This window comes from Miscanthus floridulus, chromosome 12 (assembly GCF_019320115.1).
Source record: "Miscanthus floridulus cultivar M001 chromosome 12, ASM1932011v1, whole genome shotgun sequence".
Taxonomy (NCBI): domain Eukaryota; kingdom Viridiplantae; phylum Streptophyta; class Magnoliopsida; order Poales; family Poaceae; genus Miscanthus; species Miscanthus floridulus.
The window spans coordinates 63,656,328-63,726,559 of NC_089591.1; the positions used below are offsets into that span (position 1 = coordinate 63,656,328).

The 70,232-nt window shown below is 45.0% G+C and overlaps 6 protein-coding genes and 1 long non-coding RNA gene across 11 annotated transcripts; 4 read left to right on the forward strand and 3 right to left on the reverse strand.

Moving 5' to 3' along the window:
- The first annotated feature begins 2,325 nt into the window (after positions 1-2,325).
- On the forward strand, positions 2,326-3,923 carry LOC136498149 (zinc finger protein ZAT1-like). Its single transcript, XM_066494103.1, has one exon. The coding sequence runs from the start codon at positions 2,500-2,502 to the stop codon at positions 3,484-3,486; it is 987 nt and encodes a 328-aa protein (XP_066350200.1). The 5' UTR covers positions 2,326-2,499; the 3' UTR covers positions 3,487-3,923.
- Positions 3,924-9,128: 5,205 nt separating this feature from the next.
- LOC136495997 (uncharacterized mitochondrial protein AtMg00310-like) lies at positions 9,129-9,914 on the forward strand. Its single transcript, XM_066491756.1, has one exon. The coding sequence runs from the start codon at positions 9,129-9,131 to the stop codon at positions 9,912-9,914; it is 786 nt and encodes a 261-aa protein (XP_066347853.1).
- A 6,785-nt stretch (positions 9,915-16,699) lies between these two features.
- LOC136496523 (protein TRIGALACTOSYLDIACYLGLYCEROL 1, chloroplastic-like) lies at positions 16,700-21,175 on the forward strand. 2 transcript variants are annotated; one of them, XM_066492225.1, is made up of 3 exons: positions 16,700-17,911; positions 20,077-20,234; positions 20,826-21,175. In XM_066492225.1, the coding sequence occupies exon 1, from the start codon at positions 16,779-16,781 to the stop codon at positions 17,787-17,789; it is 1,011 nt and encodes a 336-aa protein (XP_066348322.1). In that variant the 5' UTR covers positions 16,700-16,778; the 3' UTR covers positions 17,790-17,911; positions 20,077-20,234; positions 20,826-21,175. The 2 variants fall into 2 exon arrangements, with proteins under 2 accessions (XP_066348322.1, XP_066348323.1); XM_066492226.1 differs by having other exon boundaries at positions 16,700-17,790.
- Positions 21,176-22,153: 978 nt separating this feature from the next.
- On the reverse strand, positions 22,154-23,380 carry LOC136495998 (acyl-acyl carrier protein thioesterase TE3, chloroplastic-like). Its single transcript, XM_066491757.1, has 5 exons — positions 23,109-23,380; positions 22,905-23,005; positions 22,666-22,775; positions 22,469-22,564; positions 22,154-22,270 (listed from the first exon to the last, which is right to left on the reverse strand). Exons 1-5 carry the CDS (start codon positions 23,378-23,380, stop codon positions 22,154-22,156), a joined length of 696 nt encoding a protein of 231 aa, XP_066347854.1.
- A 3,996-nt stretch (positions 23,381-27,376) lies between these two features.
- On the reverse strand, positions 27,377-30,241 carry LOC136498413 (acyl-acyl carrier protein thioesterase TE3, chloroplastic-like). Of its 3 annotated transcripts, XR_010769613.1 has the most exons (7): positions 29,867-30,241; positions 29,385-29,488; positions 29,113-29,222; positions 28,868-28,963; positions 28,433-28,656; positions 27,873-28,071; positions 27,377-27,775 (listed from the first exon to the last, which is right to left on the reverse strand). XR_010769613.1 is itself a non-coding variant. In XM_066494345.1 (5 exons), the coding sequence occupies exons 1-5, from the start codon at positions 30,067-30,069 to the stop codon at positions 28,498-28,500; spliced, it is 672 nt and encodes a 223-aa protein (XP_066350442.1). In that variant the 5' UTR covers positions 30,070-30,241; the 3' UTR covers positions 28,166-28,497. The 3 variants fall into 3 exon arrangements, 1 of the variants encoding a protein (XP_066350442.1); XR_010769612.1 differs by lacking the exon at positions 27,873-28,071 and having other exon boundaries at positions 27,383-27,775; XM_066494345.1 differs by lacking the exons at positions 27,377-27,775; positions 27,873-28,071 and having other exon boundaries at positions 28,166-28,656.
- Positions 30,242-30,249: 8 nt separating this feature from the next.
- LOC136498414 (uncharacterized) lies at positions 30,250-35,210 on the forward strand. 2 transcript variants are annotated; one of them, XR_010769615.1, is made up of 4 exons: positions 30,250-30,373; positions 30,465-30,581; positions 30,885-31,631; positions 35,160-35,210. It is a non-coding gene; the product is annotated as an uncharacterized lncRNA (long non-coding RNA). The 2 variants fall into 2 exon arrangements; XR_010769614.1 differs by lacking the exon at positions 35,160-35,210 and adding an exon at positions 32,795-33,015.
- Positions 34,995-37,333, reverse strand: LOC136498411 (probable pectinesterase 68). The gene is made up of 5 exons (XM_066494344.1): positions 36,808-37,333; positions 36,507-36,696; positions 35,792-35,998; positions 35,439-35,677; positions 34,995-35,309 (listed from the first exon to the last, which is right to left on the reverse strand). Exons 1-5 carry the CDS (start codon positions 37,062-37,064, stop codon positions 35,156-35,158), a joined length of 1,047 nt encoding a protein of 348 aa, XP_066350441.1. The 5' UTR covers positions 37,065-37,333; the 3' UTR covers positions 34,995-35,155.
- Between the last annotated feature and the right edge of the window lie 32,899 nt (positions 37,334-70,232).

Genomic DNA, 70,232 nt, shown 5'->3' on the forward strand with positions numbered 1-70,232 from the left:
ATTTATCTCGTGGAGTACTGACAGATTATATAATTTGTTTTTTTATTAATATCCGAACACCCTATACAACATCCTTCCGACATACCTCTTAAATTTTAATCGCTACATCCGAACACCATCTAACGATGATTCTCACCCGGAAATACGCCGTGGCCGACATATGCAGCTATAAACACCTGGATGTTACTGTTGCTTCACTGTAGCTGTAGTATTTTTCTACCACTAGTAGTACATTCTGTATCACTCCGATCCAACTGCGGAAGAAAGAACGAAATTACATCCCGATGATGATTCGGATGAAAAAGGTCTGGAGAAAGGCTGGAGACGGCGGCCATTCGGAGAATAGAGACAGCAGGAAAATGACAGGGAAAAGAGAAGGGGAGAACAGAACAAGAAGCGCTGCTGGTGGCGGACGTCCGGCCTTCCAAGCTACAGCCGTGGCGTGTGGCCTCATCACTTGCCCGGCTGCCTCGTATTCACTGGCAGAGCCCAGACTCCCTCTCCAGGACGATTTGGTAGCTTACAAACCGAGACCGCTTGCCGAGTTGTTGCTTCGTTGCTCCATCTTCAGTTCAGTTGGCGATAGAGCCCCATATAGTAGCATCTTCAATTCAATTCAGTGCCGCTGGCTTCCGCTGGCTGCTTTCTTGCCTACTCAACAGTGTTTGCTAGTCTCTCTTTTTTCTTTTTTTTTTTTTGCATCAGCAGCCAGCTCTGGAACTACCGGTGCTCGCAGCATAACTTTGGTTGCTGCAGTTGCTCGTACACACACGGCTACACGTGGCCCGTCCACAGCACAGTCGATGAATGCTTGAGCAAGAATGGTGCCGGGCGAGGCGATTAACTTTGGAGTAGGTGTTTAGTGGGGTAATCATGTGAACCGGCGCGCACCTACTGCCAGGAAATCTCCAAAGCGGTTGGTTGGAATTGGAAAAGCACCCGCCCTCGCCCAGCAGGCGCACCAAAAGCGCCTCCACGACTCCACGTCGCGCAGGCAGCCAGCAAGAAGGGCAAATCCCACAGGGCCGGGGCGGCACGCTGAGCCGATGCTTTACTCGCTTGCTAAGCTCCCGGTCTCAGTAAATATCGTCTATTTTTTGAGAAAGGATTTGACTTACTCGTACAGGCTACAGGGGGGAAACCAGTCACACCATGCCTTGTTAGAGACTAGAGAGTGGTAAAAAACGGATGGAAGTCGATGCAAGTAAAGCGTGGAGTACGTAGTAATTTCAGGAACGGGAGAAATTACGGGGAAGGAAAGGAATAATGAGATACTACTGCCTGCCTGGCCCTGCATGTCTTTGAGAGGAGAGGAAGGAAGCTACTGATCGATGGAATGGAGCCAGTAATGAAGCGTTGCCAAAACCATACCGTGATCTTGGGTGGTAGTGACATTGCAGTTTTGGATCCGATCCCATGCGATTAATTTTGACGCGTACCAAAAGACCACTCCACCGTCGGTCAGCAGCATGCATTGCATGCAAGCACTTTGTTTGCTTCCCGGGAGCCTTCTGAGCATCCCAGCCAGCCTTGTTGGCACCTTCTCCTTGTTCCCTCCCCTGCTCTGCTCTGAACTCTTCTTCAGTCTCCCGCTCACTCAGCTCGCTGCACGTATGGCGCACCAGCAGGGTTGGAGGTTGGAGCCAGTCAAGCCAAGGCCGGAAACCGGCCAACCGCACTTCCCAGTCGTGATCCGAGCGGAATGGTGGCTTAACATGGAAAATCTAGCCTATATTAAGCTAGTCCATAAAAAGGCAGATTGACAGCCGAGACATCTTGAAAAAAATCCAAAGTTGCTAGGATTATTGCTCCTAATTCTTGTATTGACAGTAGTAGCCAACTAGAATTCATCACAGAGCTGGTTGGTCAAAAAAAATATATATAATATATAACACAGCTGGTTCATAAAGTAGTGTGCGTGTACAAATGATCTGTATATATGGTTGGAAATAGACAATTAATTGTTGATTAAAAGCGATCTTTGTGCCATGCATACAAGACAAGGAATTGGACCACAAGATACATTTCATATCCTTCATATGACCAACATCAATTCATACAATGTACGCAAAATTTATATTTTTTTCTTCAGATATTTTTTTTAGTTCTTCCATTCTTTTTCTGAGTAGGATACTAAGAGTATTTAAGGAGAATTTCCCGGGCCTGTCACTTCATATTTTTCTTTTTTTCTCTCTTGACAATGCACTATATTTCTCTTGCCCATCATCTTAAAATTAATTAATGTTTTTGGTATTCCAAGGATACAATAGTTGTGCTCTCAAAATTGCAATAACCAAAGGATACGAGGAGCCCCACAAAAACACAAAAGATATAGGAGGAAATCAAAAGGAAATAAATGTGGGGGAAGCTTGGCAGTTCCGCTATATTCTATAACTCCCCCACGGAGGCAGGGGGGCAGGGCAGTTCTCTCGCTCGCTCGTCTCCTCCAAAAGCTCGTAATTTTAGCTCTCCCGAGCTCTCTCTCATCAAGCTCTCGCCATGGCCAAGAACACATGCAAGCTATGCTCCCGCCGCTTCGCCAGCCCCCGCGCCCTCGCCGGCCACATGCGCGCCCACTCCATCGCCGCCGCTAAGTCGCAGATCTCCTCGGCGTCGTCGGCTTCGACCTCCATCGCGGCCGGCGGCGGCATCGACGACGACGCCGCCGACGCAAAGAAGCGCAGCCCCATCCAGGGGCCGCACGCGCTGCGGGAGAAGAATCCCAAGCGCCGCGTCCGCCTCGACGACGACTCCGACTTCTCTGATCGCGAGAGCGAGACGACGGACTACTACTCCCCGTCGCCGGACGCCAAGCGCTCGCACGCCGGATCGGGGGATGCGGAGCAGGTGAGCTCGGTCTCCGACGCGGCCACGCCCGAGGAGGACGTCGCGCTGTCCCTGATGATGCTCTCCCGCGACTCCTGGTCCGCGCCGTCGCGGCCGTACCCGTACCCGTACCGCCTCGACTCCGACGACGACGAGAGCGACGCCCGCCCCGTGGTGGTCGCCGCCGCCGCCGTGGCAGCGCAGAAGCGGACGCGGTACGAGTGCCCCGCGTGCAAGAAGGTGTTCCGATCGTACCAGGCCCTCGGGGGCCACCGGGCCAGTAACGTGCGTGGCGGCAGGGGCGGCTGCTGCGCGCCCCCGCTCAGCACTCCGCCGCCGCCCGCCCCGGCCCCGCTGCAGCCATTGCCAGAATGCGAGGGCAGCGAGGAGGACTCCAAGGCGCAGCAGCCGCACGAGTGCCCCTACTGCTTCCGCGTGTTCCCGTCCGGGCAAGCTCTCGGCGGCCACAAGCGGTCTCACCTCTGCTCGGCGGCGGCGGCGGCGGCAGCAGCAGCAGCAGCCGTCACATCAGGCGCTGATCCTTCGATTGCAATGAAGAGCCTGGGTTTCATTGATCTGAACCTCCCCGCGCCCTTCGACGACGTGGAGGTCTCCGCCGTGTCAGATCCCTTCCTCTCGTCCAAGCCAGCAGGTTCTTGAAAGCTAACAGAGCAAGCAAGCCGGCCGCTCGCCTTTCGGCTGATTCCAGTGGAGACGATTCGAGGTAAGGATCATCAGAGACAGAAAGAAAAGACTTACTGATTAACGAAGCAGTAAGGAAGGCCGCTCGCCTTTCGCCTGTTGGTTTCAGCCCAACAGTGTTTTTCTCTCGTAATAAACTAGCACCGGCCAAACTTATCATAACCAACGAACAGCTCGATCTTTGCTCGGGTTGGGAGGTTCGTTTTTTTCCTTAGTATAATATTTGTTCGTTTGCATTGATTCAGTCAGCTACAATATCTCTGTAGTCCTCCATTTCGTTCTGTCTTTTTGCTTGTTTCAAGCCATGGAACAGAGTAGATCGGGGCAGCTAGCTAGCTCTTGAATTCTCATCTGAATCAAGAAAATCCAAAAAAGAGCCATCTGGCTGAAGCGTTGCTTTCTGTTGCAGTCTCCAGCTGTGCTCGTTCCAACTGTCCATAGCAGGGAGCTTGGCAGAGCCACCAAGGCAATCGCAGTCATTAGCCGGTAGCCAAAAAAACCCAGCATCGAACTGGCGATAGCAATGCAGGATCGGCCTGGCGTTCATGTTTAGTTTGTTGCAGAAAATGAAACTCCGCCGCTCTGCTTGCTCTCTTGCTCTCACTCTCCTTTTGCTTCGGCCGCATTGCTGTTGCCTGCCTGCTGGAGTGCTGGATGCTGCCGCCGCCCACCACCACGGCACCGCCTGCATCTGCCGATGCATCCTTCATTCTGCTGCTTGCTGCCACTGTCAGGACCAGCAGCAGCAGCGAAAAGGCTAGGCATGAACAGTTGCGCACTGTGCCCAGTCCATTTTGTTCTCTGCCCCTTCTCTCGCTGCGCGGTGCCCCCTCCCCCCCACCCCCCACCCACCAAACACACACACCACGCTGCCCGGCACGAGTATAATGCATCCCAACAGATTGTCCGTCGCATCTGCTAATGCAGTTTTGAATGAGTAATATAGGCATATAAATACGCCATATACGGATCTAGATATAGCTCGGATATCACTATAGGTGCGGCTACGAGCAGGGGTGGATCTACGGCGGGGCTGGGTGGGGCTCGCCTCCTACGGCTGGTGCATCAATGAAAATATAGAAAGAGTGAGGAAAAAGAGAGGTGGAGCAAAGAAAAAAAATGAAGAGAGAAAGAAGAAGAGATCAGCTCCTCCTTCGATCATGTTCTATATCCGCCACTGGCTATGAGTACTATACGAGATTGTTGGTTGGTTGGTTCGAGTTGGTTAGGGGCTTTCGATTTTTACAGGCACTGCTCCTGCTATCTCCACGTTCGGCGGGAGCGCCGGGAGGTGGTTATATGCATGGCCCACCACTCACGTCCACGTGGCACCCGTCCCTCTCAAGCCCAAGCCATGAGCCATCAAACCGTCGTCATCATCCCCTCTCTTCTCTCCCCTCCCTCCTACTCCTACGACGCGCTTGGCTTGCATCGGCTGGCCTCAGGTCACTACAGTTCAGTGGTCAGAGTAACGTCGGTTGTTGATTCTGGGATTAACGCGTGGTTAAAAGAGAACGGGGGTTATTAATAAATTCCCCATTAATAAATAAATGGGCCTGTACTGTTACCATACCTGGAGCGCGGAGCCCGAGGCGGATCTCGCGGGTGAATTCGGTTGGTCCACGAAGCAGCTGGGGGGAACCGGCTATGACACGAGTGAACGCGAGACTGGTGACGAGCTCGCAGTCCCCCGGGTCTTCGGCGAGAGCCGAGAGGTCGAGCTTGAAAGTTGAACCGAGCCTCACGCCGCGGCCGTCCCATCCGGGCAGAAAATGCCCGCTCGGCTGGCTGCTCGGTCTTGGCATCGCACTGGCCGTCTACAGCTGCCGCAGAAAATTACCGGTACCGGTAGCCTTTGTCCTGTGGCCCTGTGCCGCCAGCAGGAGCGTACGCATATACGCAGGCACGTAGCAGGCAAACGTAATCCCAGTTTCACTTGACAGTTGCAACGACACCTACTGGTTACTGTCACGCTCTGTAGATATCGCCGTATGGTATTGGTATCGTTCGCACAGCCGCAGGCGGGCAGATAAAGGGAGCATTATAAGTCGGTTTATAAGCTATGGTATATTATTTTTCTCTCCCAATAAATTAGCCGTATAAATTAGCACAAGCGGCTTTACGAGCAGCCAAACATAACCAGATTATAGGCTTACCGTTACAGGGACGGTCCATTAGCCCGATGATCGACGCAGCTGCCGGGAACTATTCTTCGCACCTGATCGAGCAGCAGGTAACGGCGATCGGCGAGTGGGGCAACAGTTTGGCTGGTAGCGTCGACGTGGGCGCAGCGCGCAGTGCTGGCGAGTGACTAGGGACTGGTGACGCCACCACGGGCCACGGCGCGCGGTGGCTAAGCCCTTGTTTAGTTGGACATCAAAGTCCAAAAAGTTGCTACAGTACTTGTCACATCGAATGTTTGTGGCCCGTGCATGGAGCATTAAATGTAGATGAAAAGAAAAACTAATTGCATAGTTTGGTGGGAAATTGCGAGACGAACGTTGTAAGCCTAATTAGTCAATGTTTGGACACTATTTACCAAATAAAAACGAAGGTGCTACAGTAGCCCCAAATTCTAAATTTTGCGAACTAAACAAGGGCTAAGGCTAACGCGACGCGACCACCGCAAACGGGGTCGCTCTCTTGGCACAGTGAGTGAGTGCTTTGCGTAGGTTAACCACCGGTCCGTTTGCGCTTAACTCTCCTCCGTCTTCTCTTCCCCCACAGCCAGACCTCGTGTTCGTGCGGCGTCGCTGGTGCACCGTTCATCGCCATGGTACGTGCTACGCGGTTCTACAGCGCTGAGAAGGAGGACACCAGCTCTGCGGACGATGGGAGCTGTACTTGTAGTACATCTCCAGAGTTTTGCTTTGGAAATAGCCTTTGCGACCAGCAAAGCCATTCATGCATGGTATGCCCACTATCGCATGACGGCATGAGCAATCATGGACTTGTCTTCTGAAAAGCCGATGTGTGCGTGCATGTATACGAGATGAGTACATTGATGGGGGTTGGTTTCTCCGTGGAGCACACAGGGGGCGGGGCAGGGGCAGGGGAAGGGGCAGCTGCTGCCGCGCGCCGTTCACATGGTAGGTGACCACCCCGCGCGTTCGCATACAGGCCAGGAGTGAAGGGGCGCATGGTACCCTGTCATGCGTTTGCTGTCTCGCAATTAGAACGGCATCGGGAATAGGCGTGGCTTACTGGCACGGCGCCCCCCCCACAGCATCTTCCTCTGCTTTCCCCCAGCTCTCTCGCGGCTCATCTTTTCTTTTTTTTCTCTCTGCCCGGGCTTTTACTCGATTGATTTGATGGAGCCAATCCTGATTCTGGAGTCCGGACACGGAGCAAGCAAGCAAAAGCAATCAAGCAGCAATTGGTTATGGTTTGTTTACCACGACAATGACAGGGTATTTTTGTTTCTGCCTGGGGACATTTTCCATGCCATTTCTCTGCCAGAGTAATAACCGCTGCGAGTTTGTAAGCTCCGGCCTGCGCCAGGGAGGCTTGCTCTTGCTGTCGCTTTGCGAAGAGACATTTGGAGATATCTCATCCTCACAGTAATGTAACAGAAACAACCTTCCTTCGTCAGGGAAAAGGAAAACACTAAGATGCTGCAAACACCAAACGCTGCGTACTTTCTTGTTCATCCCTTACGTCGTTGCTCATCAGCTCATGTACCCTTTTATGCGTGCTGCCACAGCATCATAAGTGTGCCGGTCACGAGAGCTTAGTTGGCGCAGGAGCAGGCCTCTCGACTGTTGTTGAGGTGAGGGTGAGGGGCTACTGTTAGTAGGGCTCGATGGCACGCTCCGACGGTAGGATTCTTGCTTGCTTCTGCAGCCAAGATGGTTCCTTCACCCTCCCCTCTCATCATCAGCCGGGACATATTTTTGTTGCCATCACAGTCACACCCACAAGGGGGCAAAAGATGAGCTAGAACTTGCATGTGGACCTTTTGTTTGAAAAAAAAATAAACAAAATACAAAGGTCCAAGGCGAATGGCAATTTGTGGGCGAGAGAAACCTTGGGTTGTAACGCATCATATGCATGGCACACCCCGTGGTATCAAAATAAACATTTTTTTTTTAAAAAAAACTTGGCTTGGATAATCTCATTTTAGTCTCCTGCTGCTGCAAGTAAGAAGCATCTCGGCTTGATCTGAATTGTACTTAGCAAAGCAGATGCACATAGCTCTCATTTCAAATATATGCTTAGCTTCTCACAAGTCAGAACTCCTCCATTGTAAAAGTTTCTTTCTATTTTGTTTTTTTAATTATGTAAAAGTATCAGTGTATTACTGTACTGGTGTGGCACGAGACAGCAGATTCTGGCACAAAGGGAGAAAAAATCAATAGGGCGATAGTGCTTTCGTCCATCTGCAGCTGGTAAAAGATGAAGAAAAAGAAACATGGATGCCTCTTTTCCCAAGTTGGTACTGACCGGTAAGGCTGTGACCTAGGACCTAGCCTGAATGCGGTACCGCGTGACGAACGAAGTGGTAGCTATGCATGGCATTAATACATAGAGACTTGGTTAATATTGTTACTCTTCTTTTTTTACAATGCCAGTAAGGGGCTTCGTCTGTTTCAGTTTCAGTACCACTGCGTGCCAAATAAGATGGATTGATGCAAGATAGAGAAGGCAAAACAAATTAATGGTGTAACATTGTAGTCTTTTTTTGCCCCGTGGAAGTACATTGAAGTAATCTTCTTAGAGGGTAGTGAAAAAACTCTTGGCCGAATATGGCAGTAGGACAATAATAGCCTTAAAATGGTGGAATATGGCACAGCGTATGAGCTCATTTGGTCCACACAAATACAGAAACAAAACTGGCACCATGCTTAAAAGAGATATAGCTTCTGAATGCACCATCCCACAAAAACAGGAAGCATCTCCGTGAACGAAGAGCTGAAAAGGGAAGCTGGGGGGAGAAAGACAGAGAGAATCGTTTCCCTTAAAATCAGTTTTGTTTGTTTTTTGCTTGTCCATTAGCCTCGGTTCTATACTGGCCCTTTCACCCCGTCTGCATGAACTGACTCGGTGAGTGACCATCTTTTGCTAGCTCATGTAGGAGCGCTACTGCACTGGTTCTTTGCCGTATCCCACTGTAGTGTGTCTGTACTTGGCATCGGCAATTAGCATCAAAAGCGGCCTGTCAAGAAACGAATGCATGTGCCTCTACATCACCTCCATGGCTCCATCCTTGGTCCCCCTGATCTGATCATCCCTTGTTCATAAACCAGCTAGAGACGAGCGTGTGAGAAACGGCCCAGCAGCAGTGTTTCAGGTTGCAAACTAAAGTCTGAGCAGGAAAGAGCGGTTTGTGTACTGCACTGCACTGCCAGGCTATCATGCCCTAGTACACTAGTACTGGAGTAACCTACTAATGTTACATACAAGCATGAAAGCAAGGAGTGGTACTCTTAATTCTGAAGCCTAGATGCCTTTGTACAGCTGCTTTGGTTTGGTTTCACTTTCAGTGACGCGGAAAGTGAAACGCGGGGCGTTCAGTGGTGAAAGAGACTACAGCTCGAGTGCAGTGCAGCCAGGTTAGTCGCCATTCGCGTTGATGCCTTACAACTCCAGCTGCGTAACTGATGAGCTTGAGCTGCGCGGGGAGGGAAGTGCTGCTCAAGGCCAATGCGCAGTCGGTGCCTACATATCCGATGTCGTGCTTCAAACTCTCTCCGATCTGCCGCAAGCTTACCTCGGCGGTGTCCAACTACTGGTGGGGCAGCTCGCTTGATAATCACAAGATACATTGGCTGCGGTGGGAGAAACTGACACGATCGAAGTGCCAAGGAGGTATTGGATTCAGAGATTTCACTCTTTTCAATCAGGCGATGCTCGGTAAACAAGGGTGGAGGTTAATTATGAGGCCGGATTCGTTGTGTGCTAAGGTGCTGAGGGGGAAGTATTTCCCGAATGGTGATTTCCTTTCAGCTACCAAGAAAAAACGAAGCTCGAAGACGTGGAAATCGATCCTCCATGGGAGAGTTGTGCTAAAAAGAGGGCTGATCAAGAGAGTTGGAGCGGGGGAGACAAATATCTGGCGGGAAAATTGGATCCTCGGGCTGAGGTCTCTCCGGCCATTGGTGAGGTTGCCGACAGCGGGTGCAGAGGTGGTGAGCGGTCTCTTTGTCCCTGGTACGCGTGTTTGGGATGAGGAGATTGTGCACAAATCGTTCATGTCGTTGGAGGCGACAGAGATACTGAAGATCAAGCTAGGAGTGAACCTGGAAAGCGATGTGATGGCCTGGGCTTTTGAGAAGAATGGTTTTTACTCAGTGCGCTCAACCTACAGGCTGCTCAAGGACGAGCAAATGGGGCAGGCCATGGCTGCGACAGGGGAAGCCTGGGCGTCGGGGAACGATCGGGCCTAGAATTTGGTCTGGAAACTGAATGTACCTCCGAAAGTGCGTGTGTTCTGGTGGCGGGTGTTACAAAGCTCCCTACCATCAAAAGCGGAGCTCAAAAGAAGACATGTCGCCAAGGAGAGTTTCTGCGAGATGTGTGGCGATCCACCGGAAACTGTGTACCATGTGGTATTCCTTTGCCTGGTGGCGAAAAGATTCTGGGCTGAGGTTAAGAAGTTCTCGGGGGTGATAATCCTAGCCCTCCACACCTGCACTTGGACCAAAGATGTCCTCCGTGCGGACATTTGTTCCACTAACACGGCTGCTTTGATAGTTTGTGGAGCATGGACGCTGTGGTCGGGAAGAAATGCCAGGCACCATGGACGGAACGTGTGGGAACCTGGTGCGGCAGTACTGACATATATCTACTATGCTAGAGGACTTGGCTTCGCTTAAGGTACCCGTCAAGCTGAACCAACCAAGAAGGGTGGCGAGATGGCAAAGGCCGGATGATGGATGGGTGAAGGTCAATACTGATGCAGCCTTCGACGCTAGCTCCTGCACCGGTAGCAGCGGGGTGGTGATCAGAGATCATGCTGGCCGAGTGCTCTCAGGAGTAGCGCGGTGGTTCGAGCATGTGCCGGATGTGCTGACGGCTGAGGCATTGGTGGCAAAGGAAGGGCTCGAGTTGGCTGTGGAGAACGGATATGATAGTCATCCTTGAAGTTGACTGCAGCAGTCTGAAGTCGTTGCTTGATGACCAGAACGGGATGAGGTCGTCAATTGGAGGCCTTTGGTTTCATATTACAGAGCTAGGTAGGAGTTTTTTATTTATTTCAAAGTAGTGTGGGTGCGTAGGGATGCTAATTCGGTGGCCCTGTTTTGGCTAGACTATATCCCAGAGTGGCTATTGGGATGAGCTGCCGCCGATTATACTCCTGTCATTGATTAATAAAGCTCTGTAATGCTAAAAAAACTGAGTAACTAACAATTGCAGGTTGTGAATCATGTGGGGGGAGGGAGATGCAGTGATTTACGCAGACGTCAGACGAGGCGACGGCGAGAGAAGCCCAGGCCATTTGATTTTTCGCCTCCTGCCTAAGCAAGGGCAAAATACCCGATACCCATTACCTATACCCGAATTACCTAAACCCGGACCTGAATTACCCGAATCCGAGGTACCTGATCCTAAATTTAGATAGCAATTTTGATTACCCAAAATTAATTTAGGTAATTCGAGTAATATCCCTCGGTACCCAAACTACCAAAACATTTGTCTATGTCTTTATATTTACCATGTGCTTTTAGTTGAACACTTGAACTTATCACTTTATTAGAATATAATTATCTCTGTTTGAACAAGTGACTATAATACATTATTCTTTATAAAATGCTATTGAAAATCTATACAAATTGCTGCTGAAATTATATATAAATTGCTACTGAAATTTTATTTAGTTTGCTGTTTTATATAAATTCGGGTATATGGGGAATACCCGAACCCGAATTACCGGTACCCAAAATTACGGGTAGTATTTTTTTGGAATTAATATCGGCCGAATTTTGAATTACCTGGCAAAAAAAAATAAATAAATCGGGTAACCCGAACGCCGGACCGCCTCCCGCATCCGATGGTCATACTCGTATGCCAGCGGCCCAATGTGACCGTGATATCTCGGTCGCGGCTACGCGCGTGCTTCGGGTGGCTGCCGGAAACCTGACCGTGATATCTCGGTCGTGGCTGCGCGCGTGCTTCGGGTGGCTGCTGGAAACCATCCGGTCCGAACGGCCACGCGCGGGAACGGGAGGCCGCGCGGGAGGCAGTACAGTACCACGCAGGAGGCAGTACAGTATAAGTATGTACTTTTTTCTTATTTATTTTTTCGTTCCTTTCTTTTTTTCTTTTGATTTCTTTTTACTATTTTATTTTCCTTCCTTATATTTATTCTTCCTTTTTATTTTCTTTTTAGTTTTCTATGTTTTTATTTTTATTTTATTTCATTTCCTTTTCTTATTCTTTTCTTATTTATTTTTACCTTTTATTTATTCTTTTTCCTTTTTGATCCTTGCTTCTATTTATACCTTTTTCGTTTCTTTTTAAGTTTTGTATGTTTTCATTCTTATTTTTTTCTTTCTTTCTATTTTTTTCTTTCTTCCATTTTATGTTTGCGTCTTGTACATGTGATGTTCTATTTTTATCTTATCTTTTCTTTTTTATTTTTGATTTGTTTTCTTTGTTGCTTTTCTAATTATGTTTTTCTTCGATTCATGTTTTTTATTTTTTAATCTTTTTTTTCTTTTTCTTTTTCGTACATCAGTCATTTTTTATTTTTTATGTTTATGCATTTATTATTATTATTATTATTATTATTATTATTATTATTATTATTATTATTATTATTATTATTATTATTATTATTTATGCTTTTCCATTTTTTTATTTCTTTTATTTCTTTTCTTTCCATATTTTTTTATCATGTTCTATGTTATTTTTTGTGATGTTCATGGTATACATGTGATGTTCTATGTTTTATTTGATGTTTACGTATTATATATGCGATGTTATATGATTTTTTTTCATGTTCACGTGGTATGCATCTAATGGTCTATGATGTATTTTTGCGATGTTCGCGTAATGTACTGGTGATGTTCTCGTAGTATACATATGATGTTATATGATATTTTTTTTATATTCACTTAGTATCCATGTGATGTTTCACGATGTATTTAGTGATGTTCATGTAATATATATGCGATGTTCTATAATGTATTTAGTGATGTTTTATGGTGTATTTAGTGATGTTCACTTAGTACATATGTGATGTTCATCCTTATTTAAGTTATTCATTTATTTTATTTATTCTATATATTTATCATTTGTTAATCATGCTTTTATGTGTATCTTTCTTCTTTGTTGTTTTACTCTAATTAATTGTTTTAATAATTTTATTTTTTTATTTTTTATATATGTGATGTTCACGTAGTATACATTTAATGTTCTATGTTGTGTTCTGTCATGTTCACGTAGTCTACATATAATGTTCTAGATGTTTTTATCTTCACGTAATATACATGTGATGTTCCTGTAGTATAATGTAATGTTCTATGGTGCTTTTTATGATGTTTACTTAGTATACATATGATGTTCTATGGTGTATTTAATGATGCTCACGTAATATATATGCGATGTTTTATAATGTATTTAGTTATGTTCTATGGTGTGGTTAGTCATGTTCACTTAGTATATATGTGATGTTCTATAGTATATTTTAAAGTTAAATACACTGACGGCCCTTAAAGTTATAGCGTTGTGCCACTTAGGTCCACGAACTCTCAAAATTGAAATTCAACTCCTGAACTTATTAAATGGTGCACTACAAATCCATACCCCTTGGGGAGGTGTTGACTAGGCTAAATTTTTTTAAAAAACACCCTGCTATAGTCATGTTCTACCCATGCCATCCATCTCATAGGTCGCGCTCGTCGTTCAAAGCTGCCGCCATGCACATAGTTTGATCGTTTCATCGTGCCTCAGCTCGTAGGACGTGCTCGCCATTCGCAGTCACACATGAGACCGCTCTACTACCCCTTCTAGACACAGAGAAGACGCCCTGCGTGGTTACATACCACTCACCAGCGCGAGGCATGCACACCACAACTTCCGGCTAGGCGGTCGCTGCGTCCAATGACGACGTCAACATGTGGCACCACCGGGAGCCGCCCTTGCGAGGTGTAGTTGTGCTGCCTATCGCGGCACGTAGCTTGGCCACACACCATGCGACACAACGGTGTGCTGACTACTGCATGCCTATATGTGTGCAAAACATCGAAAGATAATATAGTCAATCAATAGAATGGGAGTTGCCGTTGTTGCTTATCCACACGATCAGAAAGGTATGTTAGCGCCTGGCGTGGAGAAGAACGTCACCGCCGCCATGCGTGCCATCGCTGAGGCCACGGGCGGCGCCTTCTCCTTCATCGAGAACTAGGCAGCGATCCAGGACTCGTTCGTGCGTGGCCGTGCAATGCAGGAGGCGTGTGTGTCGCCGTCGCGTGTGCAAGGAGGGCAGACGGCTAGTTTGGGGAGATGGACGGCGCGACGAGTTCCATAGGCACGCGATCTCTAGGAGTGTGCTTCTGTACCAGGGCGTCAGTGACCTCCGGGATGGCGTCGTGTGCACAGAGGCGTGGCTAGCCGGGCACCCCGGTAGGCCTAGTCTGATCCCGTTTTCTCACATTGCCACGAGGAAAGCGCGCTTGGGATAGCGCTGGTGGAAGGCTAGCCACGAGGGAAGTGCACCGGGCACCACACTGGTGGACAGCCAGCCACGAGGGAAGCAACTGCGAGCAAACCTCACGGGTGGACGGTCAACCATCGATGTCGCGCACGTGGGAGACGACGGCCGCGGACGTCGCCGCACGTGAGGGAGACTAAGGTAGGACGTGACTATCTGGTGCTTTCTGTAAAAAATTTGGCCTAGTCAGCGCCTCCCGAAGGGGTATGGACCTCTGGTGCACCACTTAACTAGTTCAGGGGCTCGAATTTCGATTTTGAGAGTTTGTAGACCTAAGTGGGAGAACGTCACAAATTTAAGGGCCGTCAGGGTATTTAACTCTATATTTTAAGATATTTGAAAAGTATTCATGTGATGTTCTTTTAAATTTTTCTCTATTACGTGTATTTTTCTTATGCTTTGCTCTGGTTATATTATTTTTTTACGTTATGTATTTATTTATTTTTATTTTGTTATTATTTTTTATTTTTGTGGTTATTATAATACCAATTCAATGAACCTAATATTGTTCTCGTAAATCGAGAATGAAGGCAGAACATTGTTTTTTTAAACTTAGAACATTGCTTCTGCTCAATAAAAAATTATTCTTTCTTCATAAGATAAATGTTCATTATAAAAATTTATCTAAGTATATCCATGTGAGATCTTATTTTGAAGGATTTATTGCAAGGAACATGATGGTATAATCGAAATTTAATTTGGATGTTTAGTTTAACCGTTATTACTTTTAAAACTTGTGCAGATGCTTGCGTAGGCATATTCTCAGCGTGTTTTTCTTTTCGGAGCATGCATGCATGTGAAGGAGTAGTTTTCAATAAATTATATTTTTTGTGGCAACGGTGCTACCCAAAGTTCAAAAAGGCGACGCCTTGGCTCCGCCTAGGCGCGACTAGTCGCTAGTCGAAGGGTGCCCGCCTGGCCTATGGGGGTAGGTGGACATCTAGGCTCTAGGCGGCGTAGAGGTGCGCTGGCGGCGTGGAAGCGGACACAAAGGGCGAGCACGTGAAAATTGTCGTAGCGGGCGAGCGCGTGAAGACTTCGCCGCGCAGAGGCGGACGACGCGGCTGAGCGCGCGCAGCTGGCTTTGGCCGCACGAAAACAGGCAGGAAGGATAAGAGGGAGAGGACGCAGTTCCCGCCTGCCATTTGCTCATCCCCGTCAGACGCGCTCCTCCCGCCGGGCGCTCCCCTCCCGCCCGACGACCTCCTCCCCGTCGGCGCCGATCGTGCTCGTCCCCGCCTAGAAGGTCGTCCCCACCGGTCGTGCTCGTCACCGCCGGCACACCTCTCCCGCCCCAGCCCCCAAGGTTAGTCCCCCTGCTCCTCTCCCTTGCTCGAAGCTCCCCTCCTCTGCTCCTATCCCCTGTATACTGAATGACTGAAGTGATTCAAGTGAATACTGATTGAATAGATGGATACTGAATATATTCTCTTATGTGAATAATGAATGAATGGATGGATACTGAATCTGTCTTTTGTGGTTGTCTGAATATATTTTGTGATTGCCTGAATGTATTATTAATTGACTGAATGTATTATCAATTTCGATTGACTGAATGTCTGATGTATAGGTCACTGAAATCTGAATATTTGCTCACTGAACTCTGAAACCTAAATGTATGCTATGAACTTTTGAATGTAGGATGTCGACAACAGAAGCTTTACCTACACCTGAAACTGAAGCTGAGGGAGAGAATCTCCCGAGAAGGAATTCGGATGATGTGTATCAATCTTTGCTGTAGGAACTAGGAATAAGCTGTCTATTGATTATTGAGCCTAAGCCAGTAAGCCACTAAGGTATGTCTACTGCTCTCTTTTTTATATACTGTATTTAGCTACTCTATGCTTCTATTTAACTAATTTACTTAGCATTTCTGCTATATATGTATATATATATATATATATATATATATGTATATATATATGTATGTATGTATGTATGTATGTATGTATTGTGCGCTAAATTGGTAAAACGTCTAGAAAAACATCTTGGCCAGCCTAGGCGCTAGGCTAGGGTCCGCGTCTAGAAAACGCCTAACGCCTTCTTAAACTTTGGTGCTACCACGTGATCTACCCGCTGCAAATAAAGAAGTCTAGAACGCGCTCTCTCTAGTATCCTCGACGCGGCGTGGACGGAAATGACGTGAAAATTATCGGCGCGCGGACAGAAACCAGCCGGAGCGCGGGAAAAATCATGGGCGCTGGGTTAGGGTCTACCGGACCCTAACACGCCCTGGTGGCTGCTGCATGTGTGCACGGTCCGTACGAAGTGGACGGCTGCTGGCGCCTGGTGGGGTGCTCTCTCAGCGATGCGCCAGTGCGGGCTCGCAGCCTGCAGGTTTTGGGCTCAGGGCCTTTCTGTTTGAGCCCAGAGCTGAGCGTGCGCGGGCCCATGATAAAGCAAGCGGACGTTCCACACAGCAGCCTGGTTGACACTAGAGCCTCCCTCGTGGGCTCGTGGCCTAAGCCTGCGATTTACGACTATACGAGAATTCCCCTCCGCGCACCAGTCCAGCACACCGTTCGCTCCCCAAGTTCCCCATCTCTTTCCCCACCCACCCACTCGGTCACCGCCGAGGCCGAGCCGATCTCCGACCATGCCTTCCGCCGCCGCGCTCCTCCTCCGCCCCACCTCCGCCACGACACACCCTCCCCTCCACCAATCCAGCCGCAAATCGTACTTCCTCCGCCTACACCCGTCTTGCCGCCGCCGCCTGCCCGTCCCGCGCCTGTCCCTCACGCCCACCGCCGCCAGCAACAGCAACAGCTCTCCCCCACCGCCGTCCCCTTCGCCCGCCCCCGCGGCCCCGCCTTCCCTGTTCTCCAACTGGTCCCCGCCGCGCGCGATCTGGCGGGGGCTCTCGGCGCTGCTCCTCGCGGGCCAGGTCTTCCACCGCGTCCTCACGGGCCGCATCCACCGCCGCAACCTCCTGGCCCAGCTCCGTCGGGTGGGGCCCGGGAGCGCGGGGGTCGCGCTCCTCACCGCGGCCTTCGTGGGCATGGCCTTCACCATCCAGTTCGTGCGCGAGTTCACCCGCCTCGGCCTCCACCGGTCCGTCGGCGGCGTCCTCGCCCTCGCGCTCGCGCGCGAGCTCTCGCCGGTCGTCACGGCCGTCGTCGCCGCTGGCCGCGTCGGCTCCGCGTTCGCCGCAGAGCTCGGCACCATGCAGGTGTCGGAGCAGACCGACACCTTGCGCGTCCTCGGCGCCCACCCCGTCGACTACCTCGTGGTCCCTCGCGTGCTCGCCTGTGTGCTTGCGCTCCCGGTCTTGACACTGATCAGCTTCGCGCTCGGCCTCGCGTCCTCGGCGTTCCTGGCAGATTCTGTTTTTGGCGTCAGCGTCAGCATCATTTTGGAGTCGGCGCGCAGGGCGCTGCGGCCATGGGACTTGATCAGCTCCTTGCTGAAATCTCAAGTGTTTGGTGCCATTATCGCAGTGGTGAGCTGTGCCTGGGGAGTCACAACCCATGGAGGAGCCAAGGGCGTTGGCGAGTCTACAACATCTGCCGTGGTTGTTTCCTTGGTTGGAATCTTCGTTGCAGACTTTGCTCTCTCGTGCCTGTTCTTCCAGGGTGCTGGTGATTCGCTCAAGTATGCAATGGGTTGAGGTGGGTCGTTGCAGAGGAAATTTTTGCTTTCTAGGAGATAGCATATCGTAGTCTTGTACATTAACAAGAATGGTGCACTGGATTCCAGTAGGTGAACATTGCAACATCTGCTGCCGTCCAGGTGACATGTATCATTTTTTTTCCCTTGATACCTACGAGAAATCATTTAGAGTGTTCTACCTTTGTTGTACTAAACTGTTGCTCAATTATTTGCCAGTGATTCATGTATAACCTTATTCATAAATCTATTGGTCGAACTGAATCAGTGTAACATATGATGCTAATATAAGTACAGAGAAAATGTTGGTACAATCTGCTTAGACAGCATTTTTGTGTAAATACAAATTGCTTGAGAGGTCTGCTGCTTTCAGATTCAGAAAACAACATTGAAATCATATTGTTTACTGATTGCAATTGCAACATATACACAAGGGAAGCTCATATGCTCCTCTTTTAAGAATATTGATTTCCTGCAAGTGCACATAATCTTGCATCTTTAGCTTTCAGCATCTGTGGATGAACAGAAATACAGAATTGCAATAGTTTGTTAGAAACTCTAGAAAATACAGTAGTTAGACAGCGTGGCCATTGAGATAAACATCATTGTCTCTGGGTTCCAAATGGATTGCCAGGACTAATGGATGTATATATGAGATATATGATGAGTATGGTCAGCAGGATAACGGTAGCAGAAAAAGCTTGTTAGGCCAACATCCTAGATGATTAGATACTTCATCTTGAGCCTTTGTTCGTTTGGGCCGGGAATAGCCGGGGTCGGCACCCAACCCCATGGATCATGCCGGCCTGGAATGGATCATCCCATGGTCAGCGAGATAATGAGCGTTCAGTTAAGCTCGGCGTGGTTACATGGATCACCCCATGGTCAGCAAGATAACGAGTGTTCAGTTAAGCTCGGCGTGGGTTGTAACCCGGCCCACCCCAACCTTTTTCCCTCACCCCGGCCTGGGAACGAAGCCTGGCCTCCAGTGGTGTGGGTGAAATCCTCGTCGCACGGGGAGAGGTCGCAGAGGCGGGTGATGGTACGCAGTGGCAGCAACGTGGTGGTAGAGTGGCGGCAGGGCAACGTAGACGTGACAGAGCGACGGCGACCTGGCTCTCGCGTCTAGCGTCCACTCCTTCTGGAAGCCACCTCCTCGCAGTTAATCGTGTCGTGCTCTTCATCGTTTCCTTAGGGTTTTCTTGCAGTTCTTGATTTGTATCCTGACATGGTCGGCGGCATTGTCCTTGTACCGTGTGCACGCCGACGGCCTCCATGGACTCTACTCCCTCTCCCCTTTCACCAGTGCTTCCTGGTTCAGTGTAGATCTAATGACTGGTGGAAGCAGGTAGGTGCTGTCGCCCTGACCATGTCGTACGCATGCTTATTCATGCTTGCGATTTTCATTGGATTGAAGTATGGAGAGGAGAGAAGAGGTGGAGAGGAGTGGTCTTGCTCGTGCAGTGGTGCTGCGTAACCTGTGTAGACTACTGTTGAGTGTTCACATTGACAACAGATTCAGAGGCTCCTCCTCCTTTCTTCTCTGCAATTTTTTTTGTCTCAGATAAATGCTCTGTAATTTATTTTTTGATGATAATTAGTTACTCTAATTTTGGTGGTGCAGAACTAGCAATGAATATTATTCAAATTTCGAAATGAGTTGCGATCTTCTTAGCTCTAACAATTTGAGAGACATGATAGCGCAAGAAATGTGGAATGATTACCAACTGCATTGAACTTAATGAAATGGCTTAGTAGGTTCGCACCTGCACATTTTCCTTCTCGGCTGTCCTGTTTTGGTCCAACTTAATATGAAATGGCTAAGTACCTCTAGTGTTCCATTGTTCCATGATTTGATAAGTGTTTGGTTGCAACCTAATTTTGGTCAGTGAGATTATGATGCGAATACTTTGATGCTAACATACTGTGGAAGTTATTTATCCATTGAAGAAATTTTGACCAGAAGTTTTGGTGATTTTTCTTCACATTGCTAGGTATTAGTACAAGTGTCGCCTGTCGGTATTAGTTTAAACTTTAAATTAAAAGAGACCTCTGATATGAAAGAAGCTGATAGCTTTTCTTTATTCTTATCTGTATTTATATGTATCTCAACTTTATACCTCTTGGATCTAAATAAATATTTACAAGGGAGCTTTACCTCTGTAGATGAAAAACAAGTTTGTGAGCTGCTCTCTGTTATTTTAACATAGTGCACCATGTGATGATTTGTGATAGTCTAAGCTAGCTGATGATTACAATTCAAAACTCCTTTCCTTACCTGTGTGCAGAGATGTAGAAGCCCCCAAGCCTCAACCCACCCGAGATCATCTTCCTCTGCAGCTATGAGAATTATGGCACGACCTTTCTTGATGTAAGCGCGCCCCGCAAGCATGCTCATGTGCACAACGAGAAGCAGTATACCTGCAATGAGCCCAATTGTTGGAAGGTATTTCTGCCTGGAACTAGCATCAGTACCACACATACTTTTTGTTTGTTATTGCAATATGAACTTGAGTTTTAGTGTACTTATCTGCTCTCAAACACAAAACATCTCAAGATGTTTTTGTTTATATTAACTGAATATGTCTACCTCTTCCTTATATGCCATCTGTACCTGTCCAATCTTTATCCTGAGTTCCTGAATATGTGCTTCTGCACCCCCTCCCCCCCCCCCCCCCCCCCCCCCCCCCCCCCCCAAAAAAAAAAAAAATATCCCGATCGATTCAGATAATATGTTTTCTTCATAACATGCCTTGGCTGCATAGCACATTGGCAATGCTGCGTTAGTAAAGCTCTCAGTATTTTAAGATGCATCGCTGTGGCTGAGGATTATCCAAAATGATTGTAGCATTACTCATGAACCGACTCATGATTATTTCCATTTTCTACTACTACATGTACACTTGAAAATTAGCAACAATGTCCATTATATTATAGGTTCATTTATTATTGTATTATTATTGCCTCACATTCTTTTTTATTGCAACCTACTTTGGTTTATTGTGCATATTCATTCATTTGTCTCATGGTGTTACAGGGTAGGAGAAAGCAATCGGATCAGAGAAAGAGGAAGCCAATTCACATCCTGCCAGTTGAGGCATCTTTAGGCTTGATGTTGGTAGCACTTGAAGGCAACATGCCTGTTGATGCATATTCTGTGCCGTTCTAGCATATCTGATCATTGCTGGATGTTAATTTTGTCGATTTGTATTTTTTTATTTGGCCTGCATCAAATCTGTGTTTAATTTGAACAGAGAAGGATCATATGTATTGAGAATTGTATGACTGGCATGTTTAATTTTTTGGAGAGATATAGTTATATGTTTTATGTTTAAACTTGTGGAGCAATCACAGGGTTTCAATCCCTGCATTAACCAAACACATGGTTTCAAAGAGAGGGATTAGAGAGGGAGAGGGAATAAACCCCCAAAGGGATTGAATGTCATGGGAGGGATCCACTCAACTTGGGGATTTGACCCCTATCAACATAACAAAGCCTGAGGGTGACTTGTATGAGTGGAATTCCTGCTGTGCGTGCCTTTTGTTGGCATCCCAGATGCTTCAGGTTAATTTTTGGCTATTCATTGTATCATCAGCACATGTCTCTGGAATGTTGAATTGGACTCTTTCACCATGGTAGACCTCAGTTTTTTTTTTTGGGGTCATGCATGCAAGATATGTAGATTCTGCTCGCTGTGACCTGATAAACAAGTATGCAAATGATCTCGTGAAGCGAGTTTGTAACAAAAAAAAAAAAATTATTGTCTCTGGGTAACAAAGATAATCAGTATGGGCGCAGCCAGTTTAGACTGTTAATCCGTTGGTTGACACCATCGTCATATCTTTTTTGTGTGTTCACGAACTTTGACCTATTGCGTTGAAAAATGAAAAGATCCTCACTTTCTGGGTAGAACTGTAGCAAATAGCACACATTAAGAAGCATCATGGCTTGTTTTACTTTATGAAAAAAAAAAAAAAAAAAAAATTGAAGAGACAAGAGAGGTATCATCAGAACGTTCTGCTCTGTTTCGCAACATCATGAGTGGAAGGTTTTGTGTTTCGCAACATCAAGTTAATCGAGGAGAAGCTCCAAAGAACCTTGTACCCTGATTCGTGTTCGCATTGCTGAGATAGCTTGAACAAATACAATACATCTCTCAGTCCTTTTATTTATTTATACGTATCGCGTACATATTTTACACTGTACTATTTTAGGTACAAAATTTAGCGGAACGAATTGAACCATATACACCACCATGACAGCATAGAAGAGAGATCGCGAAAGCAGTGAGTAGAATTTTGCTTTCTTCTTGCTTTGCTTCTTATTTTCCGTTACTACTACTATTACCCTCGTACAGTAGTCGTTTAGGCAACCTTGCACGAGAAGACTTCCTTGGCTCTTGCTGACAACTCCGGGAATACCCGAGTTGGGCGAAAGTCCTTGTTGAGGCAAACCACGGTCGCTCTGCCTTCCAATACGAGCTGACAAGTATATATAGGAACAGTGAGTGTGAGATGTATATATGATGCATCGCTAACAGCCTAACGTATGTTTTTTTTCTCAATCACGCAAAAGGTTTGCGCATCTTTGTATTAAGATAGAGAAACGTTTAATACAACACGCCTTAGCGACGCCGCAGGACCTAACATATGTAACACACGCCTCCACTTCATGCGTACCTTACGATCCGGCAGGGCCTCGATCATGTGCTCCACAATCATCCGCACGCCTTTGATTTGGACAGGCTTCACCTTGACCACGAACCTGTCGCCGCTCTGACGATAATGAATGATAAACAATATAATTTCTGTGAGATTTTCGTTGCCTTTGATTTGCCATGCATGTGTTCACACAGCTAGCAGAGAAAGATATGTACCCTCAAAGGCGCGAAATACTTGAGGTTGAGCTCAGAAAGAGCCATGGCGTTGCCCGTGGATGTCCAGTAGTCCACGCTGATGCCCAGCTTCTCAAGCACCACGTCACGACCTGACCACGTACCGTGCCACGCCTCAGTCAGATAATTGATATTCGTAGATATATAAGCATGTGCCATGCGTCATGGTCTCATGGAGATAGCTATGATCTTTGGAGGTCGAATAAACGATGATGGCTCACCGCTATGGAGGTAGCTGGCGTAGATGGCGTTGTTGACGACGCCGTACTCGTCAAGCTCGTCGTCGCGCACCTTCATCTCGATCTCGAAAAACTTGTCCTTCCTGTGTGTGTTCTCGTGTGTACCACAGAAGATTATTCAGTTATAAGGCAAGGGACAGTTTCTGTCAGAAGCTACCATGCAAATACGTATAGAAGCTAGCGAACCTGACGGTGACGGTGGTAAGCTGCTGCCTCGGTGCGGTGTGGCTAGGGCGAAAGTGTTGATCGAGCAGCTCGCGGCTGGTGGTCTCGCCGGTCTCGGGGACGGCGACGCCAGCGGCACCCCGGAGCCGGCAGTACTTGGGCCGCGCAGCCGCCGTGACCCTGCCGAGACGCGCCCGGCCGGAGCTGAAGCTCACCATCCCGTGGGCGGCGCGCAGCCGAGGGGAGGGCCCGGTGGCCTGATGATGAACGAGGTCGGCCATCTGCTGCTGCATTAGTACGTTGTGCGATTGCGCGAGGCCGAGAACGAGTGGCGTGGCACGTACACGCGTACGTTCTTGGCTGATGATCGAGCTCTGCTGGATGCCTTGGTGTGCAGTGTTGGATAGATAGATAGATAGATATATCGCAGTGTTCGTTGATGCCAAAGCGTGGGCGTGGCGTCCTATATATATGGAGGATCAACACGACGACATGGCCAGAAATTTGCCGGCTGTTCAACTGTCCTAGCTCGTCGCGGGGGCCGGGGGGTGTTACTCCGAAAATAATGTCCAATCCTGTGTGTGGGCGAGCCACTGGGCTTTGCCATTTCTCATGCTCTAACTAATCCAACAATGGCATGCAGCAGCAAGTTTGGGCTACGTACGTGCTGACCACTGTTGCACATGACCATTGGATTGTACCGCGCGCCGAGTCGGGTTTTCGACTGTTCAAGTACCTTGAGCTTGAGAACCGGCCATGGCGTGTGTGAATCGTGGGTCAAGCTGGAGGCGCGCGCGCGCGTGTCCCTTGACCTGTCCATGCCATCGGTAGGTGGCGCCGTCGCGTCGTTGCAATGGCTTTCCTGAGAGTGTGGATGGCGGGTGGGGTCAGCTCGAAGTGGGTCCACAGAGTCATGGAGTGTTAAGGGATTAGCATTGCGTGCAGAAACCTGTGAATCTATGATGATCAGCTAGGAATACTAATGACGAATGACAGCGGCCGGATAAACTAAAGTCAGTCGTTGTCCCACGGTGTTGATTTTTTCAATTTTGTTGCGGCGACGCCACACAAACCGGATACGAGTTCGTGCGTCCTTGAAAAGTTGCTGGAACACACAACAGTGAACACACACGCACTGCAGCGGCGACCACGAAAATTTCACGCCTGTCCGCCATGTCAACTGTCACTGTTACTATTTTACTTCTAAAAAATAAAAAAACACTCTGCATGTGCAACGGCTAACCTCTATACGTATTTGCATGGTAGCTTCTGACAGAAACTGTCTTTCTCACGATTTCTTTACCGTGAGTATGAGACTGCATGCAGTCCTTTGCTTTGATCGTCTCACCGTTTAAATGGACGAAAGAAAGAGCTCTAAGGACGTCCTTCTGTTTTGTAGGGGTATGAAACAAGCAGAGACACTTCATTTGTTTTGCCCGGTTACATTCCAACACCACTTCTCCTGCGTTTTGCATGCATGTGCACTGCTGAAACCGTACCGTGCATATTGTGGGCGAGCGTCGGGCGCAGGCATATTTGATTTTGTGCTCCATATATGATATGAGATATGCCCTGTAGTATATGTTTATGTTTTTTCCCAAGACCATATTATTTTGTTTCGTGGGGTCATAATATAATTAATGATATAAAATCGAAGGATTAGGATATCATGCATCGGGATTGAAATCTGAAACAAGAAAAAAAAACAATTGGATCACTTCCATGTACTTGTATCTATATCTCTTATAAAGCTAATCCTTGCTACAAGTTTTATCTCAACATGCAAGATATCCACATTATCTTTCACTAACTATTCACATCATCTCTCTCACTAGTAGCCATCCCATCCCACTATGCAAGAACACATGTAGATGATTTAACTCATATATTCAACAAATACTATGTCTAGATGCATAGTAAAAGCAATATATCTAAAAAGCGAAAATATCTTATAATTTGAAACGTAAGGAGTATCATTTAATATCTACCATGCCAAAAGGTAAATTATAAGAATATATTTCATAATATATCTAATGAAACTTATTTGATACTTCAAATATTATTGCCATTTTTTTTACTAACTTTATCAAAATTAGGACGACAATGGCCCATCAACAAAGGCGGTAGCAAAAGAAAAAGACTCTAATGCCCTAAAGGCATGAGCACAGTGTAGAATATACCAGAATATACCTTAGTTGCTCTAGGGGCATTTATGTACTCGACAAACGATGTAGCCGTGCCCTATAAAAGGAGGAAGTCAATCATCCGAGAGAGAGGGGATGGCATGTAATTCGAAACCCTAATTGTCACCTCGGTAATTGCATGAACTTCGTTTCTCTATTCCTGCCTCCGCTAGTTGAAGGCCCCTGCCCTAGAGCGGGGCCTTCGACATCCGAGAGTCGAGCCGCAGCCAGCTCGTCTCTCATTCTCAGTCTCTTTGTCGGGATCCCTATTTGCCAACATTGGCGCCCACTGTGTTATGCATTTAAATATTGTTTGATGTTACGAAATGAAATGGTTCTGATGAAGTTTCACTCAGTTTTCAAGTGTGGGCATGAAACGAAACACTCCGAGTGGGGGTTTACTTAGTTTACAATGCATTGGAAATAGTGCGCGGTAGATTTCATTTACACCCCAATTGGATGTCTGCATTGAGGCCATGGCATTGGAATTGGAAATACTAGACCCGAATTCCACGTGTTTGGATGGTCTTGGCATTGGAGTCTAGAAACTGAGTGTGATTCCGCGCGGCATTCGCTTTATGTAGCACGACCCCGAAGCGATGCCGAGCCAAGACCCTCCGTATTGGATGGAATCACATCCCCTCCGGCTCTCGTCGTCTCCAACTCCAACGCCGGCCCCTCCGCCAACCCCTTCGTCCTCCTCGCCGGAGCTCCTCAACCCTCGCGCGCCCCTCCGCCCCAATCGTCGGGCCCCCTCAGATCCACTGAGACCTACGGCGAGGCAGCTCCCTCCTCAGCGTCGGCGTCGAGCTCTCTTCTCCCCCATCACTGCTTCCCCTACCCCATCGAGCTCCCTTCTCCCCCGTCATCACCTGTCGCGGTAGGCATCTGTCCTCAGATCCGGAAGGGCCCGAGCTCGAGCTTCTTCGTGCATCTTCTGTGCGTCGGGTCGTGCCCGAGCTTGCTCGTGGCCCTCCTCCGCGCTACGAGGGCTGGGCCTGAGTCTGCTTGCGGCTGCTTTCGCGTGCGCCGAGGGAGTGCCCGAGTCTGCTCGCGACACACCGAGGGAGCCCGCTCACTGCCATCTTCCGCGCCGCCGGGGTGCCCGGATACTCCACGCGAGGGAGCCCGCTCACTGCTATCTTCCACGCCGCCGAGGTGGGCACTACTGCTCGCGGGATCGCGGCTATCTTTTGTGCTGCCGGGGCCGTGTGATTTGTGAGGGAGGTGGGAGAAATCAATTTCATGATGTGCACATCCAAACATAAATTGGTATTTACCAAGTCAATAGTTCCAGCCAGCAAATTCATCCACATTCAAACAACAGATTTGGTATTACACTACATTTCCAATACCAGTCTGATTTGATATTGGTACCGATGCAATTCCAGTGTCTCCAATATCTATATCCAAATGGACCCTTAGATGAAACTCATCTCTTCTCTCTCCTCATAATTTACATGTCATATCATTATTTTTGTTGATGTGTCACCTTATTAAATGGGAATGAAACTCCTACTAGGACCAGTCTAAGAGATTTCTCTTGTGTTCTCACCATTTGTTAATTACTAGATGACATCTTTCTACTCCTCTTTCTTTCCTTTCTACATCGGATAAAATCATACGTGGCACCTTTTTTAGACACGAGGAAGTTAAGATCCAAATTGGGGGTATATAACCAGCAACAACAAAACACCTGTCATGTTTGGAGTATTGGACCATAGATGACACATTTAGTTATGGGTAATTGAAAGGAGGGAATAAGAGTTTGGATTCAAGTATTGAACTATAGATGACACTTTTTGTCGGTGGTAGTTGAAAGGAGAAAATAAGAGTTTGGAGTTTAGAAATCTTTTCTTTATTTCATGGTTGTGGAAGTTTTGGTGGAAAGAGGGGGGTTTTATAGGACCAACTCCACTAATCAATTCCCTTGGGAACAGGTTGAAATTGGATAGGAATTATGTTTATAATGAAAGATGAAAACATCCTCACTGTTGATCATGGTTTGTCCTTTAATTTCTTAAAAACTCACACCAGAAGGGGATATGAATTTCCTCTTCAACCAATCTTTGATTCGCCCTCCTATTTCCCTTTTTTTTATAAAGGAAGCTTTTATAGATTTCAAGCACTTTACATCGAGATGATACAAAGTCTTGAAAAGCGCTTCCAGCCTTTGCTTAAATAAGCACACAACCAACAAAAGAGAGTAGCTCAACACATTGTAGGTCCCGTTCGTTTCGCTGAAAAAACAAACCGAAACACTGTTCCGGCTGATTTGTTGTGAGAGAAAAATACTATTCCGGCTGAAAAAGACGGATTATAAGAGAAGCGAACAGGGCCCTAGTGGCTATCAATCCGTAAACTAGATCACCACGCACGCGCCTGGGAAAAAATATCCTTGATCATCTATCCCAATTGTTGCGATGCCGCCACAACCAAACCCTGCAAATACAGCTTCCAGAGAATGGACCAAGCACGGAGCCAATGGATAATTGAGTATATAACCTGCACAAGAGAAATAGAATTCTTCTTTTAAAAAATAATAGCATCTTTGCTTAACCATAGGGACAAGTGGGGGCTGCCTTGAGACTATTACTAATACCTTCTAAACAGTTACCAAACATATGTTGCACACTATGAGGTTTAGCTAATTCAGTAGACACCTGGGTTATAGCCCAGATCGCAGGTGCAAACCATCAGCACCTCATGATCCTACATCCGACAATTTCCTTTCCTGTTCTTAATACAACATGCAGATGCATTCCCCCAGAGTAAGAAGAGCTTTCTGTACCAAACAACGACTGCAGTAGCAGATCAAATGTTTCAGATGTACAGTTACAAAGAATGCAGATGGACTGTGCTCTTCTATGACAGTGATGCTCAGATGGAGATACATAGGTGGTTTTCGACGACACTGCAGGGCCAAGCAGCCTGTTCGTTTACTCGTATACGATCGTGGATTATAATCTGGAACAGTATTTTTCCCTCACACCAAACCAGCCAGCAGTAAATAATCCACGATCGTTTACGACGAAACGAACAGGCTACTATTATGCAGCCGCCGGTCTCCAAAACTAGATGCTACTATTATTGCGATTATTATCAGAGTCATTTAAGGTCTGCTATATTCTTGGATGAGGAGCTGCAGCTTGGATGACATACATAATTTTGGAGATAGGATGGTACTCTTTCATTCAGACAAACAGCCCTTGTCTTTGCCTCCAAAATTAGTTGCAGCTGTTATTCCGATTATTAACGTCTTCATTTGACCCTCTGCTGTCCTCGGATGAGAAGAGCTGCATCTTGGACAATAGTTCACGAGGAATACGGGTAGGATAGTAGTCTTTGTTCAGGCAAACAGCTGTTGCCTTTGCCTCCAGAATTAGCTGCCATTAGAAACAGGTCGTGGAAAATTGTTATATATGTATCTTTCGCTGTATACAGAGGTTGCACATAAATGCATAAAGTAACATGTAACTGTATGGGTTGACACAATCCCACACAGAGTTCTGCACATAACATTGTGGCAGAAGAGCTTAAACCCACGCTGTTTCTTGTTTCTTCTGTTCTGAATGTGTAACTTGGTGTTCTGCATACCTCGTGATTAGGCAGCTTCTCAATGACGTGCTCGAATATCATCCGTACGCCTTTGATGCCCGCAAGCCTCACCTTAACAACAAACTTGTTGCCGCTCTGCCAGTCGAAAGAAAATAAAGGGGCAAATCAGAACCAAGAGAAACTGCTATGCAGTGACATGTTCAATCCAAGGTTTCAAGCTGAAATAATTTCATCAGATTTCTTCAATTTTGGTTTCTGCATGGCTTAGGAAAGGAGCACATTACCCTCAAAGGGGCAAAGTACTTTAGGTTTAGCTCAGAGAGGGCCAGCGACTCCCCACTGCGAGCCACTGCATCCGCACTGATGCCTACACTCTCAAGCAGCTCGTGACGACCTGATCAATTTCAAGGCATAGAATCAGATACGGGATCTCAATATGCTACCTAAACAAGAAATAGATTTTAGAGAACAAACCATGATAGCATATAAGACTGAATAATTATATTGGCGTTAACTCCATTCTAACTTCCGAGTTTGTAGTATGTACAGAACTCACCATGTTGGCAGTACCTAGCATAGACAGCATTGTTGACAACACCGTACTGGTCAAGTTCATAGTCACGCACCTTCATCTCCACTTCAAAGAACTTCTCCTCCAGCCTGACAATCAAAAGAATTAGCAATGGTTCAGCATCGAGCGGGAGGGGGGGGGGGGGGGGGGGGGGGGGGGGGGGGGGGGGGCTGTAAAGATGACAGAATGCCATAGGTACTATTGAGCATCACCCATAAGTCACATAATTGAAACGGATTTGTGGCGCAGTTATGCTACGATATCGGCGCAATTAGTGGATCCCCTTCCCGAATAGCTACAAAATTCGCCACGGGAGATGCTCCAGAGCAAAGTGAGCAACAGCAGAGTGCATACCACAAATTAAATAATCCGACGGCATCTCAAGATTCCCCCACGTCCAGTGAACCAAGAAGTACAAAGAACAAAATTCCAAGAAGTATAGACGACAAAGGGAGATTCGGAGAGACCTCAAGCCGGCTTGGGGGCTGATGGATTGGGCGGAGACGGCGAGGGGGCGGCACGCGCGCGGGCCAGCCGCGGAGGCGCCCGGCGCCCGGCGAAGCTCCACGGCCCGGTAGTCGGGCAGAGAGCTCCGGCAGACGGCTCCGCCATGGATCGGCAGCAGCGCGGGGCGGGCGGTGGGCACGAGGCGCGCGAACTGGTGATGCATTGCGGCGAGCAGGCCGAGGGCCGGAGTGGGGCTTGCCAGCTTGACCAATGTACTAGTGGGCAGACAGCCTGCCAACGAACCAACCAAACTAGGAGCATTGATTGTCCAAACTCCAACAGTTCAACGGCATCTCCCGCACGGCCGCACCCGCGAAAAACCCAAACCCAAATGCCAATCCACCGAATCCCTCAAATCCAACGGTGCGTCGGGGTTCCCGAGGTAGCGCCGCCGCTACCTCCTCCTCCTCCGTCGTCGGCGGCATGGACGGTTCCAAGGACGCTGATCCCCTGGCCAGCCCCCGTAGGTGCGCCAGTCTTTCTCCCTTTTTCTTCAATCATCTGGAGGCTCGACTCCCGCCGAGACACCGCGTAACCCTATATGTGGCTTCCTCGCAGTGGCGACTGGCGACGGCGGGTGGTGGGAACTGGAACCGTGTGTTGGATTGATAGTAAACTTGCACTGGTGCTGAAATACTGAAATCCGATTTCTGACTTTACTGAATCCTTTCACGGGTAATACTGAATCCATGCTCTGGTGTATCCGTATATGGATACATGCAGAACATCCTTTATTAGGTTAATTCCATCCTTGAAATTTTATTTTTCAAAGATGCCTTTGCTTATTACATAAGGAAGTCGGAAGGCTACCTGAATAGCTATAGTGTGATCCTTTGGTTGAAATGTTTAGTTATTGATAATTTGACCCTGAAAGGAACATGATCTTTGCTTTCTATAAAAGCTGGGTATTACCTCTGTCAAAAAAAAGGAACATGATCCCTGATTTGAGATAATTGACACTGTGGCCTTTATTTTCAGGCTGGTGATTTTGGATTAGATAAGCCTGTGCTGTTGTTGGGGACAGAACTTCCAGATCAGTCATGGTTCAGGACGAAACACCTTTATCTCCAGATGGATTATGATTGGATGCTCAAATTATCAATACTAGAATAGAAGTAATCCATGCAAAATAACTGACCCACAACCTTTATCTCCAGATGGATTCTATTAGCTAGGCTCTAGACATGCTTCTGCTTGCTAGGTACTTTCGTTCAGTATATATGAGGACAAAGTGCAACTTTTTGAAGCGCCTCTTTTCCTTTCTAAGTGTCATTTATGTTCGACTTTGGCGTTTTGTCTCTCTTATTGTGAATCCCTATTACTATGTTGTTGTTTTTGGTATTAAGTATTCTGTGAATAACTAGTCACAGTAAGCTGTTGATACTTCCCCAAAACTGTGCAGGGCATGGTCGAGATACTGACACCACAAGGGTTTTTTTCCAAGATTTTGTTCAGAGCACTTAATGGAATTTGTTGAACGTTATCGGTGGGGTGGCGACAAATTAAACAAAGAAGAATATGAGCAGTATGAAAAACACTTGACCTCATGATAACCCTTACTGTGCTTTATGGAAACTAGGCTCAGAATTTCTCCAAGATCGTCAGCATCATGCAAAAGATACAAGAATGTGGTGCGGTATAGTATACCCCTTCCTTGGGGTTGCTTCCTAGTGATACTGTTGCAGATATCTTTCCTGGTCTCTATCTGAATACCATGGGATAACAGTAAGTCAGTGACTATTTTCTGTTAGGTCCTCATCTGTGGCTGTTGCTCCTAACCTTAGCAACCAACTTGGACTTCTATCAAGTATTCAATAACTATGGTTCAGATATGGTGGGTTTTTGAAAATTTGCTTATCTTGTACATAGAGGGGGAAAAACTGAGACTTTTTTACATGATGAATCAGGTTGTTAGGAAATAATCCAGTAGATCCATTTGTTAGGCATGTATCAGGATAGGTTAGGAAGTAGGGGATCATGTCATGTCTATAAGTCTATAACATCCCATCTATAGAATGGCCTTTTTTTTTGAAAACGCAGGAGAGCTGCGTCGAGCATGGCGGCATCTTCTTCATTGCCTAACAGAGATGGGTAGACTATATGGACCTTTTGAACATTTGTGCATCTATAGAATGGCTTGAGAGCCAAGTTTAATCTCCTCTACAAATAGCTGCCCCCTGTACTCTTTATGATTAAACCAGATAGGAACCAACCAACCCCCCTCCCTTCTACCTTTGTAGCTCTCTGTCTCTCCATCTCCTCCGCCCTCCCTCCCTCTCCCATGGTACTGTTCTCGCAAACAGCACCTCTGCCCCTTCTCTCCTCCAACAAATATAAGCACATAAGAAAGAGAGATGACACTATAGATTCCATATTTGTGAGGAAATGTCATTGGTTAACGGAAGTGAAGGGTTGCTGCCAACTTCTCCGGGAGTTAAATATGAATATGTTCGATGGGTTGATTTAAACCCGTCACCAGTCCACGTTCGAAGCCTGCCACGTCTTCTTAAGGCTAAGTGTTGGGGAGTTCGCCCCAGTGGCACACTTGGATTTCTATGATGAGCATTCAAACATTGGAGAGGCACAAAGAGTTCATGAAAATATGTGGAATTTACAATAGAAAAAACCATAAATATATTACAAACCTTTCATACAAAATACTAGTTCAAATAGCTATGAGAAACATTGAATATCTAGTACAACTTAACTCTGATCTTGGTTTTAGGTTTTATAAATATTTAATCTTTATTTTCTACGTTTCAAAATAAAATAAAAAATAACGTCATATTTTTCCAAGAAAAATAAAAAACAAGAGGAACAAGAGCTATCTTTCATTGGCATTAATCATTCTCCACTAAATATACCATTCAACAATTTCTTTGAACCAGGAACAACTAGCTTCCTTGCTTCCTGTTATGCCGATCACATCCCGCACAGCTCTTTCTCTTGAATGGTTGTGTGGCTGCAACTTTTTGCCCATGGCTGATGACGGAGTACGTGAGGAGGTGAAAGAATGGAGCTTTGAGCTGCCTAGGCCATGGTTGGGTGGACATTGCATGAGATGTAGGGTATGAAAAAAGAACAAAATGAGATGATTGAAACCTGTTTTGAGATGGAGATCAGAGAGGCTCGATATGATATACTTGTACATTTATCTAACACACACATATTATATATTTTATTTTGCGCCAAAATATTTGGGCAATAAACTAAAATGCCCCTTTTTCTGATAATGAACTAAAATGCCCTTGAATGTTGAATCAAGGCACAAGGCAGGTCTGCACTTGGTGCTTCCCCCTTCCCCTTCCCCCTGCAGTCTACTTTTTTTTATATAAAAAAGTGAAGGGTTGGTTACTATAATTGACATCTTCAAATAAATCATCATGCTAACCATGGAAAATACTTCAAATTTGTGTGGAGTGTAGTTGGTGAAGCTCGGAATTTTGAATGTGGTGCTTACTATGGCATGCCTTTGATTCTTCTGCCATCCTTTATATCTGAGAACAATAGGTATTTACTCTTGGAATTGCAGAATATGGACGTGATTGGTCTCATGATTTTGTTTAGATTACCCACTCCCTCATTTTCCTACTGAATAAAAAGTTATGGTGTAAGGTAGGGATGGACCAACACATTCCATTATTTATACCGTCGACCATACAAATTTGCTAGGTTTGGACTTTGGAGTCAGAATTCATTGGCAAAAACAGAAGTGTTAGGTTCAGAGTTATAATGGCCATACATATTACTCAACCTGTGAGTCGATTCCATGATTTCATCCTGCAAATGAAACTTAACTTCAATTCCAAGGTTTGTTCCTGCCTTGAAGGTTCGCAAATAATGGAACAGTTTTGGAAACTACTATAACCTTCGTATAACAAACTCACTGCTCACTGTCTAGTTTACACTGGTATACATGACAAAGTTTTGGAAACTACTATTGTCGGTGTTTCGAGTAAACACCAACGAGTAATTTTGTAATGTTGCGCGTCTGACTCGGATGGTGTGCTGAGAGAACACAAGGATTATACTGGTTCGGGCTGAATGTCCCTACGTCTAGTTTTGGGCTGCTCGTGTTATCAGCACTGAGTTTATAGTAGGGGGTTACAAACTGGCGAGAGAGGGAGGAGCTCCCAAGTCTCTGTGATTCGATTGCTCGATGCTTCTATTGCTCGATCTATCGGTCAATCGATCTCTCTCGAACGGTGCCCTGCCTTCCCTTTTATAGACGGAGAGAATATTATACCAGAGACCGAGAGAAGGGAAGAGGGAAAAGAAAGAGAAATAAGGCTCCTGGGGTTGTGCCATCCTCCTCTTCGCGTGGGTCCTGCTGACCCTATAGATCGTGGTGGCAGCGGCATCGTACCGGGGCCCTGTTGGCCGCTGCAGCGTACGTGCGGGCGTCGTGCGCTGTTCTTGTCTTCCATCCCATCCGACCGGACGGAATGGTCAAAGGGTCCCCTGACAGAGGCTATACGGGGGGTTGGCGGTACAGTGCCAGTCAACTCACGCCGGTCGACTGACGTTGGACGGTGGTCAGGCAGGGAGTTGGCAGCACAGTGCTGGCCTATTGACGCGGTGGGCGACGTGAGTCTTCCAACATGGCCTGACGCGACCGCCAGTCGCATCGGGATGCGCCCGAGACGTGCTCCTGGGCGTGTGCCTCCACGCCGTAGTGGTTGAAGCGATTCGGGTCCCACCCTAGGGCCACTGCTTTTATCCGGTAGCAAATCCGACCCCCAGGGAACGGGCGAGGCGGAAATCTCGCCCTGGGGGCCGGGCGAGACGGAATTCGACCCTCAGGGGTCGGATGAGGTGGAGCCCTCCTCGTGGGACCGGACGAGTCGGAGCCCGCGCCCTGGGGTCAGAGCCCACGCCTTGGGGTCGGATGAGGCGGAAACCTCGTCCTCGGTGTCGGAGCCCACGCCTTGGGGTCGGACGAGGCGTGGCCCGGCCCCTGGGGTCGGACGAGGCCGTAGTTAAGTCCTTAACCATCGGATGAGCCGACATGACACTCATTAATCCTTTGGCTCGGATATCCGGATATAGATATCCCATAACTATAATCTTGTATCGAATGGTGCTTCACTTTGTATGGATGAAAGGAATCTTGAATCTGACTTCTGTGCTACTGGATCACTATACATATATAGCTAGTAGAATGGTGTTCAATTCCGTGTTTGTTCTGTACGAATAAATCTGTTCTGCTGTAATCGATCTGTCTCCTGACTCTTTGTTGTGTGTGTTTTTCAGACATCAGGTGTGAGCCAGTGGTATCCGTTGACGAAGCTCTTGCCGAGGAAGGGGCGGGCGGCGAAGTAGTCGAGCTCCCGCGCCCACGACACGCCGTGCACGGCGTCGACGCCGGGTACCCAGTTCCTGTACATCCCGAAGAACGCCGTCCTGCGCGCCGGTGAGGAGGTAGTAATAACAATCACAGACGACGTTAGCCGGGGAGCTGAAAGGCAGGCAGGCTCAAATATTGCCTTGCTGCACGGTATGTAACTGGTGTGAACACTGCTGAACATTTACATGCTCTTGTTGCTGGTGTGATCCCAGTGATCCCAGCCGCCGGGCGCGATGACGCTGTCGAAGTAGGTGTAGGCGTAGACGATGCGCGAGTACTGGCCCATGGCTCGCCCCACGTAGAGCCTCCCCGTGCCGGTCACCCGGCAGTTGACGAAGGCGAAGCCCGTGCGCTCGCACGGGTCGTGCCGCCCGTGCGCCGCCACCGAGCCGAACCGCTGCGCCGTCGAGTGCAACTCGCAGTCCTGCATGAACGCGTTTTCACCTCGTCATCAGTACGAAACCAGCAGATTAATTGCAGGATGCGTACACGTATATGCGTGCGTGTGCCGGCGTGAGCGCACGTACGCGGTACGCACCTTGTAGAGGGAGCGGGCGTTGCCGAAGACGGAGTCGATGGAGCCCTCGATGTAGCAGTTGCGGAAGTAGTGCCGGCCGGCGTCGTCGCACAGCGTGTCCAGGGCGCCGTAGAAACCGCAGCCGAAGAAGAAGGCCTTGTCGCCGGAGATGCGGAACGCCACCGCCTGCCCCCCTTGCGTGCCGGGCATTGGTGCCGGAGCTGTGTTCTGCCAAAGACGACATTGAAAAGGCAAGTGCGTCAGCTTAGATGCCTGCATGGACCGACCAACCGAAATCGACCAGAATGCGTTGCTCGTCCAGGCCGCCTGTCGACGCCGAAGCTGTAAGCAAGAAGCCATCCAGTCAACCTGCTCCAAGCACTACTTCAACAAATACAGGGCACCCAGTAACATCGATCTTGCTTATTGTGTAAACAATAAACAACATGCGGATCGATCGGATTCAAAATTTCCGAAAGGAACGAGAGCTAGTTAGCTAGGATACACACAGAGACGGCAGCTAGCATTTACAAAGTCCAGACTTGTGACTCTGAGGATTTGTCACTTTGCCTGCCCCTGCACCGTGTCTGCCGCCGCTGCATGATGCACCAAGCTGGCCACACCCCTTTTTTCCCTGTGCGTCTTGTGACCTCGCGTACGAGTGTACGCTTGGGCCTTTCGTTCATCATCATGGACCACTGGGTCTGGGCAATGCATGCAAACGGCTGCTGCTCACCTTGAAGCTGATGTTCTTAGCGTTGAAATAGTTAGCGAGAATGGTTACTGAGGCGGTGTTATAGGTGCGGAGCGGCTGCCCATCGGGGCCGCGGTCGCTGGCCCGGTCGTGCCACTCCACCACCGTCACGTCGCGCCCGGCGCCCTGGAACGTCACGTACGGCTTCGACGCCGGCACCACCACCTTCTCTCTGCACGCACGCACGCACATGCACACCCCGGCCGGCCCGTCAGGAAATGAACGAAGCTCGATCAGCCTCAGCGAATGAAAAGGGCCTGAGCTAGATAGCTAGCAAACTTACATGTACGTGCCGGCGTTGATCTGCATGATGACGCGCATGGTGTTGCCCTCCGGCACCGAGTCGACGGCCTGCTGGATGGAGACGAAGTCGCCGGCGCCGCTCGCGTCTACCACGATCTTCCGCACGCCCACCGGGTGCTTGTACCGGTGGCCGGAGTGCTTTCTGTACTCGCACTTGGTCGCTGCCTGCTGGCTCGCGATCGGCGGCAGGAGGCTCACGATGGTGACCAGCACCAACAAGAGGATGCGAGCCATCATACTGCTTCGCGAAACTAGCGCGGATTCTAGCTCGTTGCAACAATGTCCGTAAGTGCTTGCTAGTGATGATGAGGTTCCTTTGGTATGCGTGGCCTTAGCTTGAATGTGTCTTGTGAACCACTCAACCTATCACTCTTCTATCAGTCTAGCTTTCTCTCACGCTCTCCCTCTCTCTTCACATGCACAACGTATGCTGAGACGACGGAGAGCGAGGCGAGGTAACTATACTACACGGGCGAGGGGGCGCGGCAGTTATAGAGGTGAGGTGAGTGAGGAGCGAGGCCAGAATGTACCAACGGAAATAATGGAGTCGATCGAGAGACGGGAACGCTCCAAATGCTAGCAACCCGGCCTGCTCCAGACGCTGGCGGGTGTGTTTTGGAGCTCCTTGCGCCTTGGTCGGATGCCAACGGTCATGCTTTCTCTAAGTTTCACCCTTGCTAGCTAGCTAGGTTAATTAAGGGGGTGTTTAGATTGGGTTGTTAAAGTTTACACTACGTGAAAAACAGTCTGTAGCAACGGGAGAAATTCTTTATAGGGGCGGCTGGTGATGGAACCGCCCCTACAGTGACGTACTCGGAGCCACGACATCAGTCGCCCCTACAAATGGAACAGCAGGGGTGGCTGGTGATACGAGCCGCCCCTACAAATATGTCGGATTTGTAGAGGCGGCTCACTCACCAGCCACCCCCGGTGTTGCCATTTGTAGGGACGGCTGCCTCGTGTGTAAATACCTACGATTTGTAGGGGCGGCTCAATTACCAGCCGCCCCTACAAATGACCCACATATAAACACAAACTGCAGCACCTTCTTTCTCCTCGGGTCACTCACTCCAACCCGTGAAAGAAAAGTGGGGAGGCCTTGGGCACCTCCCAAAAATTATTCTACCAAGGGGAAAAGATTTTGATCTCAAATCCTTTGGTAGAGAGATTGTAGAAGGTAAGAAAATGATATTCCACACTTTATTTTAAGTTTTAATGGTTGATTAGTGAGTAATTAGAGTTTTGTTTTTCTCTCTCTTCTATGGTGCTTGAGCTACTTATGAAGCAAATTAGACCTAAGTTTTGAACGTACTTGGGTAAATTAGATAGGGGAACAAGATCATACCCTTATTTGGTCCATGTTTCTTGATTTTAGTGAACAATTAGTTAGTTTTATGGATGTTTCATGTGCATATAGATCTAGATCTAGGGTTTGGTTTTTTTATTAATTTTGTTTTTATAAATTTATGTTTGATGAAATTGAACTAGGGTTTGCATGGGTAAAATATAATTGTTGCTAATTATTGTCTTTAAAATTATTTATTATAATCAACAAATATGTATTTTAATTATTTATGGATAAATGAGCCATTAATTAATTTTCCTCTACCATGGTGTGTTTGTATGTTTCATGTAATTATATTTGATTTATATTCATATATATATCTGAAGTATATACAATTATTCTCAAGTAATAATTAATTTGATTCATTTATATATGTATATATGAATAAGTAGTCCTTTAATGTTTGTTTTGTTGTTGTTGTAAAAGATGGAGTACAAGAACTCTTGGATGTATGGTTCGTTAGGGTTCAAGGCAGGTTTCCGTGAAGAGGTGGATAAATTTATTGAAGCCGCAAAGAAGCATGTAACGACGTTGACAGAGAATAAGGATACAATTATTTGTCCCTGTAAAGATTGCAAGAACCGTATGGCATGGATAGATGTGACTATCATCAGATCACATTTGATTATGCGAGGATTTGTGGAGGACCACATAGTGTGGATTCATCATGGTAAAACGGTTATTGTTAACGACGAGGATGAGGAGTAATACGACGACAAAACCCTAGAATCCATGTCCCAATATTCAGCAGAGCTTGATGCACGAATGGATCTCGAGTTTGGCAATGAACAAGGTGGTGATACTGGTGGTTGGGATGGTAACGACGAAGGTGGTGCCAATAATGATGGTGGAGCACGTGTCGGGGACAAAGATGATTTAGAGGATAGGATTCGAGCCCTTGGACCAGAGATTTTACTAAAGAGCCCGAAAGGTTTAGAAAATTTAGAAAGGATGACAAAAACATCGAAGGAGATTGTGTATGATGTTAAAAAGGGTTGTCTGACATATTGGATATTGCTATGTTTTATGCTTAAGCTACTCATCCTGAATGCTAAGTACGACTGGTCAGACTGTAGTTTCAATGATCTATTGCGTCCCTTATCATAGGTGTTGCCACAACCAAACTTAGTTCTCGCTAACACATACCGAGGGAAGAAGGTCATAAGTCCATTGACAATGGGGGTTGAAAAAATCCATGCATGCCCCAACCACTGTATACTTTTTTGTGGCAAAATGTTCAAGTTACTAGATAAATGTCCCCAGTGTGGGGCCAGCCGGTACAAGAACAATGACTTTTATGGTAGGGACAAAGCCTCCACGGAGAAAAAGAGGAACAAGAAGGGTAAAAAAAAGGTGGTATAAGAATCTCAGCCCCCGAAGGACACTCCATTAGGCAACGATGCAAAGCAGAGAAGAATTCCTGCCTTAGTAATTTGGTACCTGCCAGTGACCGACCGCTTGAGGCGTATCTTCCTAAACCCTAAAGAAATTGCACTCATGACATGGTGGGATGATGAGCGCAAGGTGGATGATGATAAGATTGCATACCCGGTTGATTGTAGTCAGTGACAAAGGTTCAATGAGAAGCACAAAGAATTCAACGATGACCCAAGAAATGTACGGTTTGCCTTGTGCACCGATGGAATGAATCCCTTCAATGAGAGGATGAGCGACCACAACACTTTGCCAGTGATCTTGACTATGTACAACATCCCAACGTGGTTGTGTTAGAAGAGAAAGTACATTCTCCTCACTATTCTTATTTGTAGCCCTAAACAACCAGGCATTGATATAAACGTGTTCCTCGAGCCTTTGATGCAAGAAATGGAGAGGCTATGGAGGCATGGGGAGCCGATGTATGATGTATTCTGAAAGAAGGACTTCATATATAGAGCAATAATATTTGTTACTACCAATGATTACCCCGCGCTGTTTGCTTTGTCTGGATAGATCAAAGGGAAGACGGAATGCTTAGTTTGCTTGGATAGTACTACATGGGTGTACCTAGATGCATCCAAGAAGATAGTTTACCTAAGTAACCGATGCTTCTTAAAGATAAATCACAAGTATCGTAGTAAATTATTCTTTAGATTTTATGACAACACCCTAGAGATTGAACCCCCTTTGGAGAGACGTCGTAACGGAGAACACGTGTACAGAATGGTGAAAAACATACGCGTCGTCTATGGAAAGAAGAATCTGGATGGGACGAACAGAGATAGAAGCACACCTCCTGTCGAAGGCGTACCTTTTAAGAAACAGTCGATCTTCTTTCAGTATCTGCCTTATTGGCCAGACTTGGAGGTCCCCCATGCCATTGATGCTATGCACGTGCAGAAGAATGTCTTTGAGAGTCTCATTGCTACCTTAATGGATACAGGCAAGTCAAAGGATGGTCTGAAATCACAGAAAGACATGGTGCAGCTAAACGTGATGCCACAGCTTTACCCGGTATCCGAGGCTAATGGAAAATACACTCTGCCCATGGCGTGCTTTAACCTAACACCAGACAAGAAGAGAGCTATATGCACTTTCCTAAGGGGGGTCAAAGTCTTGACTGGGTTTTCAACGAATGTGAAGAAGCTAGTGTCGATGAAGAACTTGTCAATAACACACTGCAAGGCTCATGATTGTCATAAGATACTGACAGTGTTTCTACCTATTGCAATCAGGGTTATAAAGCTAGAGTTCTTGAAAATGGCCATCACCCGCATGTTCTACTTCTTTTCGAAGATCTCACAGAAGACGATTGACAAGCAAGAGCTGAGTGACCTATATGAATTTGTAGTGGAGACACAAAACCAACTAGAGATGTGTTTACCTCCTGCTTTTTTATATAATGCCACATCTCATGATTCACATGGTTCATCAGATACAGGCACTGGGCCCTTGCTACTTGCATGAAATGTGGTCCTATGAGCGATTCATGTTGGTTCTAAGTCAATACGTGCATAATCATGAGCCTTGCAATAATTAAGTCCTATGGTTAGCCCAATTAACTCCTTATGCCTAGAAAGTGTTTCTATTGATCTACCACACAAAAATTTAGCAACCTATGTTTCAATCCTACTCTAGCATGGCAATTCTATCAATGTAAAAGATAAGAATTGAATTGCTTAAAGTAAATGCTCAAAGTAAAGAGAGAAGGAGGAACGCGACGATATTTTACCGATGTATCGGAGAGTCACCACTCCCCACTAGTCCTCGTTGGAGCACCCACACAAGGGTGTAGCTCTCCCTCGATCCGCGCAAGGATCAAGTGTTCTCTACGGGTTGATTCTTTGACACTCCGTCGCGGTGAATCACCCACAACTGCTCACAACTTGAGTTGGGTCATCCACAAGCTTCGTTGGATGATCACCAAGCTCCCAATCACCACCAAGCCATTTAGGTGATGGTGATCACCAAGAGTAACAAGCACGAACTCTCACTTGACCACGACAAGCCTAATGAGAAGGGTGGATACACACTTTGCTACTCTTGCTTTCACTAATGAGGACTTTCTTTGGGATTCTCAAATCTCAATCACCTCGCTAGGACCTTGCTCTTCTTGGCACTCTCAAAGGTGTTTCTTAGTTGTTTGAATGAGCAAAAGTACCCCCACACATGAATGGAGGAAGTATTTATAACCATGGCTGAAAAAATGAACTGTTATGTGCCTCTGTAGGGTGACCGGATGCTCCGGTCATGTTGACCGGATGCTCCGGTCAGTTCTCCCTAAACTCTAGTGTTTAAGATGTGACCGGACACGTCTGGTCGTGATTTTCCCTCTCTGGAACCTTAGTGGAGTCGACCGGACGCTGGAACTCAGCATCCGGTCACTTCACCTCTCAGGGTCTGGTCGCGCCAAACAATTTCACCTTAATCAAATGAACTGACTAGACTCTGCGCCAGCGTCCGATCACCCCGGAGCCAGCGTTCGGTCAGTATTTGACCCTCCATTCACTTCCAACTCTTGATCATATATGAATAAAGATTGTTCCAATGGATCTAAGGGCTTCTTAGGAGCTACCTAGTGCTAGATTTAGCAAGTGTGCACCATACCTAACTCACTAGACTCACCTAGGTCAAGCTACCCATCCATATCCCCTTTAATAGTATGACCAATGGAAAAACAAAGTCCTAAACTACTCGAAGTGTCTCTTCCACTCTAATCAACACTTAGAACTAGTCTATCCTTAACCTTGTCGTTCATCCTTTGAAAACTGAAACAATTTTTATCATAGGGGTATGACCATAATGATAGCCCAATCGATCTCCATTACCATGACCTAACTTAATTGTCTCTACAAAACACACATTAGTCATAGTAATCACGTATTGTCATTAATCACCGAAACCCAACTAGGGGCCTAGATGCTTTCAATCTTCCCTTTTTGGTGATTGATGACAATACCACCTCGAGTATGTGAAAGAGTTGAGGTTTTTAACATGCTTGGTTCGTATAAGTTTTTGACAATAAAAACAAAGGAGTTAGACAAGCTTATATGACCTAAGCCAACATGATATACTCAAACAATATGAGATAAGCATGAGTACAAGTAATAAAACTCATTTGCATAGGAGTAAAACGTAGAAGCAAAGCAAATGAGCATAACATTAGTGATATGACATATAAAAGATTCAAAGTAGAGAGCACACATATCAAATATCACGATCACATAGATACCACTATCACATAAATATAGTTTGATGCATGAAAGTAAACACACACGAATGCATAATAGTGTATTACACATAAAAACCAAATATAATAGAATACTAAGCTCCCCTTAAGTTGCTCCCCTTAGTCTAACATACTCGATCCCACTCTCCCTTTGGCATCAAACACCAGAACCTAAGGGTCGATCAACGGGGCTACAACGAATGAGTTGGGCGCTGAGGTACGAGGAGTGAGCTAGAACTGTGTGCCATCATCATCTGACCCTGAGCTCTGAGTTGTCTGACCCTGTGTAGCTGGAAGCGATGCTGAAGTGGTCTGGGTCAGATTAGGGACTAGAGCGGTCATAGACTATGTAGGTATCACTGAAGCAGGCGGCTCTGATGATGCAACAGAAGAAGGGAGCGTCTCTGTAGTCCTGGTAATAGGTGCAACTATAGAAGGACCTGGGACATGTAAATATAGCAGAGTAGGCTGCCCTGTCAACTCACTAAAAGTCGCTCTAAGGCTCCTAGAGACTGAGGTATCTGGCACTAGCAGCAAAGAAGTCTGAGCCAGGGTGAAGCCCGTCTGAAAAGGTGTGAACTGCGGGGCTAGCACTGGTGAGGCAAACCACTAGGACACCTGCTCTGTAGGTGAAGCAAACTGTGTCGGTGGCTGTCCTAGACTCTAAAGCCCACTAGGCTGTAATGCTAGAGTCATAGAAGTGGTGGTAGGCTGACCAAGCTAGGGTGAAGGCTGTGGCAGTGGAGCCCCAATAGCTATCACAACATGCTGCATAAACCCCAGTAGCTGCTGCTGCATGAGAAGCTGCTACTGATGCATGGCCTATTGCTACTGCTGTATAGCCTACTACTGCTACTGGATCGCCTGCTGCTGTCGCTGGAACTCATCTTGCCTAGTCTGAAACTACGCAAAAGTGGCAGCTGTCTCCTAAGCCTAGCGAGCCTAATCCTGCCTCATCTGCTCAAGTATGGCAAGTAGAGCGGGGTCTGTCTATGGTGTAGGTGGAGCTGAACTGGAGCTACTGGCCTCATGGTCATGTCATCGTGGAGGCATCTGAGGAATAGGCTGGTAGTCATCATCTGAGCTGTCACTAGGGTCGCTCACGACAATCCCCTCCTGCTGAGCATCAAGCTGCTCCTCCTCTATAGCTGCTATGCCCCTAATGGTCTCATCCTGCTGAGCAGTAGTCTTTAGCACCTTTGGATGTCGGCTCAACTAGCTGGGTATCCTCACTGCACTATAATGGATCATCGGAGTCATGTTGTATGTAGGGAATTCTATAGTAGCACCACTATACTCTATCAGCATCTCTGGTGGCCTCATAGTAACTGTCCTATGGATCAGGAATGTAATCCAGTGAGTATATGACAGCTGCCTATGACCCCTGAACCCCTCTGCAATAGTATCCTCCATCTCTGATAGAAGGAGATTCCAAATGTCAAACACTGTTTGCTGCACCAGAGAGTTCAGTAACCATAACTGTATGTGAGTCAAGCCCTTGCGATACCCCATCCTTGGAAGCAGTGTCCTCCTCATAATAGCATCCAACACTCTAACTGTAGAAGTGAGATCACTGGGTGTCCTGCTCGATCTCTCGCCGAATGGCTCTATAAAACAATGGCGGACTAGATCTGTAGGGGGCACAAGACTACCATGAGGGCATCTGGGAGGCACTGTCTGTCCATAGCAAACCTCATGTAGCCGTATGGGCTGCTCCTAAAGTCTAAATATCTCTCTGACCCTAGTGCTCATCAGCCTGTAATCTCTGTCTCTGAAAGCAAAGTGAATGAATCTATGCTGTGGGTCAATCCCAAGTGTAGCATAGAACTAACAGACCCAAGATGGAACATATAAGCCTATCCGTCTACGTAAATCTATCAGCCTTGGTAGGTAAGATAGGTAAGGGTGAATATGCTCTCCAGCTGCTGCTACAATGGTCTCAATGTTGCACACCCTCTGAGATCTAAATACTGCCCCACTGTTAAGATATGCATTATAAAAATCTTTCTACAGAGGTGTGTAGAAACCCTCTGAAGCACGCTCATCCCACCTCGGTGGAAACCACTGCTCAAAGTCCACAAATCTAAGCTGCTGAACTTGCTTAGCTGTGGCGGCCCTCAAATCCAAGTGAGTCACTGGAGGTGGACCCTATGGTCTAGGCAGTGGACGTGAACCCCTCCACTGTGTCTCTGACCTCGGTGTGACTGAAGCATGGGTACGACCAGAGCGGCGAAGCTGTGGCTAAGGTGCCCGCTCTGTCTCCTTGGCCTGCTCTCCCTCCTGAGTCTGCTCTACTGGGTGTGGCTGCTGCTGAGGCTCCCCCTGAGTCTGACTCTCATCAATAGCGACACGCCATCCTCCAACCATGAGAGTCCTAGCTAGACCACCATAACGACGCTCAACCTGCTCAAGTGCATCCCTCGTAGATAGAGAAAGCTGATCTGCAATAACAACATCACTCCAAGCACCTCCTCTCTCTATGTGCTCTGCAGCCTCTACAACTATGGCTGCTCTCGCTGTATTTGCATCAGGGTACTTGCGCTTCCTCGTTGCTAGCTTCTTCGTCATCTTGCCTTTTGCATCTATAGGCTGGCGAGGCGGGGGCCTCGGATCCTCATCACCAGGACCACCTCCGACATTCTTGACACGAGCCATATGACGAAGCTGAGAAGAACAACTGCTGCTGACAAGGATCAACTACCAACTATCACTTCTGAGGCTTGGCATCAATCCATACTCATGAGCTTAGCCCCGAGTTAACTGACAACTGCTAATGGGACCACAACGGCACCAACTCGCTACACAATAGAATAAATAGGATATACAAATAAATACAATATATCTAGAGATACAAAACCCTAAGAAAGCAAGCAATGGATATGAATTTGGAAACAAGGGCTTGCTACCTTACGAACCGGTGAATCAACTAGAAGAGGAACAAATCGGGGAACCACTGGGTCAGGCAACTGAACGACTAGGGTTAGGGTTGTGGTGAAGTTCGATGGCCAAGCAATGCAATGAGGGCACGAGCATGGGCGGTGGCACTAGAGCTAGGGCACATGAGCTAAAAGCACGGCAACGGCCCTGGTGCTGGTGTGGCGGCGCTGCTGCTGTGGGAGCTTGGCGGTGTGTAGAGCAGCGTGGGCTAGCGGCACAGAGCAGACGGCGGTGTGTGGGCTCGAGACGGCGAGGTGCAGCGAGGTGGTGCGCGAGCACGCTACGGCAGCACGGCGTGGTGGCGTACGGCGGCGCACTGAGCTCTAGAGGGCATGGTGCGGCGCGGTGGCACGCGGGCGTGGCTGCGGGTAGATAGTGGTGCAGCACGACAGTGTGGGAGGTGGCGTAGCGGGCGACGGCTCTGGTGTGAATTCGGTGGCTAGGGTCTACGTGAAAGTGGTGCAGCGTGATTTATGGTGGCCCCCAATGATATAGATATGGAAACAGAGAAGAAACCAGATCCAGTATGTTTTCTACTGATTGAACGCTCCGATGGCAGCGACCGGACGCTGCCACCCAGCGTCTAGTTGATTCCAGAGAGGTCCAAAACCCCTGGAATCACGACCGGACGCGTCCAGTGAACCTCGACCAGATGTAGCCAGAGTTCGGTGCAAGCAGTCTCCTTCATCTTTGATCAACCGGACGCTGGATCGTCATCTGACCGGACATTGGGAAAGCACTGTTTCAGCGTCCGGTCACTCCTTCTCCGCAGCAGTTCACCTCCTATGAACTGACTGGACGCTAGACATCAGAGTCCGGTGCAGCGTCCGGTCACTCTTTTTCTAGCAAATCTTCAAGGTCCTTCATGCTACCTGTTCCCAATCAAGTCCCAACTTCAATAAGATCTAGATAAGCACCAATTGGGACTGATATGAGTGATCTCTATCAAACCCTCAAATTTTTCAAAATATTTTGCCTTAGGCTACAATTCTTTTTAAGAAAGTAGGCAATAAGAGGACAATTTAAGATAAACGACGAAGCAACATTCATGCATATGCAATGTAGTACTTGAAAGTAAATATAGTTGCTTGTCAAGTTTGATCCAAGGTTAAGCTTCTTCACATGCTTTTTGATGATTATCTTAACCATGTTAGACAAGCCCTATATGCATTACCATAAAAAGTAAACATATTGTATATTACAATGCAATGCAAAGGACAACACAAGCTCATTTTTAGTGAAGTTACTAAAATCAAGAACATTGAGCTCATTCCGCAATCGACAAAAAGTCACCTCATCTAGCGGTTTAGTGAAGATATCCGCCAATTGATCCTCGATCCTTACACCTTCTAATGAAATATCATTCTTTGCAACATGATCTCTGAGAAAGTGATGGCGGATATCTATGTGCTTGGTGCGAGAGTGTTGAATCGGATTATTTGCAAGTTTTACCGCACTTTCATTATCGCACAAAAGAGGTACTTTTTCTAGAACTACACCATAGTCTAGCAAAGTTTGTTTTATATAAAGAATTTGTGCACAACAAGCACCCGCGGCAATGTATTCTGCTTCGGTGGTGGACAAAGTCACGCTATTTTGTTTCTTGGAGGACCAAGACACAAGTGATCTACCAAGCAAATGGCACCCTCCGGATGTGCTTTTTCTATCCACTTTGCAACTGGCATAGTCCGAATCAGAATAGCCAACTAATTCATATATAGCTCCTTTAGGATACCAAAGGCCAATGCTTGGTGTGTGCTTAAGATACCTAAGGAATTCTTTTAACGACAATCAAATGAGTTTTTTAGGATTAGCTTGAAATATAGCACACATACACTAAACATGATGTCGGGCCTAGATGCGGTTAAATATAATAAGCTACCAATCATAGAGCGGTAGAGAGTTTGATCAACCGTGTTACCTCCCTCATCTAGGTCGAGATGTCCATTAGTTGGCATTAGTGTCTTGATTGGGTTACATTCATCCATCTTGAATCTTTTGAGAAGATCATTTGTATATTTCTCTTGAGAGATGAAAATCCCTTCTCTTATTTACTTGACTTGAAAACCAAGAAAGAATGTAAGCTCTCGAATCATTGACATCCCAAACTCCTTCGACATAAATTCACCAAACTCTTTGCAAGAATCTTCATTTGATGATCCAAAGATCATATCATCAACATACACTTGACAAATTATCTTAGGCCTATTCTTGTTTGGAGGTCCTAAGAACATGACTTTCATCTTTCCACTAGAATCCTTTCTAAGCATGTAATGAGCATTAAAGGCAAAAGGTCTAGCATGCTTGGGTAAGGGTTGTGGTGGTGGAATTTGGCACTCATAGGCAAAGTGGCCTTCTTGTCCACACTCAAAACACTTCTTTGGCTTTAGCTTTTGTTGTTGTTGAGCTTGAGCCTTCTTCTATTTATTTGCCATATACCCAATGCCACTTCTATTCATCTTCATGACTGTGTTCATTAGTAACTCACTTTGAAGATGCTTGCCTCTTATGAACTTACTCAATCCAATCTTGAGATGCTCTGTCTCTAACTTGAGCTTCTTGTTCTCTTCCTTGAGAGCATCATTATTTTTCTCTTGCTTGAGCTTCTTGTTCTCTTCTTTGAGCTTCTCAATCTCAAGAGTTAAGTCACCATCATGATCACTAGTTTCAAGCACTATAGTGTTGGTTGTCTTGAGCTTTTCAAGATCTTTCTTAAGCTTTTCATTATCATTCTTGAGCTTGACAAACTCATCATAATCATCAGCCTCAACCACTTGCTTGCCCTTGCTACTAGAACTTTGCTCAATGCTCTCAATGTTCAAATCATCACATGATGTAGCTATATCAATCTTAACAATATTGTTAGTAGCATCATGTGGCTCATTGGATAGAAATTCTTGAGTAATGACAAGATTATCATGATTAATCTTAAGAGTAGTATATTCTTCTTTTAGCTTGTTGTGGCTAGTGATGAGCTCATTATGTATCTTCTCAAGTTTATCATGTTTATCTTTAAGCTCTTTCTTAGAAGATTTGAGCTCCTTGAGCTTGGATGATATAGCATTATTTGCTTATCTAAGCTCAACACTAGCCTTTTTGGCTATATCACATTTTGCTGAAAGTGAATCATTCTTAGCTTCTAGTTTTTCATTCTTAGCTCTACTCTTTCTAATGATCTTAGTGTATTGATTTAGCAATTTAACAAGATCATCATAAGAAGGTGATTCATATTCTTCATCATCACTATCGCTATCATCATTGCTAGCATGTTCATCACCACTACTATCATCATTTGATACCTTGCGAACACCCTTGGCCATAAGGCATAGGTGTGTAGGAGATGATGGTGGTGGTGGAGGTGAAGATGATGAAGAGTCAATAACAATGGCGGCCACCTTCTTGTTGTCACTATCATCATCAGATGAGCCACTAGATGAATCAATGTCCATGATGAAAGGTCCTAATATGGCTAGAGGGGGAGTGAATAGCCTATTTAAAAATCTACAAATGAACTAGAGCAATTTGATTAGTATGACAAATAGCAAAATATAAACTTGCTCTAGCTCTACAAGGGTTGCAAGCCACCTATCCAACAATTCTAGTTGCAATGATAGCTAGACACACAACTTACTATGATATTACTCACTAAGAGCTCTCAATCTTTCTACTCTAAAGAGCTCCACTAAGCAAACTTAAATAGCAAAGCAAGCTCTCAAATCTAATTACACTAAAGAGCTTGCTACAACTAGTTTGCAAGAATATAAACGAGTGAGTAGGATGGTTATACCACCATGTAGAGGAATGAACCAATCACAAGATGAATACTAAACCAATCACTGGGAGAATATCAAATGGCAAGAGACAATTGATTTTTCTCCTAAGGTTCACGTGCTTGCCAACACGCTAGTCCCTATTGTGTCGACCAACACTTGGTGGTTCAATGGCTAAGTGGTGTTACACAAACCTTGTCCACATGATTGGACACCACAAGAACCTACCCACAAGTGAGGTAACTCAATGATACGAGTAATTTACTAGAGTTACCTTTCAGGCACTCCACCGGGGAAGGTACAACTCCCCTCACAATCACCGGAAATGGCCACGAACAATCACCAACTCGTGCTGATCCTCCACCACTGCAATGAGCCGTCTAGGTGGTGGCAACCACCAAGAGGAACAAGTGAAATCCATAGCGCAACACGAATACCAAGTGCCTCTAGATGCAATCACTCAAGCAATGCACTTGGATTCTCTCCCAATCTCACAAAGTTGATGGATCAATGATGGAGATGAGTGGGAGGGCTTTGGCTAAGCTCACAAGGTTGCTATGTCAATGAAAATGTGCAAGGGCATGAGCTAGAGCCGGCCATGGGGCTTAAATAGAAGCCCCCACTGAAATAGAGCCGTTGGCTCAAATATTTGGCTGACTGTGCATCGAGCGGACGCTCCGGTCACAATGCACCAGGACGCAGCACCGGACGCTCCGGCCATGAATACCAGACGCGTCCGGTCAGCCTACCAGGACATGTCCGGTAGCTCCCATACTACCACGTGTCTAGTTCAAACCAACCTAGCCATTGCTGCCCATTCTACCAATGACCAAACACTCATATCAGATGCACAAACACAAATGACCGGACGCTGAGCCACCGAGTCCGGTCGAGTCCAGTAAGCCACCAGGGCCGACCGGACGCGTCTGTTAGAAACTGACCGAACACTGAGCCTCAGCGTCCGGTTGAGTACAGTAAGCACCCATGGATGATCGGATGCGTCCGGTCACACTGGACCAGACGCTGCCAGTGTCCGATCAACAGATCTACCGAGCACTACTTTTGCTGAATCACACTAGACATGTCTAGTGTGGTGACCGGACGTGTCCGATCGCTGAGTTCATCACCAAATACCGAATGTGTCTGGTCACCATACCGGACACGTCCGATCACTCTGTAACTAGCGCGACTAACTCCTTTTCAACTCTATCTTCTTCACCCTTGCTCAAATATGCCAACCACCAAGTGTATCACCTTGTGCACATGTGTTAGTATATTTTCACAAACATTTTCAAGGGTGTTAGCACTCCACTAGATCCTAAATGCATATGCAATGAGTTAGAGCATCTAGTGGCACTTTGATAACCGCATTTCGATACGAGTTTCACTCCTCTTAATAGTATGGCTATCTATCCTAAATGTGATCACACTCGCTAAGTGTCTTAATCACCGAAACAAAGTGGCTCCTACAATTTTACCTTTGCCTTGAGCCTTTTGTTTTTCTCTTTCTTCTTTTCCAAGTTTAAGCATTTGACCATCACCATGCCATCACCATTGTCATGATCTTCACCATTGCTTCATCACTTGGAGTAGTGCTACCTATCTCATAATCACTTTGATAAATTAGGTTAGCACTTAGGGTTTCATCAATTATCTAAAACCAAACTAGAGCTTTCACATGAGCCCATCACCGATGATGTATGCCTTTCCACTTTTCTTCTTCTTATGGAAGTCCTTCTTCTTGCCATCTCTCTTCGTGTATGGTTTGTTTTTCTTCTTCTCATCTTCTTCTTCATTGCTTGAGTCATCTTTCTTGCCCTTGTACTTGTTCTTGAACTTGTCTTTCTTGGGCTTGGTGCATTAGTGTGCTAGATGACCAAGTTCTCCATAATTGTAGCAATCCATCTCGGAGATTGGCTTTCTTCTAGAGCTAGTGAAGAACTTCTTCTTCTTGCCATCAAACTTGATGCCACTCTTATTGAGCTTCTTTAGCATCTTGGCAGTTCTTCTCACATTAAAGCAAGACTTGCATCATCAATTTCATCATCACTTGAGCTCTCATACTCAAGCCTTGCTTTGCCCTTCTCTTGGCTAGCCTTGAATGCCAAGTCTTTGTCTTTCTTCTTGTTAGAGGATGAGCCATCTTGAGGTGTGATGTGCATGTACATCTTATGAGTATTGATCTTTCCCAAGATTTGTGTTGGTGTAGCGATGGAAAGATCACCTTGATGAAGCACGGTCATAATATGCACATATTTATCAATGGGGAGGACACTCAAGATCTTTCTTACAACATTAGATGGTCGTATTTGAGTGAGTCCAAAGCCCATTGACTTCCTCTACAAGAACATTCAAGCGTGAGTATATTTCATTAGCACATTCTTTAGGAAGCATCTCAAAAGAGTTAAGCTTTTTCATGACAAGATGATAGCGTTCCTCACGCTCACTCTTGGTTCCCTCATGGAGCGTGCAAACGTCCGATCATAGTGCATGGGCATCTTTGTGGTTCCTCACCCGATTGAACACATCTTTACAAAGGCCTCTAAAGATGGTGTTTTGAGCCTTTGCATTCCATTTTTTGTAATTCACCTCATCGCCTTGTAGGTGTGTAGCATGCTGAGGTTTTGAGAAGCCTTATGAGGCGGCTCTAAGTATTCCAACATCTAGAGCTTCTAGATATGCCTCTATGCAGATTTTCCAATATGAAAAATCATCCCCCTCAAAGATAGGAGGAGATCCATCCTCGTGAGACATCTTTCTCTAGGTGGTTAAGCCTAAATACATGAGTACGAGGCTCTGATACCAATTGAAAGGATCAAGATGCCCAAGAGGAGGGCTGAATTGGGCTAATTCTAAATTTCTTTTGCAATAATTAAGTCCTATAGTTAGCCCAATTAATCTCTTGTGCCTAGAAAGTGTTTCTATTGATCTACCATACAAAAGTTTAGCAACCTATGTTCCAATCCTACTCTAGCATGGCAATTTTATCAATGTAAAAGACAAGAATTGAATTGCTTAAAGTAAATGCTCAAAGTAAAGAGAGAAGGAGGAACACGGTGATGTTTTGCCGAGGTATCAGAGAGTCGCCACTCCTCGCAAGTTCTCGTTGGAGCACCCATGTAAGGGTGTAGCTCCCCCTTGATCCAGTGCAAGGATCAAGTGCTCTCTATGGGTTGATTCTTTAACACTCCATCGCGGTGAATCACCCACAACCGCTCACAACTTGAGTTGGGTCATCCACAAGCTCCATCGGATGATCACCAAGCTCCTAATCACCACTAAGCCATCTAGGTGATGGCGATCACCAAGAGTAACAAGCATGAACTCTCACTTGACCACGATAAGCCTAATGAGAAGGGTGGATGCACACTTTACTACTCTTGCTTTCACTAATGAGGGCTTTCTTTGGGATTCTCAAATCTCAATCACCTCACTAGGACCTTGCTCTTCTTAGCACTCTCAAAGGTGTTTCTCAGCTGTTTGAATGAGCAAAAGTACCTCCACACACGAATGGAGGAAGTATTTATAACCATGGCTAAAAAAACAAACCATTATGTGCCTCTGTGGGCTGACCGAATGCTCCGGTCATGTTGACCGGACGCTCCAGTCAGTTCTCCCCAAACTCCAATGTTTAAGATGTGACCGGACGCGTTCGGTCGTGATTTTCCCTCTCTGGAACCTTACTGGAGTCGACTAGACACTAGGACTCAGCGTCCGATCACTTCACCTCTCAGCATCCGGTCACACCAGACGATTTCACCTTGATCAAATGAACTGATCAGACTCTGCGCTAGCGTCCGGTCACCTCGGAGCCAGCGTCCGGTCAGTATTTGACCCTCCATTCATTTCCAACTCTCGATCATATGTGAATGAAGATGGCTCCAATGGATCTAAGGGCTTCTTAGGAGCTACCTAGTGCTAGATTTAGCAAGTGTGTACCACACCTAACTCACTAGACTCACCTAGGTCAAACTACCCATCCATATCCCCTTTAATAGTATGGCCAAAGGAAAAACAAAGTCATAAACTACTCTATGTGTCTCTTCCACTCCAATCGACACTTAGAACTAGTCCATCCTTAACCATGTCGTTCATCCTTTGAAAACCGAAACGATTTCCATCATAGGGGCATGGCCATAATGATAGCCCAATCGATCTCCATTACCATGATCTAACTTAATTACCTCTGCAAAACATACGTTAGTCATAGTAATCAAGTATTGTCATTAATCACCGAAACCCAACTAGGGGCCTAAATGATTTCAAAGTCGTCGAGTGCTATCAAGAGTACCTAAAAGTACAGAAAGGGATTGGTAAACCCGATTCTTGTCATAAGGGTAGGCTGGCTAAGAAGGGCACGAGTGGTAGAAAAGTGTTCATCGACCATGATTACAAAGAGGTGAGTCAGGCGTATTACAGTGTCTTGCAGAGTACACAACTGATGCAACCGTACATTGATAAACACTTGGCTATCATTATGGTAGAGAGAAATGGTCGTTCGGATGATTGGGTTGTGAAACAGCACAAGCAACGACTAACTACACGGTTGAAGGACCAAAACATACCGCCTGGAGAAACTGTAGACTCTATTACCATCAGTAGGTTGGTGGAGGGGCCATCGAGACAAGTGACATCCTGGAATGCTTATGACATCAATAGGTATACGTACTATACCCACACAAAGGATAGTAAATATGTGAACCAAAATAGCAGCGTTCGAATAGAGGCTTTCGATGGGTTGGGGTGAAAGATCCAATACTTTGGCATCATTGATCAGATATGGAAACTTGACTATGGAAGGGATATAACGGTGGCCCTATTTCGATGCCACTAGGTCAAACAACACCAACTAAATAAGATTGGATTGAGAGTCTTAGACCTCAAGAATCTAGGCTACCAAGATGACCTTTGGATGCTCGGTTCATATGTCACATAAGTTTTCTATATGTCTGACTCACAAAGTAACCTTCCCCGGAAGAAGAAGACAAAGCACGTGGTTGTCTTCGGAAAACTGCACATTATCAAAGTTGATGGCGTAGACTATGTTGAAGCTTACAACAACTAAGATGAGATGCCGCTATTCACAGACTTTCCTAAGATCAGTGTTATGAAAAAGAACCTGCCCAAAGACATACTGCCATAGGAATGAAAAGGTGTCAAGAGAAAAGTCGTTACAACGGGCTAGCTAGTTGTTGAACGTAGAGTGTTTGTGTAAGTATGTGTTTGTAAGACTTCATTTATGCATACGTGTGAGACTATATATTTATGTATGTGTGTAAGACTATATATTTATGTTTGTGTGCGAGACTACATTTATGCATGTGTGTGAGACAACCCTTTGCAACATCCAGATGAATCTATTTCAACATCCACTCTATTACTACTAAAACTTTATGAAATCACTTAACACTTTATAAAAATGAAGAAATGGCCAAAATAAAAGTAGGGGATCTTGATGAGTTATACAACTTTTATATTCATCACCTTTATAGCTGAAATCATTTAGTGGTTGAAAATCAGGTTTGAAGCTATTATTTTCTGAAATTCAAAATTTGAACTATTCAAATTTTGTTAAATAAAAAGATGACCAAAATAAAAGTTGTAGATAGTGATGTGTTTAACAACTTTTATATTCATCACCTTTACAGCTGAAATTATTTAGTGGTTGAAAATCAGGTTTGAAGCTCTTATTTTCTGAAATTCAAAATTTGAACTATTCAAATTTTGTCAAATAAAAAGATGACCAAAATAAAAGTTATAGATAGTGGTGTGTTCAACAACTTTTATATTCATCATATTTACAACTGAAATCATTTATTGGTTCAAAATCAAGTTTGAAGTTGTTATTTTTTAAAATTTAAAATTTGAATTGTTCAAAATTAGTGACAAAGATAGATGACTAGACTAAAATGATAGAGTATGATTTTAGAAAATTTTAGAAAAAAACCCATCACATTTGGAGTTAGTATGTGGGCAAAAAACTAGTTAGAAGTTTCAGCCACAGATTAAAAAGAGAAATCATACTTGTTCATCATTGATCATCATGAACAGTTATGATTTTCCTTTTTAATCTCTAGGTAAAATTTGTAACTAGTTTTTCTCTCTCATACTAACTCCAAATGTGATGGTTTTTTTTTCTAAAATTTTCTAAAATCATGCCATATCAAGTTACCGTATTGATTAGATCATTCTTTTCGTTTGACAAAGTTTGAACAATTCAAATTTTCAAATTTAAAAAAAATAACAAGTTCTAACAAGATTTTGAAATACCAAATGATTTTAGCTAAAAAAGTGATGAATACCAAAGTTATATAACTCATCAAGATCTACAACTCTTATTTTGGTCATTTTTTCATCTGACAAAGTGATAGTAAACATTGTTCACAAACCAAAGTTTAAGAAACTAAGTGATATGTGGATTTGTGAACAATATTTACTAACACTTTGTTAAATAAAAAATGATCAAAATAAAAGTTGTATATAGTAATGAGTTCAACAACTTTTATGTTCATAACTTTTCTAGTTGAAATCATTTAAGGTTTTAAAATCTTATTTGAAGTTACCATTTATTAAAATTCAAAATTTGAACCATTCAAATTTAGTCAAATGAAAAGATGATCAAAATAAAAGTTGTAGATAGTGTTGTATTCAACAACTCTTATGTTCGTGACTTTCTTATTTAAAATCATTTAAGGTTTCAAAATCTTGTTTGAATTTGGCATTTATTGAAATTCAAATTTTGAACTTTTCAAATTTTATCGAATGAAAAGATGACCAAAATATAACTTGTACATCTTGATAAGTTCTACAACTTTGATGTTTACAAAATTTTCATTTGAGGTCATTTCTTGTGCTAAAATTTTATTAGTTGTTTTGAAATTCAAATTTTCAATATTTAAAATATTGTTTTTGTAAAGAAGAAAATAAAGAATTATATCTATATATATAATAAAATTGTTTATATATACATATATTTATATGTATAGAATAATAAAAAAACTAATATATAAATTTGCATTGTGTTCTTTATATATGAATGAATTATGAAATTAGTAATTAAAATAAATTGAAAAATATTTGTAGGGGCGGCTAACTCAGGAACCGCCCCTACAAATTGATTTGTAGGGGCGGCTAACTCAGGTGTCGTCCCTACAAATGAACTCTGGTATATAAACCAAAGCCCGCGTGCAGACATAAGTTTTTCTAAGTCCGGACGCTATTCTCCTCCACGACGCCGGCATGTTGCCGCCTCTGTGCCCTACCTCTACCGCCTATATGCCCTACCTTCACTGCCTCTGTGCCCTACCTCTGTCGCGCCGTACCTCCCCCGATCCGCCTCCAACCTCTGGTCTGTCTCCTGCCCTGCGCGCCGCCGTCCCCCCTCGGTGGCTAGGGTTTCTGCCACCGTTCCCCTTTCCACGGTAGCAAGGGATTCTGCTGCCAGTGCCCGTGCTCCCTCCCCCCAGCAGCCCTGGTGCCCTGGTGCCCGTGAGCTCTCCCAACACCGCCTCTGTGCCCTACCTCCACCGCCTCCATGCCCTACCTCTGTCGCGCCATACCACCCCCGATCCACCTCCAACCGAGCAATCGAGGAGAGGTCCACACCCACCGCAACAGCTCCGCATCTGGATCTCAGCCTCATCACCATCGTGCACGTCCACCGTCTGTCGGCCTGCAGCACTGACTCTTGCCACCATCTTTGCCTTCATCGGCATCTTCTTCAGGTGGCAGCAGCAAGGGAAGGGAAGGAACTCTGTCCCGGTCCCGACTTGCGTCTTCTCTCCCAAGTCAAGTCCTCACTGGATTTGGTACGTACTGCTCCTCGCTTCCGTATCATACATACCATGTTGTGCTCCTCAATTCCGTTTTCAATTTTAATAACTCGACCTAACTCGATCCATGGTCTACGCTTTCCTACTGTTTGTTTAGATTTATGGCAATTGTTTTGAATTTTAATAACTCGACTTAGACCTTCGCTCGATCCATGCTCCACACTTCCGTATGTTTTGTTTAGATTCATAGAACAAATGAGATTTTTTTGACGGAGTGAGTAGTGTATGTTCGTAGCAATTTAGAGGAGGAGAACAACATGTTGTTGTGCGTGGGATGTTTAGTGTTTGTTATCCACCACTTTAGTTGTTTGTTTAGAACGGTGTTTAATTTCTTAAGTTCTAATGCACTGTCCACGATTAAATATAAACAGCTGATGAGAAATTGAATTCGACGATGCAGCGGTACTATTTTAGTACATAAGATTAGACTAAGGAACCCTATAAGAAGCGTGTATTACACATTTGGATCCACAGCCATATAAAGCATATAAAGTTTGTCAAGGTACATACAAAAGCATATGCACATAATCCTGCCGTACAAATAGTGAATAGAAAAAAGTTGATGAGCTCTCACCAATTTAGGGTTGTGAAAACCAACTTGACCCACATCCATTGAAGGGGTCTTCTTCAAATTGTACCATGGAGTATAAACTACATCAATGTTATTGACTATTACCTGCAGCAAAATGAAGAAATCAACACATGTGCCAGACTATAGCTTGTATAATATTCCACATTCTTATAAGAAAAGATAAAGCCAAAATCTGTGATATAATATTGTCTCTTTGTAGTTTGTCCAACCTTGAATGAAATTAGCTTTGACAAGTTGTGCACAATCTTCCAGCAACCCCTCACTCATGTCATCCATTGTTTGACCTTTATTCAATCTCACATATATATGTGCAGAGGACATCTTATCTACATGAAACCTATATTCACCAAAACCAGTTTAAGGTAAGAAGCACGACCCTTAATTATAGAACTTAATGAGGAAATGCAATGAACAAAACTCAATGATATGTATAAAAGGTGAACTTAATATAAACAATAGAAAAACATTGACTATCCGATAATTATACAGACAATTGTCCAGCACAAAACACAGAGAAGAAATGATTTCATGCCACTGGTAACCACTAAGGAGCACTGTTTACTAATGAATGTAGGCACACAAGTACACTACTGTATAATGATTAATGAGATGGTCTTTTCCCTGAGCACAATGATAGAAATCAGTGCATACTACCAACAAAAAGATATGATGACAATAGAATGCCAAAAATTTACTAGCTCTTCATTGTTCTAGACCTAACAAAGTGACAACCAAGAAATTTAGATTAACTTCATCCTTTAGATAGAAAATGTCATTCCACAACAAAGATTTTTTTTTCTTCTACCATTGTTTCTGCATCACCAACACTATATTATTATGGTGCTTCAGTCTTAAATTGCTTTCTAGATTGGTATGCTCGCTTGCTTCCACGCATCCATCTGGTTCATCCTCCGCTGTTGCTTCTTTGGTTCCATCGACCGATGATGCAAACTATAGCAATCTGAGATGGCTGTGGGTATTCTTCCTATTGGTACTTTTTTATCTTCTTGTGTTATCTCATGTCTTTCATCAAACCGTGTGATACGTCCATTCCCAAGCAATTGTTGTAGGCATGCCTACCTGATGGCTGGGATGGACGTGTCCCACGCTTCCATGGGAGCTATAAACTTGTCTCAACAATTTGTGTTCTTATTTGCCACCTAGGATGATTGCAGTTATCTTGCAAGATGATCATAAGTTAGTTTGCAGTTAGCTGAGGCCTACATTTTTTGTGCCTATGATGTCCACTATTTTTTTGACCGAGGCTGATACAATTATGAGATTCTTTTCATGCCTATGAAGATAACAGTGCCAGTTGAGTAATGGATTATGCACATTGATGACCTTAGACTTGTGAGGTACTGGAGCATTATTTCTTCTATCTTCTGCTTATGCTTCTCATGGCTATCATCAAACCATGTGAGACATCCATGCCCAAGCAACAATTGGGTAGTTGTGATAATCTGATGGCTAGGCTGAATGTCTCTCATGGTTTCATGCATATCATGATCTTGGTTTTCTACTATCTGTTTGAGGTTTGTTGCTGTCTATGTTTCTTAAGCTCCAAGTTTAATGTCAAATGAAAAGGCAATTAAATCTGAGGCAAATCGATTGAACTAACTCTCATCTTATCAACATCTTATACTTGCTTTCATCGATCTACATCTATCTATCTATCTATCTTTGATCCATCCATCTAGCCTGCAGATGCAGCTAGCCTACAGGCCAGCCCTTGCATTCAAAGATATTTCACAGCAACTCCCTATGATGCCTACAACAGTTTGTCACGCCCCATCTTCTTGTTGCCTGTGCTACCTGTGATGAACCACCCTAGCTGCCTGTGATGCCTGTGATGTACCCTAGCAGCATGTACCACTGCTTATGATGCCATTTTTTAACCTGAGCACTGAGCATATGTCATTTTCTATGATTGTTACTGTCTATGATGCCTCTATTATGTTTCAACTAAGCATATGTCATTTTTGCCTACTATGGCAAAGATTTTCGAACATGACCAGAAAGTGTTCATGGAGTCAACTATGGCTGCCACCCCTACCAATGGGTTGTGCTACTGTAATGTTTTGTTCCTTCAATTCAAGAATATCAAATTGGGACTTCCTTTTTGCCTCCTATTCAAGAGTGAAGCCATGTTTTAGCCTCATCATTCCATAGTGTCCTGGTTCCTCTAGTCTACTGACTGCTGGTGAGCTAGCATTTTTTTAATTTCTTGTAACACCAACAACACTATATATATTGGTGGCCATTTTTCTGTTGATGCAATGTGACTGCTGTTTTGGCAGTTTTCTCATGGTGCATGCATTCTTACATGTAAGACATATACCTACTAAGAATTAGGCTTTTTATCCCTGAGACCAGCAATTTTGCTTTAGCATTTGAGGTATGTGTTAGTTCACTTGTTATGCCAGAATTAGAATTACAAGCAGCAAGTGCATTACTACATCAAAACACAATTATTTGATAAATAGTAAGGAACAGATATGGGCACATAGGTGATATAGTATTGAAGTTAAATATTTGCATGCTTGTGGAATGTCCTGAAAGCTAAATAGTAAGGCCAATAATCCTCCTTAGCTATTTCTGTACTTGCCTGGCACTATACTAGTCTGATCCAATTATTTTGATGCAACGTGCATGCTATTGGTTTTTAGTGACCGTTCGGGCATAGGTCCAATCAGGTGATGGAACTGGCTCATTACTAGTTGTACTTTACCTTACTACTATAGAAGCAAATCCTAGTTTAAAGCAATACAGTTGCTGGAATAAGCTTGCTTTGGGATAGTTCAAAGTAGTGTATCTATTTATATTGCATGAGCTGGAGAAATGATTTACCTTTCTGTTGCTATGCTTCATTCTAAGGTGATCACTTGCGTTGCTGTCTAGCCAATTGCCTCATTTGGTGTCTGTCATATGTGAGATATGGCTTGCTCGATAACCTTGTAGTTGACCTTAATATCATGACTAGAGTTGACCACTTTGTTTTACATACTTTTGCTGGCAATACCTGAAAGCTCTAGTTTGGTTTTGGTGAATTGATGAAACCCTAAGTGCTAACCTAGTTTATCAAGTGATTAAGAGATAGGTAGCACATTCCAAGTGGTGAAGCAAATGAAGATGATAGCATGGTGATGATGATGCCATGATGATGATCAAGTGCTTGGACTTGGAAAGAAGAAAGAGAAAAATAAAAAGCTCAAGGCAAAGGTATAAACCATAGGAGCTATTTTGTTTTTGGTGGTCAAGACACTTAGAGAGTGTGATCATATTTAGGTTTGATAGTCGTACTATTAAGAAGGGTGAAACTCATATCGAAATGCGGTTATCAAAGTGCCACTAGATGCTCTAACTCTTTGCATATGCATTTAGGATCTAGTGGAATGCTAACACCCTTGAAAATGTTTGTGAAAATATGCTAACACATGTGCACAAGGTGATACACTTGGTAGTTGATATATTTGAGCAAGGGTGAAGAAGTTAGAGGTGAAAAGGAGTTAGTCTTGCTAGTCAATAAGTGACCGGATGCTGGTCTCAGAGGGACCAGCGTGTCCAGTCAAGTGTGGCAGCAAAGACGCTGGCGTCGGTCATATGACCGGGATGCTGGGTCTTGGACTAACCGGATGCTGAGGTCTAGGGTCCGGTCCTATTGTCGGACAACGCTGATGAAAGTCAATGTGTGACCGGACGCTGTCAGGGTCCGGTCAAGCATGACCGGACGTGTCTGGTCAAAGAAAGTTGTTTCTAGAACCTTACTGGAAACGATCGAACGCTGGTGGCTCAGCGTCCGATCAGTATTGTGCGTAGTGTCCAGTCAACTCAAGTGACCATTGAAATCGGTACACGTGGTTGTCGTCGGGCGACCGGACGTTGAGGTCCAGCATCCGATCAGCCCGTGTTGTGCCCAGTGAAGGGGTACAACGGCTCTATTTCATGGGGGCTTCTATTTAAGCCCCATGGCCAGTTGAAGCTCATACCTTTGGCCATTTTCATTAACATAGCAACCTTGTGATCTTAGCCAAAGTCCTCCGACTCATCTCCATCATTGATTCATCATCTTTGTGAGATTGGGAGAAAATCCAAGTGCATTGCTTGAGTGATTGCATCTAGAGGCACTTGGTGTTCATGTTTCGCTATGGATTTTACTTGTTACTCTTGGTGGTTGCCGCCACCTAGATGGCTTGGAGCAACAAGGATCGTTGAGCGAAGAGTGGTAATTGTCTCTGGCTCCGATTGTGGTGATTGTGAGGGGTTCTTGACCTTTCCCTGGTGGAGAGCCAAAAGGTACTCTAGTGGATTGCTCATGGCTTGTGTGATCCTCATCTTATGTTGGCTGTGCGGCATACTATTGAGGGTTTGGCGTGTGAAGCCAATTAGCGCGTGAACCTCCAAGTGAGTGAATCACCACAATGAGGATTAGCTTGTCGGCAAGCAAGTGAACCTCGGTAAAAATCATTGTGTTCATCATTGATTCCGATGTGATTGGTCTTCATTGTTATTCATCCTTGTGATTGATTGGTTCCTTCATCTACACGGCGGTATAACTTTCTTTATCACTCTCTTTATGTTACTGCAAACTAGTTGACAAGCTCTTTAGTGTAGCTAGTTGTGAGAGCTTGCTTGCTTGGTTGGTGTGGCTCTTTAGTTAGCCTTTGAGAGCACACTAACATAGAGTAGTATCAAAGTTATTGTGTGAATAGATACTATCTAAACTAGAATTGTGATAGGTGGCTTGTATTTTGAGTAGGCTAGCGCAACACTTGCTTCGCCTCATAATTGTCTAACCATTTCGTTAAGTGTTGTTGTAGAAATTTTTATTAGGCTATTCACCCCCCCTCTAGCTATTAGGACCTTTCAAGTGGTATCAGAGCTGAGGTCACCGTGATTTGAGGCTTAACAACATTCGGTGTAAAAATGGCTCAAATCAAAAAACACCAAGAAGCCACCCTAATTTGATGGCACAAATTATCCTTATTGGAAGTCAAAGATGACCACACACATCAAGTCAATCAATAGAAAAGTGTGGAAGGTAGTTGAAACCAAAATTGAGATTGGTGATCCGAAGAATCCCACCGCCGCCGAAGAAGTGCTTCTCCAAAACAATAACATTGCTCTAAGTGTTATTCATGATGCAATTGATGAAAGAATATTTGAGCAAATCAAGAATATTGAGATATCTCATGAGGCTTGGAAGAAATTGGAAGAATCATTTGAGGGCACTGAAAGGTCCTTGTTTGGTTTTGGTAATTGAGTGACAACTTAGGTGGACTAATTGTGTTTATGTGAGATACATAGGTGATTAGTCTATAGGTACATGTGTGTGAGCAACATATGTCATGGAGGTGAAAATGGCTTGGAGATGTTGCAAAGCTCACACATGTGATGATGAAGGAGCTTATTGCACATGAGACATGACATTGAGTCATGTGATCAAGGTGGAGAAGATCAAGACAAGACTTGGCTTGATGGACCGGTTGCAAGCGTGAAGGGCAAGTCGAAGGCTTTAGAGTGATGGACCGCGTGGCGGTGAAGCTTGAGCAAGACTTGGCGCCGATGGACGATGGCAACGGTGAAGAGCAAGTAGAGTCAAGATCGATGAACCAATATGATCATGTGATGATATGAAGTGGATCATATCATTGTTGATCGTGTTGGTGCATGTGTTGCATCGACATTGAAGGAGATGGAATGGAATGCGCAAGGCAAAGGTATAACCTAGGGCATTTCATTTCACCGGTCATAGGTGTGTAGAGAAGTTTATAACCGGGTTTAGGATAGATGGCCGTACTATCAAGAGGGGCAAATTTGTTTGTATATCGGTCATCTAGTGCCACTCGAGTGATCTAACTTTGCATTGTCGCTAGGATCGAGTGGCGTGGCAAGTTGAGTGGCTAACATCCTTTGGGAAATGATTGTGAAAATGCTAACACACATACACATGTTGGTGTACACTTGGTGGTGTTGGCACATTTACAAAGGAGGTGGTGTTTGCAGGGGTGAGTTAGGTTTGGGTCCCTCTCTCCCTCCCGCCTCACAAGCTCGGCGGGATTCGGCGCTTTCGGGAAAATGGAATGCCTATTTTCTATTGCGCCGGATGCAAATTCTTGTGGTTAGCACACTTGAGCAAGGGTGAAGAGAATGGAGAAGATGCTAGCGTCGGTCAACTGACCGGACGCTGGATCTGAATGCACCGGACGCTGGCAGGCTGCGTCCGGTCGCACTGACGTACGGTGACAGAGTAACTGGAGTGTGACCGGATGCTGGCTGCGTCCGATCGCGTTCGACCGGACGCGTCCAGTCATGCTCAGGAGCTTACTGGAAATGACCGAACGCTGGGAGTTCAGCGTCCGGTCAGTTGAGTGCTGCTGCGTCTGGTCAAGTCAAGTGACCGTTGAAATCGGGACACGTGGTCATCTGCGGGCGACTGGACGCTGAGGTCCAGCGTCCGGTCAACACGACCGGAGCATCCGGTCGGCCCGACCGTTGCCCAGTGAAGGGGTAACGGCTAGTTTAGCCCTTGGGGCTATAAATAGAAGTGGCCCTCGGCCATGGCTGGTGTGGAGCACCTCGGGGGACTTTGTGTCCATGCTTAAGAGTGCTTAGGAGCCCTCCATCTCACACATACTTGATAGCGATCATCCGATTGTGTGAGTGAGCGATTCTAGTGCGATTGCATCGTGAGGTTGCATCGAGTGGCACTAGGTGATCGAGTTGCAAGCCAGTGGTGCTTGTTACTCTTAGAGGTTGCCACCTCCTAGACGGCTTGGTGGTGGTCTCCGTCGAAGCGCGCAAGAAGCTTGTGCGGCGCTCCGGAGAAGTGCTTGTGAGGGGCATTATGCTCGCCCCGCGGGAGCTGTGAAGAGCAACTCTAGTAAAGCGTGTCATTGAGCTACCCTCACTTCCGGGGTAGGTTCTTGCGGTGCCCGACGTGCGGGCTTAACGGGTGATGCTAATTAGCCGCTGAACCACCAAGTGAGCGGTCGACACAACGGGGACTAGCGTGTTGGCAAACATGTGAACCTTGGGAGAAAAATCATCGTGTCAACCTTGTTCTTCCCGTTGGTTTGCATCCCCATTATACAAGCTTGCCATTACTTTTATACATATTAAGCTTGTGTAGTTGCTCTTGTAATTAGATAGCTTGTGTAGCTTGCTAATTACCTTCTTGCTTGTGTAGCATAGAAGTAGCTCCCTTGCGTGGCTAATTTGGTTTTAGTAACCTTGTTAGTCACATTACTTAGTTTATGTAGCTAAGTATTTGTGCTCTCTAATTAGGCATTGGTTGCCTTGTTATTGAGCATTGCTAGTGAGCTTACTAGCATGTGTAGGAGCTCCCTTGTCGCTTAAAGTATTAGTGGCATAGGTTTGTGTAACCTTGCTCCTAGAATTGTTTAGGAGAGCTCTAGCTAGTCTGTCACCTTTGTTGCATAATTGTTATCTTTGCAAGGTGCTAGTGAACACATATAGTGGGGTATAGTCTTGGCTAGACCGATAGTTTTAATTCCACACTTGTATCGGTTAGCCGACGCGATTAAGTTTTAGAAAAAGACTATTCACCCCCCCTCTAGTCGCCATCTCGACCCTTCATGTGGTATCAGAGCCCGGTCTCTCATTTGTGGTCTTCACCGACCCGAGAGGATGGCGTCTAATGGGCTAGATGGTTGTGAGAATCACATTTTTAATGGCACTAACTTTGCACTTTGGAAAAATCATATGCATGATCATTTTCGTGCAAAGGGACCTAAATTTTGGTGGGTTGTCACTAGTGATCTCTTCCATGTCTTGGATCATAGAACTCTAACCAAAGCTCAAAGAGTCCTCTATGAATTTGATGCAAATGCTTGTTGTTTTCTATTGGATGCTTTACATTTTGATTTGATGAAGCAAGTAAACTATAAGGGGACCGCTCATGAGATATGGGACTCCATCAAGGACACCTTCGGTGATTCCTCCACATGGGATGATGGAAAATTCAAGAAGGAGGATGAGCCCAAGAAGGAGACACATGAGTGTGTTGAGCATAACCACAATTTGGTGATTGTGGAAGATTGCTCCACCTCATTGTCAAGTGAGGATGATGATGATCAATCCACTACAAGTTCACTTGACAAGGTTGATGATGTTGCCACAAGTGTTGCAAGTGACGATGCTACCCCATGCACACTTGATGGTAATGATGGTTCATGCTCAAGCCATGATGATGCTACTACAAGCCCATCCACTACACCACATTGCTTCATGTCACAAGGTGACACCAAGGTATCAAATGATAATGTGGTTGATCATGTTGATTCATATGATGAGCTTGTTAGTAGACTTGCTAGCATGACCATGTCTTTAGAAAATGAGAAAGCTAAAACAATGAAATTAGAAAATGAAAACTCATTCCTAAAGAACTCTTGTGAAGAACATAAGAAATTACTTAATACTTATAAATCTTCACTTGATGAGCTTAAATTAAATCATAAGACACTACTTGCATCTCATGATGAATTATTAGAAAAACAAGCTTCTCTCATTAAAATATTTACAAAGAAACTTAAAAATAATGAGAGCTCATCACATGGGTCAAATGATCAATCACATGTTGTTGCTAACCCTTGTGATGTAGGCAAGAAGCATGTATCCACCTCTTGTGATGATTTATTAGATATGTCATGCTCTTCACATATAGATGCTTGTTCTACTTCTATGTCTTGTGAGACTAACATTTTGAAGGAGAACAATGAGCTCAAAAATGAAGTGAAGAAATTGAGCAACAAGTTAGAGAGGTGCTACAACTCAAAAGTCACCTTTGAGCATATGTTGAAAACTCAAAGAAACTATGGTGACAAGTGTGGCATTGGCTTCAACAAGAGTAAGATCAAGGGCAAAAGATGGGGTAAGAGAAAATATGAAAGAGAGATGAAGAAGCAAGAACAAGAGAAGCTCTCTCATTTCATGTGCTTCAAGTGCCATGAAGTGGGACATCTTGCAAATGGTTGCCCCAATGAAAAAAAGCTCAAGTTGAAGAAAGAAGAAGAGAGGCTAAGGCATGTCAAGTGCTTCAAGTGCCGCACTTGGGGTCATCTTACCTCAATGTGCCTAACCAAGCAATTGGTGAAGCAACAAGTGAAGCCTCAACCAAAGCCACAAGTTGAGCAAGAGAAGACACCCCAAGAGCAAATCAAGATCAACCAACATGATGGTGATGATTTGATGATCAAGAAGAAGAAAACAAGAAGGGGTGGAAAGGAAAGGCATCCAATGAAAATTCAAGATGCCAAGATGATGAGCAAGAATGACAATGAGAAGAAAGTCTATGCTCACATCAAATGCTTCAAGTGTGGAAGTATGGGACACTTTGCCTCTAAGTGTCCTAACAAGCTTGAGAAGAAGGCTCAAGCAATCCATGAGAGGCAAGGCAATGAGAAGCACCACATGAGCAAGGAAGAGAAGGCTCAATCAAAGAGAAAGTGCTACTCATGCCGGGAAAGGGGATACATGGCACATTCATGTCCCCTAGGTAAAATTTCTAAGCCTATTTCAATTGATGATCATGATATGCTTAGAAAGGATGGCAATGGTACCTCATTGGTTGCAATTGCAAAACATCCCGCTACTCATACTAAGGCATTGCCTAAGTATGTTGCTCCTAACTTGAGAGGACCCAAACTTGTTTGGGTACCATCAAAAAGTGGATGAATGTGTGTAGGTATCATTGGCATTGGAGGCTTGATTCAATTGTCTTCATAGTGATCATCATATGTTGAATCAAGATATGAAGCTTAGTGCACATCCAATCCCAATGCCATGACAAATTAAGTGAAGTCCAAATGTGCTACAACATACAAGTGTCAATTTCAAGTTGTTGGTAATTCATTGGATATATTTGATGGCTTGCAAATAATTGAGATAAAGCTTGCTAATTGGATGATCATGAGCTAACTAAGGTATATCTCTTGTTGATCATTTCATTTGGGTGCATATAAGTTGATTGAATTAGATAAATATGCAATGTTGCTTGCTATGAGATGATTGAATGGATAATTGCTTAGTAATCAAGTTTGGATTGATTTGTGTTGGATAAATTCATGAGATGACATTTAGTAAGTGATTTGAATAGATATATGTCTTATGGAAGTATTCAAACAAGTTAGTATCAAGTTTGATTCATATTTGATGAAGTATAGCTCAATTGCTTGAAATCTGTCCTACATTCAAAATCTGAGCTAGCTGTGATCATAGCCATGTTTGAGTGATCAAATCGTATTGGATTGGCTTGAAAATTGGTGTACATGCTCTAGATTTATGGTATGAGATGCTGTAGAAATTTCATGGAAATTGGATAAGAAATGCTTCAGTTTTGGAGTGGTTCTTGTCAGCTATAGTGCAGCAGTTTTCAGCATGTAGCAGTGGTGGAAGAATTAAAATTTTGGCAGTCATATGAGATCAAATGAAGCTAAAATTTTTATGGCTGCTAGATAACTTAGTGAAACTCATCTCCACCAAATTGTGTGGTATTTGGATTTGTACTCTGAGAGATATGCTTAGTTCTTTGGAGAGTATAGAATCTGCCATAAAAGTGACAAATGTTGGATGGATCTAGAGTCACTTTGATTGAAAGGTCCTCAAGTTGGAAACATGTTTACAAGTGTTTGAGGCACCTAAGTTTGGTTTTGAGATGATCTAGTAACATGGTAAACAAAAGAGTACAAGGCCATTTGATTGAGGAGTGTACTTTACACACTTTTGGTACTCAAATTAGAAGATCAAGATCAAACTCAAGATAAAGACGAAGTTTAAGTTCTAGTGACTATTAGAAATCTTTTGGTAGAAAGAAAAGAACTTAAACAAGAAGAAAGAAAAGGACTTAAAGAAGGAATCAAGGTTACTCATCAAGTTAAGTCCATCACTTGGATCAATCAATCAAATCATTTTAAGTGAGTATCAAGAATGGTTCTTGGAGAGAGGTCACTTCTCCCTAGTGTAGGGGCTTGCCGCCTATGTGTAGGTAAACCAAGTGTGGTACTTAGAAGGCTAACATGGAAGTGGTGATCCGAGGAACATTTGAGATGCTTAGTTGAAGCAATCAAAAGGATTGATCAAGAAAAGCAAGCAACACCCAAAAGAGAGCTAGTCATGATATTTCAAGTGGTAATTCTCATATTGATGTTCTCATGCAAGCTAAGATCAAAAGATGAAGCAAGTCAACCACAACAAGAAAATGCACTTGATCACAAGTGGTATTCATTTCATATGGGTGAAGAATGGAATTCAAAATTGGTATCTATTGGTCTTTACCAAGCTTTTAATTGGACTTCATATTGCTATTGGAGTAATGAATTGGAATCTATGTGACTATCCTCTACTCTAATATAGCAAAGGTATCATTGTAATGTGCATGATCATTTCATCCCTTACTAGTATGTGGTTAGTGCATATTGTACATACTTCATAGGATCATGCATTATAAATGAAATGTTTGAAATTCATAGCCTACCACTATTGTTTGAATGATTACTTGATCTAGTGGTTAGTACATGAATTTGTTCATGAGCTAGTAAACCCAAGTACTTGACTTAATTTGGATTGCTAACAAGTGACAAGTACAACATTGGCAAGATAACCCTTGCAAGAGGTGTGAAGAAGCTTGTCACTGGTTCAAACCGGACTTGAAAGCTTAGGCAAATCAATTTAGTTCAAGTCAATCATAGAAGCTCATGATAGTGATAAGAGTACAAGCACAAGACAACAATGCAAATGGATATCTAGTTTGTATGTTTCAACTCACAAGTGATATCCTATAAGTGGTACTCATGAAGATAGCAAATGTTCAAGAAATGGTCTTTATTGATAAATCAAACAAGTGATTCCATACTAGAAGATTCTTTCAAATGGTATTCACTTCCTACAAGTGGTATCTATATATAGTAGATGATGGTTCCACAAGTGATCCTCAACTTTAAGTGATCAAATAAAGAATGCATCCCTCACCTACAAGAGCTTAAGTGAAATAAAATGGATGACCCATACATAGAATGATAAGATACAAGTAGTATAAGTTGCAAATTCTAAATGGTATCTACATGTGTTGTCATTCCAACAATCAAATGATGTCCATCAAAAATACAAGATTCAAGCCTCAACCATCTACCCCAAAGAGCATACCTTTGCATCAATAAGAAGCACACCTTTTATGGAAATTGATGACAAAGGGAGAGAGATTGTACAAAGATATGAAGCTTGATTGAATGGGAGTGAGATTGTAC

Excerpts from the sequence above, each read along its gene's own strand:
- LOC136498149 (XM_066494103.1), top strand. The coding sequence starts at position 2,500 with ATGGCCAAGAACACATGCAAGCTATGCTCCCGCCGCTTCGCCAGCCCC.
- LOC136495997 (XM_066491756.1), top strand. The coding sequence starts at position 9,129 with ATGAGCTTGAGCTGCGCGGGGAGGGAAGTGCTGCTCAAGGCCAATGCG.
- LOC136496523 (XM_066492225.1), top strand. The coding sequence starts at position 16,779 with ATGCCTTCCGCCGCCGCGCTCCTCCTCCGCCCCACCTCCGCCACGACA.
- LOC136495998 (XM_066491757.1), bottom strand. The coding sequence starts at position 23,380 with ATGCAGCAGCAGATGGCCGACCTCGTTCATCATCAGGCCACCGGGCCC. Across the intron at positions 22,776-22,904 it reads CGCCAGCTACCTCCATAGCG|GTCGTGACGTGGTGCTTGAG; the intron begins GTGAGCCATCAT and ends GTACGTGGTCAG. Across the intron at positions 22,565-22,665 it reads AGTATTTCGCGCCTTTGAGG|AGCGGCGACAGGTTCGTGGT; the intron begins GTACATATCTTT and ends CATTATCGTCAG.
- LOC136498413 (XM_066494345.1), bottom strand. The coding sequence starts at position 30,069 with ATGCATCACCAGTTCGCGCGCCTCGTGCCCACCGCCCGCCCCGCGCTG. Across the intron at positions 29,223-29,384 it reads TGCTAGGTACTGCCAACATG|GTCGTCACGAGCTGCTTGAG; the intron begins GTGAGTTCTGTA and ends GAAATTGATCAG. Across the intron at positions 28,657-28,867 it reads AGAAGCTGCCTAATCACGAG|CTAATTCTGGAGGCAAAGGC; the intron begins GTATGCAGAACA and ends TTCTAATGGCAG.
- LOC136498411 (XM_066494344.1), bottom strand. The coding sequence starts at position 37,064 with ATGATGGCTCGCATCCTCTTGTTGGTGCTGGTCACCATCGTGAGCCTC. Across the intron at positions 36,697-36,807 it reads ATCAACGCCGGCACGTACAT|AGAGAAGGTGGTGGTGCCGG; the intron begins GTAAGTTTGCTA and ends GCGTGCGTGCAG. Across the intron at positions 35,310-35,438 it reads CACACCAGCAACAAGAGCAT|GACGGCGTTCTTCGGGATGT; the intron begins GTAAATGTTCAG and ends ACCGGCGCGCAG.